The 72,089-nt window shown below is 43.2% G+C and overlaps 3 protein-coding genes across 4 annotated transcripts; 2 read left to right on the top strand and 1 right to left on the bottom strand.

The window, feature by feature from the left end:
• Nucleotides 1-17,445: 17,445 nt before the first annotated feature.
• LOC310854695 (cytochrome P450 4V2-like) lies at nt 17,446-26,329 on the top strand (the record flags this gene model as incomplete). Its single annotated transcript, XM_083759370.1, has 13 exons — nt 17,446-17,632; nt 17,975-18,087; nt 18,947-19,032; nt 19,528-19,718; nt 21,046-21,115; nt 21,408-21,534; nt 21,942-22,124; nt 22,406-22,508; nt 22,919-23,175; nt 23,341-23,350; nt 23,975-24,109; nt 25,486-25,665; nt 26,169-26,329. The coding sequence occupies 13 exons, from the start codon at nt 17,446-17,448 to the stop codon at nt 26,327-26,329; spliced, it is 1,803 nt and encodes a 600-aa protein (XP_083615496.1).
• Nucleotides 26,330-27,920: 1,591 nt separating this feature from the next.
• LOC310854694 (GTP-binding nuclear protein Ran-like) lies at nt 27,921-28,574 on the top strand (the record flags this gene model as incomplete). The annotated part of the gene is made up of 1 exon (XM_083759369.1): nt 27,921-28,574. One exon carries the CDS (start codon nt 27,921-27,923, stop codon nt 28,572-28,574), a length of 654 nt encoding a protein of 217 aa, XP_083615495.1.
• Nucleotides 28,575-31,535: 2,961 nt separating this feature from the next.
• Nucleotides 31,536-69,018, bottom strand: tek (TEK tyrosine kinase, endothelial). Of its 2 annotated transcripts, none has more exons than XM_083759693.1 (26): nt 68,912-69,018; nt 58,595-58,903; nt 56,590-56,700; nt 55,223-55,375; nt 54,067-54,198; nt 51,287-51,424; nt 50,693-50,818; nt 49,322-49,473; nt 47,129-47,276; nt 45,719-45,877; nt 43,614-43,748; nt 43,052-43,182; nt 42,422-42,587; nt 41,387-41,484; nt 40,643-40,720; nt 39,716-39,887; nt 39,033-39,196; nt 37,992-38,208; nt 37,063-37,173; nt 36,526-36,716; nt 35,406-35,519; nt 35,241-35,311; nt 34,421-34,461; nt 33,715-33,811; nt 33,423-33,522; nt 31,536-32,712 (listed from the first exon to the last, which is right to left on the bottom strand). In XM_083759693.1, the coding sequence occupies exons 1-26, from the start codon at nt 68,928-68,930 to the stop codon at nt 32,638-32,640; spliced, it is 3,408 nt and encodes a 1,135-aa protein (XP_083615819.1). In that variant the 5' UTR covers nt 68,931-69,018; the 3' UTR covers nt 31,536-32,637. The 2 variants fall into 2 exon arrangements, with proteins under 2 accessions (XP_083615819.1, XP_083615818.1); XM_083759692.1 differs by lacking the exon at nt 68,912-69,018 and adding an exon at nt 67,086-67,806.
• Nucleotides 69,019-72,089: the final 3,071 nt, after the last annotated feature.

Below are 72,089 nucleotides of genomic sequence, written 5' to 3'. Positions count from 1 at the left end.
GGGGATGCTGAACACATGCATGGCACAGAAAACCATCCCTTCTGTCTGGAGAAAGGCCAAAGTGGTTGCAATCCCCAAACCTGGCAAAGACCCATCATCCTCAAAGAGCTACCGACCCATTTCCCTTCTCTGCATCACCTACAAGAGAGGCTGCTACTCCAACGCCTCATGCCACTCATAGACACCAAGCTGACTAAAGACCAAGCTGGTTTCCGTCCCGGCCTGTGCTGGACAGAGCTCAACCTCACCCAACACATTGAGGATGGGTTTGAGGGAAAACAAATAACTGGAGCAGAAACTGGAGGGCGAAGCAAGCACGCAGGCAGCTAGTGCCTGCCTGCCTTCCTGCCTGCCTTCCTCATGTGGAAGCTGCATAGTTGACTTTGTGTGTGTCTTTCTTTTTCTGTCTGTCTTTCTTAGGATGAAGATCAAGGTAGACGCCGTTGGAAGGCTCAACACAAGCCGATGCCCCTAGAGATCCATCCCAAAGCTTCCCTCAGGGAGCCCAGCAAGCCAGCTAGCCAGCAAGCCCGCCCAGTCAGCCAACGCAGCCAGCCAGCTCCGCCAGTCAGCCAGTGTAGAAAGTCAGGCTGACAAGCCAGAGCATATCAGCTCTTGCAGTCCGCCATTGCAGCCATACCAGCCTTGCTCAGTCAGCTCAGCCAGGCCTCTCTCGAGGCCTGGCTCTCTGTCTGCCTGGCCCGGTCTGCCCTGCCCTGCCTTGCAGCAACAGAACCAGCCTTGCTAGCAAGCCAGCCAGCTCAGAATACGAGCTCAGCAAGCCAGCGCAGCTGGCAAGCACGCAGTTAGTCTAAACCAGTTTCAGACCGGCAGGCCAAGGCAGACAGACAGGAAGACCGAGGCGCCTAGGCAGGCAGACAGGCCAGGAAGGCAACAAAGTGCAGGCAGGGGGACTATCCGGCCTAAGGCTGCGCTGCAAGGGTTGGAGCCTGGCCAGCTCCTGCTGGTCTGGGCTGAGTGGCTGTGGCTGCACAGTAAGGCTGCGGTAACCTAGTCTGGGCTTGCTGCTGCACTGGCTTGCTCAGCTCGCATTCTGAGCTGGCTGGCTTGCCAGAAAGGCTGGTTCTGTTGCTGCAAGGCAGGGCGGGGCAGACCGGGCCAGGCAGACAGAGAGCCAGGCCTCGAGAGAGGCCTGGCTGAGCTGACTGAGCAAGGCTGGTATGGCTGCAATGGCTGACTGCAAGGGCTGATATGCTCTGGCTTGGCAGCCTGACTTTCTACACTGGCTGACTGGCGGAGCTGACTGGCTACGTTGGCTGACTGGGCAGGCTTGCTGGCTAGCTGGCTTGCTGGGCTCCCTGAGGGAAGCTTTGGGATGGATCTCTAGGGGCATCGGCTTGTGTTGAGCCTTCCAACGGCGTCTACCTTGATCTCCGTCCTAAGAAAGAAAGACAGAAAAAGAAAGACACACACAAACCCAACTATGCAGGTTTGAGGGAAAACAAATAACTGGAGCAGCATTCAGAGATCTCTCTGCTGCCTACGACACTGTCCAACACCGCACAATGGTCAGCACAAGCCTCCTCAACAACAGGCGCTTCTATGTCCAGTTAAATGACCAGAGGAGTAAATAGAAAGCCCAAAAAGAACGGCATCCCACAAGGTAGCGTGCTCGCCCCCCTCCTTTTCAATATCTACACAAACGTCCAGCCACTACCCAAAGTAGTAGTACTGGAATGAAATGATAGAGAACACCTCACACACACATAGTTTCCTTTCGTGGCTGTTTACATTCGAGGGTCGCCGGTCCTCTCGAACGGAACAGTTTAACGTCATGCCCAGGACGAAAAGATATAGAGAACACCAACATGACAAATAACAGCAGGAAGGCATTATAAATTACCTTCATGAGACTAGTAAATGACCTTGACCAGTATAAATTACCTTCATGAGACTAGTAAATGACCTTGACCAGTATAAATTACCTTCATAAGACTAGTAAATGATCTTCACCAGTATAAATGACCTTGACCAGTATGCAGTCCGTGACCATGGACTATAGCCTTTTGCTTTTCCTTGATTTTCTGCTTTTTTAAATCCTCAACAATGATGAAGAATCGCGCACTATAGCTCGCCGCTCAATGACCTCTGAGACCATGGACCAATGAATGAAATACAACACATTGAGCAGGGCACTGCAGGGAGTTGAACCCCGTTCCGGTAAACCAGAAGTCCGACACCAGTGCCTTAGTTTTTGTGTTGTTGTTCATTTAAAGGTCCAGGTGTGCATACGCATGTGCGCCTGTGTGTGTAGGTGCATGTGTGCATGTACGCTTCAATGACCACTGTTGGACCCAATGGCGATCAAGGACCTCAGGGAGCCACCCAAAATTCACAACGGTCACAGCGAACTCTGTTGCATCACAACTGGTGGCCAACAGTCATAACCAACAACGCCGCCGACCCACAGGAGAATACCATCGCACAGTGGTATCAGACCAACCACAATCAGCCAGCCCTCAAACCAAACCCTTCGACCTAGAAGAACTCGAAACTGCAATGGGAAAGTTGAAACCCGGAAAAGCAGCAGGGATTGATGACATACTGGCAGAAATTATACAGCACCTGGAACCTAACGCAAAGACCTGGCTCGTGGGGATGCTGAACACATGCATGGCACAGAAAACCATCCCTTCTGTCTGGAGAAAGGCCAAAGTGGTTGCAATCCCCAAACCTGGCAAAGACCCATCATCCCCAAAGAGCTACCGACCCATTTCCCTCCTATGCATCACCTACAAGCTCTATGAGAGGCTGCTACTCCAACGCCTCGTTGCCACTCATAGATACCAAGCTGACTAAAGACCAAGCTGTTTTCCGTCCCGGCCGCTCCTGTGCTGGACAGAGCTCAACCTCACCCAACACATTGAGGATGGGTTTGAGGGAAAACAAATAACTGGAGCAGCATTCAGAGATCTCTCTGCTGCCTACGACACTGTCCAACACTGCACAATGGTCAGGAAAAGCCTCCTCAACAACAGGCGCTTCTATGTCCAGTTAAATGACCAGAGGAGTAAATGGAAAGCCCAAAAGAACGGCCTCCCACAAGGTGGCGTGCTCGCCCCCCCTCCTTTTCAATATCTACACAAACGTCCAGCCACTACCCACAGAATGCCAGCGTTTCATCTACGCCAACGACCTCTGCATTACCACCCAACAAGCAGACTTCCAGAAGATTGAGTCTGTCCTTGAAAGTGCCCTCCAAGAAATGTCAAGCTACTACAATACAACCACCTGAAACCCAACCCATCAAAAACCCAACTATGCAGCTTCCACCTGAGGAACCGAGACGCAAAAAAATAATTGCGCATCACAAACTCTCAAACCATACCCACCCCATGTATCTTGGATTTACACTGGACAGGACACTCTTCTTCAAAAAACACCTGGAGAACACAAAAGCCACGGTTAACAACCACAATAACATCCTGTGAAAACTAGTGAACTCCAAGTGGGGCGCAGACCCACAAACAATCCGTGCAACTGCCATGGCCCTGTCTTTCTCTACACCAGAGTATGCCTGCTCAAGCTGGAGCCGATCACGTCACACCAAATTGGTCGACACAGCCCTAAATGACACCTGTGGCATCATCACAGGATGCATCAAGACAACACCTGTCCCTGTCCCAACACCTGTTTACATTCGAGGGTCGCCGGTCCTCTCGAACGGAACAGTTTAACGTCATGCCCAGGACGAAAAGATATAGAGAACACCAACATGACAAATAACAGCAGGAAGGCATGGGCCACAATCCACCGTCTTGGCAAAGACCACAACACCCATAATTCACAACGGTCACAGCAAACTCTGTTGCATCACAACTGGTGTAGGTATTGGATGGAGCCCACACACCACAGGTATAAGAAAGACGTGATGCAGAGGAGGGAAATGGGTCGGTAGCTCTTCGGGGATAATGGGTCTTTGCCAGGTTTAGGGATTGCAACCACTTTGGCCTTTTTCCAGACAGAAGGGGTGGTTTTCTGTGCTATGCATGTGTTCAGCATCCCCACAAGCCAGGTCTTTGTGTTAGGTTCCAGGTGCTGTATCATTTCTGCCAGTATGTCATCAATCCCTGCTGCTTTTCCGGGTTTCAACTTTCCCATTGCAGTTTCAAGTTCTTCTAGGTCGAAGGGTTTGGTTTCAGGGCTGGCTGATTGTGGTTGGTCTGATACCACTGTGCGATGGTATTCTATGTGGGTCGGTGGCGGTGTTGGTTATGACTGTTGGCCACCAGTTGTGACCAAGACCGCCACCGACCCACAGGAGAATACCATCGCACAGTGGTATCAGACCAACCACAATCAGCCAGCCCTTAAACCAAACCCTTCAACCTAGAAGAATTTGAAACTGCAATGGGAAAGTTGAAACCCGGAAAAGCAGCAGGGATTGATGACCTACTGGCAGAAATGATACAGCACCTGGGACCCAACGCAAAGACCTGGCTTGTGGGGATGCTGAACACATGCATAGCACAGAAAACCATCCCTTCTGTCTGGAAAAAGGCCAAAGTGGTTGCAATCCCTAAACCTGGCAAAGACCCATTATCCCCAAAGAGCTACCGACCCATTTCCCTCCTATGCATCACCTACAAGCTCTATGAGAGGCTGCTACTCCAACGCCTCGTTGCCACTCATAGATACCAAGCTGACTAAAGACCAAGCTGGTTTCCGTCCCGGCCGCTCCTGTGCTGGACAGAGCTCAACCTCACCCAACACATTGAGGATGGGTTTGAGTGAAAACAAATAACTGGAGCAGCATTCAGAGATCTCTCTGCTGCCTACGACACTGTCCAACACTGCACAATGGTCAGGAAAAGCCTCCTCAACAACAGGCGCTTCTATGTCCAGTTAAATGACCAGAGGAGTAAATGGAAAGCCCAAAAGAACGGCCTCCCACAAGGTAGCGTGCTCGCCCCCCCTCCTTTTCAATATCTACACAAACGTCCAGCCACTACCCACAGAATGCCAGCGTTTCATCTACGCCAACGACCTCTGCATTACCACCCAACAAGCAGACTTCCAGAAGATTGAGTCTGTCCTTGAAAGTGCCCTCCAAGAAATGTCAAGCTACTACAATACAACCACCTGAAACCCAACCCATCAAAAACCCAACTATGCAGCTTCCACCTGAGGAACCGAGACGCAAAAAAATAATTGCGCATCACAAACTCTCAAACCATACCCACCCCATGTATCTTGGATTTACACTGGACAGGACACTCTTCTTCAAAAAACACCTGGAGAACACAAAAGCCACGGTCAACAACCACAATAACATCCTGTGAAAACTAGTGAACTCCAAGTGGGGCGCAGACCCACAAACAATCCGTGCAACTGCCATGGCCCTGTCTTTCTCTACACCAGAGTATGCCTGCTCAAGCTGGAGCCGATCACGTCACACCAAATTGGTCGACACAGCCCTAAATGACACCTGTGGCATCATCACAGGATGCATCAAGACAACACCTGTCCCTGTCTCAACACCTGTTTACATTCGAGGGTCGCCGGTCCTCTCGAACGGAACAGTTTAACGTCATGCCCAGGACGAAAAGATATAGAGAACACCAACATGACAAATAACAGCAGGAAGGCATGGGCCACAATCCACCGTCTTGGCAAAGACCACAACACCCATAATTCACAACGGTCACAGCAAACTCTGTTGCATCACAACTGGTGTAGGTATTGGATGGAGCCCACACACCACAGGTATAAGAAAGACGTGATGCAGAGGAGGGAAATGGGTCGGTAGCTCTTCGGGGATAATGGGTCTTTGCCAGGTTTAGGGATTGCAACCACTTTGGCCTTTTTCCAGACAGAAGGGGTGGTTTTCTGTGCTATGCATGTGTTCAGCATCCCCACAAGCCAGGTCTTTGTGTTAGGTTCCAGGTGCTGTATCATTTCTGCCAGTATGTCATCAATCCCTGCTGCTTTTCCGGGTTTCAACTTTCCCATTGCAGTTTCAAGTTCTTCTAGGTCGAAGGGTTTGGTGTCAGGGCTGGCTGATTGTGGTTGGTCTGATACCACTGTGCGATGGTATTCTATGTGGGTCGGTGGCGGTGTTGGTTATGACTGTTGGCCACCAGTTGTGACCAAGACCGCCACCGACCCACAGGAGAATACCATCGCACAGTGGTATCAGACCAACCACAATCAGCCAGCCCTTAAACCAAACCCTTCGACCTAGAAGAATTTGAAACTGCAATGGGAAAGTTGAAACCCGGAAAAGCAGCAGGGATTGATGACCTACTGGCAGAAATGATACAGCACCTGGGACCCAACGCAAAGACCTGGCTTGTGGGGATGCTGAACACATGCATAGCACAGAAAACCATCCCTTCTGTCTGGAAAAAGGCCAAAGTGGTTGCAATCCCTAAACCTGGCAAAGACCCATTATCCCGAAAGAGCTACCGACCCATTTCCCTCCTATGCATCACCTACAAGCTCTATGAGAGGCTGCTACTCCAACGCCTCGTTGCCACTCATAGATACCAAGCTGACTAAAGACCAAGCTGGTTTCCGTCCCGGCCGCTCCTGTGCTGGACAGAGCTCAACCTCACCCAACACATTGAGGATGGGTTTGAGGGAAAACAAATAACTGGAGCAGCATTCAGAGATCTCTCTGCTGCCTACGACACTGTCCAACACTGCACAATGGTCAGGAAAAGCATCCTCAACAACAGGCGCTTCTATGTCCAGTTAAATGACCAGAGGAGTAAATGGAAAGCCCAAAAGAACGGCCTCCCACAAGGTAGCATGCTCGCCCCCCCTCCTTTTCAATATCTACACAAACGTCCAGCCACTACCCACAGAATGCCAGCGTTTCATCTACGCCAACGACCTCTGCATTACCACCCAACAAGCAGACTTCCAGAAGATTGAGTCTGTCCTTGAAAGTGCCCTCCAAGAAATGTCAAGCTACTACAATACAACCACCTGAAACCCAACTCATCAAAAACCCAACTATGCAGCTTCCACCTGAGGAACCGAGACGCAAAAAAATAATTGCGCATCACAAACTCTCAAACCATACCCACCCCATGTATCTTGGATTTACACTGGACAGGACACTCTTCCTCAAAAAACACCTGGAGAACACAAAAGCCACGGTCAACAACCACAATAACATCCTGTGAAAACTAGTGAACTCCAAGTGGGGCGCAGACCCACAAACAATCCGTGCAACTGCCATGGCCCTGTCTTTCTCTACACCAGAGTATGCCTGCTCAAGCTGGAGCCGATCACGTCACACCAAATTGGTCGACACAGCCCTAAATGACACCTGTGGCATCATCACAGGATGCATCAAGACAACACCTGTCCCTGTCCCAACACCCGTTTACATTCGAGGGTCGCCGGTCCTCTCGAACGGAACAGTTTAACGTCATGCCCAGGACGAAAAGATATAGAGAACACCAACATGACAAATAACAGCAGGAAGGCATGGGCCACAATCCACCGTCTTGGCAAAGACCACAACACCCATAATTCACAACGGTCATAGCAAACTCTGTTGCATCACAACTGGTGTAGGTATTGGATGGAGCCCACACACCACAGGTATAAGAAAGACGTGATGCAGAGGAGGGAAATGGGTCGGTAGCTCTTCGGGGATAATGGGTCTTTGCCAGGTTTAGGGATTGCAACCACTTTGGCCTTTTTCCAGACAGAAGGGGTGGTTTTCTGTGCTATGCATGTGTTCAGCATCCCCACAAGCCAGGTCTTTGTGTTAGGTTCCAGGTGCTGTATCATTTCTGCCAGTATGTCATCAATCCCTGCTGCTTTTCCGGGTTTCAACTTTCCCATTGCAGTTTCAAGTTCTTCTAGGTCGAAGGGTTTGGTTTCAGGGCTGGCTGATTGTGGTTGGTCTGATACCACTGTGCGATGGTATTCTATGTGGGTCGGTGGCGGTGTTGGTTATGACTGTTGGCCACCAGTTGTGACCAAGACCGCCACCGACCCACAGGAGAATACCATCGCACAGTGGTATCAGACCAACCACAATCAGCCAGCCCTTAAACCAAACCCTTCGACCTAGAATAATTTGAAACTGCAATGGGAAAGTTGAAACCCGGAAAAGCAGCAGGGATTGATGACCTACTGGCAGAAATGATACAGCACCTGGGACCCAACGCAAAGACCTGGCTTGTGGGGATGCTGAACACATGCATAGCACAGAAAACCATCCCTTCTGTCTGGAAAAAGGCCAAAGTGGTTGCAATCCCTAAACCTGGCAAAGACCCATTATCCCCAAAGAGCTACCGACCCATTTCCCTCCTATGCATCACCTACAAGCTCTATGAGAGGCTGCTACTCCAACGCCTCGTTGCCACTCATAGATACCAAGCTGACTAGAAGACCAAGCTGGTTTCCGTCCCGGCCGCTCCTGTGCTGGACAGAGCTCAACCTCAGCCAACACATTGAGGATGGGTTTGAGGGAAAACAAATAACTGGAGCAGTATTCAGAGATCTCTCTGCTGCCTACGACACTGTCCAACACTGCACAATGGTCAGGAAAAGCCTCCTCAACAACAGGCGCTTCTATGTCCAGTTAAATGACCAGAGGATTAAATGGAAAGCCCAAAAGAACGGCCTCCCACAAGGTAGCGTGCTCGCCCCCCCTCCTACACAAACGACCAGCCACTACCCACAGAATGCCAGCATTTCATCTACGCCGACGACCTCTGCATTACCACCCAACAAGCAGACTTCCAGAAGATTGAGTCTGTCCTTGAAAGTGCCCTCCAAGAAATGTCAAGCTACTACAATACAACCACGTGAAACCCAACCCATCAAAAACCCAACTATGCAGCTTCCACCTGAGGAACCGAGACGGGGAAAAAGAACTGAGCGTCACTTGGGATGGTCACAAACTCTCCAACCATACCCACCCCATGTAACTTGGAGTTGCACTGGACAGGACACTCCTTTAAAAAAACATCTGGATCACACAAAAGCCAAGGTCAACACCCACACCCGTGAAATAAATGTTTACACACCTCATTCAAGTTGCAGGCAGGCTAGCTGTCTACCTTGATCTCCGTCCTAAGAAAGAAAGACAGAAAAAGAAACACATTTAGAACGACTTAAACCCTCTATATTTAATAAAACAATTCTGGACAGGAATCCTGTATTGCAGGGGTGCCCACATTTACATTGTGATCTACCAGTAGATCACAAAGGCTGTGCAGTAGGGCCGGGACTAATTGCGATTAATTTAGATTAATTAACTACAGAAAAATGTATCGCGATTAACTACAGATAAATTAATCACACCTTTTTTTTCACCGAGGAACGTTTCTCACTGGGCGCTTTTCTATAGTACTGAAAACTTGAAATAATAAAAAGTCACCCCATTTTGTGTTGCCTAGAACTGGAGGTCTGAAAAAACCAGTAACAATATGAAGTAAGTACAGCTCCTTAGTCCTGTAATGTCACTGAGATGTACTTGTTACTGTTACAATTTTTTTTTCAGACCTCCAGTTCTAGGCAACACAGAATGGGGTGACTTTTATTATTATTTCCACAACAGGTATATTAATGACAGTAAAATGTTGAAAATGAGTGGTATCCTGTAGTCACTATTCATTGATTCACTGGGATACCAAAAAACATTAAAAAAAAAGGTTTCTCGCTGTTCTCGGGTTGAATATTGATATGGGATTAAAATGCGATTAATCTAGATGAATTAATCGCAAAGCCTCTGATTAATTAGATTAATTTTTTTAATCGAGTCCCAGCTCTACTGTGCAGGTATGGCATGCCCCTGTATATAATCTATCACTTGAATTAAGGTGACTTGATTGATTGACATAAAAAGGCCTGTCAGCTCAAATGTTGCACACAAACATCAGTAGCATTACAAAGTTATTGTGACAGTAATAATTGCTATAGTGTGTGTTCAGTAACAGTGTTAAGTAACAGGAATATTCCTGTCTCTCCAGCTCTTTAATAAATAGAAAGGGGTTTTAAAATAAAAAATCAGGTATGTGACACATTTTCAGCCAATCAGGAGAAAGTAGCTATTTATGAGCTTAATGTTCCAGTTCTATTTGTGTCTGTTACATTACAATTCCACTTGTTTAATCTGTATCCTGACTGCGTTCCTGATTGATTGGATAAAATTGCCGTTTCAGAAAAAGTTCTCTCTGTTACTGAACAAACACTATAGCAATGATTACTGTCACAATATAGAGCTATTTAATACTGTTACTGAACACACATTCTAGCAATGATTACTGTCACACTATAGAGCTATTTAATACTGTTACTGAACACACATTCTAGCAATGATTACTGTCACACTATAGAATTATTTAACACTGTTACTGAACACACACTCTATAGCAATGATTACTGTCACAATATAGAGCTATTTAACACTGTTTCTGAACAGACTCTATAGCAATGATTACTGTCACAATATAGAGCTATTTAACACTGTTACTGAACACACTCTATAGCAATGATTACTGTCACAATACAGAGCAATTTAATTTAGGTAACCAAATGGACTCCAATAGTAGATCTTTACACTCTCAATAGTTTAATTGTTAAGCATCTGCTTAATTTCCCAAAAAAAACAGAGAATGTAGAAGATTGCTTTTAATCCTTTGTTGATGTTTTGATGTTTTGTATGTATTACTGTAGGAGAGCGGTTAGCCTTATTAACATTAGTGCCCGGGACCTTTTCCGGCCAATTTCAAAGAATGTTTGCTTCCTGACAATTTACCAGAATGTTTGTGCTTTTACCAACCAAACAAAACTATTTTCTAACCCGACGCTGCCAGATGGGGGCGGTATTAAGCTGTGAAACAAATTTGTGTAGCAAGCTTCTTGGATCTGGCAGCGTCAGGTTAGCTCTTTTCACCTCTAGTCGATCATATATTCAGCATTTGAGCCACGGACCACCATTGTGAGAGTCAAAATGGTAGTCCGTGGCTCAAACATGTCGCCTATGAAGTTACTCGTTGTGTTTATAAATGATAATACTACTCTACAAAACAGTGATCCAGTAGCCGAATGGTCTGAGGACTGAGTTTGTTTTCTTCTTAACAAACAAAACTGTTTTTGCTTCAAGTCGAGGTCCTTTATTCATTCAGTATCTGAGCCACGGACCACCATTTGAGGATCAAATACTGAATGAATAATGGTACTCGACGAGATGCTAAAAAGAATTGTGTTTTTTGGTAAGAAAGAAGAAAAACTCACAGTCCTCGAGTGGGACTAGAACCCGGGCCATTTGGTTCACTAACCCCCGACAATAACCGTTCGGCTACTGGAACACGGTGCTACAGAGTAGTACGATCATAATATATAAACATCACAACAAGTAACATCATATAAAGTGATAACAGATGTTTGAACAACAACAACAGCGTTTAAGTATTAAATAACATTTAACATACCTTCTGCAGACACGACGACGGAGACGGACATGGTGACGTGGCAACTATCCAACAAACACTGACCAAACCTCCCTCCACGTTTCTCTTCCGTATTTGAAGGGGGCCGTCACTTCCTTCCGGTGTGACGTAAAGCCACGCCCGCGAGCTTTTTGCCGCGATTTTCTTGTAGTCCTCTTACGTTACATCCGGGTCCCGTCCGCCTCTATAGCTACATATGATTCTGAACGCGTGAATCTTTTTTATTTTTTTTATTTTTTACAATAACGTTATTTTTCAGAAAGGAAGCCATTGAGGGTTAAAATGGGTCTTAATGCTTCCAACTCGAGTAGAATTATTAATGTAACCGTAAAGTGTAAACAAGAAAATGTATGACGTGGAGCTTTCTTGAGTAAGACCCGGAAGCGGGTTACGTCACGGCTTAAATAGTCAATACAGACATGAGTCCCTTTCCTGGCAGCGTCCTCAGTGGTCTAGCGGTCTAGACGCCCGACTTCTTAATACAACTTTATAGAACTTCACGGGTTCAAACCCCTTTGATGTTTTTCTCAATCATTGATTCACAATATACCAGAATGCACGTTTAATCATAATACATAAAGCAGACAGCCCTGTGATTAAACCTTCAGCATTACATTACACTAGCTGCAACCCCACTGTGGCTAATACCTTTTTATTCACAATGCCAAGTTATTGTACTCCTAATAATATATCATGGTGTAGTCTAGCTCTGGTTTGATTGATTGATTTAAATATTTTATTAATAGTTTGTAGAATTACAGTACATTTCAAGCACAAACTCAATACAAAGACTGTTAACTGTGAGTGGACGACCCAATTAAGCATTACACTTGTTTTAGAGGGTCCACATTGTTCAATTCATCAAAAGTCCACATTGTTCAATTCATCAAAAAACAACATTATTACAAACCTACATTATGTGGGATCCTTTAGCTTACAAACGGAGTGACATTTCTGGCCACAACGTGGGTGTCGCTGGGCTGTGGCGCTGCCAACTGACTTTTGTGTTTCCCTCTGCTTCATGATCACCTTTTAGTTCCTTTATTACAGCGAATCAAAGGTGTGTGAAATACTTCTGTAATTAATGACTTGCTGACTATCTCGCGATTTTAGCCTGGATTTAGTGTTCACGCCACATAGGCTATACATTGAAGACCACATAGGCTATAGCCTACATGAAGACCCGACTCCAGCAGCAGAACTGACAGGTAGGCTACAGTACCAAAAAAAAGCCCTATCTTGACCACAGAAACGCCCCTAAAAGACACGGTATCCTACCGTCGGTATACGTGTAACATAGTGTGTATAAATTGGCAGATTTTATTTTTTATTTTGCACGTCACTTTCTGACTTTCCAAAGGAAACGTTTTAATGCCTTATTGCTGTGTTGTTGGTGATTTGTGGATTCGTTTTAGATCAATCAGGGATCTGTTAATAACTTAATACTGTACTGCAGTCTGCAGTTGTTCCCAAATCCACATTTGTTGAGCCCCCATTAGAGGCCCCCATTAGACACTACTTGATATGTATCAAACAAATTTGGCTAATAATAAATTAATTAACATAATTTCAAACATTAAACCATTTAAACTTCTTCACCTGAACTGACCAGCTCGGTGAAATAACTCAGTACTCAAAACATGTTAATTTATATCAATTTTATTTATAACTGCCAATGTCATGTAAATGTACAACGCACAAAATGTATGTCACCATAACCAAACATGTATTTCTACTTGATAAACCTTATTTATTGGAAGACGGAGCACTTGCAGCATGTATAGATTTTGAGTCTATAATTTTGTTCTAAATACCTGCAAATTGACAAATTGTACATAACTCCTGTACTGGACGCTTTATCGTATAAAGTAAAGAAAATAAAGAACCAGACCACGTGATTAGACAAAAAGTCTCTGCAAAAAAAAAAACAGTTTCTTACCCAAACTTACAAGTGAAACTTCAGTAGTATTTAACCCATTCTGACCTGAGATCAGATTCATACGAGGTTTCCACATGGACACACACTGGTCTGATTAACCCATTCTGACCTGAGATCAGATTCATACGAGGTTTCCACATGGACACACACTGGTCTGATTAACACGGTTCTGAATGTGAAAATCTGACATAACATTTCTATGTTCCGCATCTAGAGCCATACTGTAAAATAGATTCCAGCCTCACAAGAACTATGCATACATTTCACCTGGGCTGGTGGTGATTCACATTAAATGCCGGCAAAGCCATCCATCCTTTAATCACTTGAAACATGTGAAATTATCCTTTACAAATGTTCAAAAACAGCCTCACAATGCTGTGTTGTGAGTTTGTAGATCAGCCATTTTTACAATTGAACATTGTTGTGCGACTAAGTGTATATATTATGTAGGACTTAAGAGGTTAATTACAAAATGATGTAACAATAACTGAACGACTTCTACAAACATCTGTCAAAGGCATCACAAATTTTAAAAAATTGCAGAGTGTGGTTGCCGCAGTGGCTTACATATGCCCCTCCCACTAGTATTGCCAGCCAATTACAATTTCAAGTCACGCCTTAGATCATGCGTAAGTAATTCGGAGGGGATTTAACCCCCGAAATTCATGTTTTTGCGACAAACGGTTACATTTCTCGCATTTGCGGCGCCCCCTATGGATGAAAATGGAATTTTAGAACTTGGTTGATTGAACCACCCCGGACATGTGATTGAAATGTGGGATGGATTGGACATTCCGTTCGTGATTTATGGCATTTTTTGTGATATAGGCCCCTCCTACTAACTTCGGAAGACGATTACGGCCGAACGATACGCACTTTCAAAATTCTGCAGTTCAGTTTTAATTGGATGGGTCCAGAGATCACGTGTGCCGATTTCTGTGAGATTTGGACAAAATCTGTAGGAGGAAAAGCAAAAAGTGTGTTTTGGACAAAATTCAAAATGGCGGAAAATCTATCATGGCGGAAATGGGCGTGGCCTATATGGGGAGATGCGTCATGACCCAAGGAATCCAGTGAAAAAATATTTTTTATTTTACGACCTATGGTTCAAGAGTTATAAGCCAAAAGGTAAAGTGGGCTGTTATAGCGCCACCATGAGGCCGACCGATAAAACTTTAAGGTTAAATAATTTTAGGGATAATGTTGAATTATCCCTAAAAGTTTTGTAACTATAGTGATTACAGTCTCCGAGGAACAAATACTTGAATGTGAATTTTTGCCTTTTCCCATTCATGTCAATGGGGAAATTTAATTCACTAATAAATTCATATCAATTAAACTATACAACATTTCTCTTAACAAAATACAAGCACACGATTCCCGATTTTTCCGGTCAATTTGACATATGGCTCAAGTGCGTACACCGTACAGTGTGGGAGGTATAAAGCGTCAAAATAAAGACTACTCCAGTGAAATAATAAAGTGTCACAGTTACAAGAGTCTGGTTGCCCATTCGGGCAACCACACTAACTATGGCCAAATTTGTGCCAGCCTGCCAGGCCCATTTGGAACCGATGGCACCCTCTATTGGACAATTTCAAAATAACTTACACACATGGTTCAACTTTTCAACAATGGTATTGCTCATGATATGAATTCTGTTCGTTTTTAAACGCTTGGACAAGTCATTATTATCACCTTTTATTTCCCCAAGAGCCGAAAGTAATTGCACTGACACGCATAGAGCCGGGTGCTATAGATGCTACAAATGTACAAAGAACGTGATTTATTCCACCAAAATTAGGCACTAATAGTCTTGTGAGTCATGTCGTTTGACAGTAAGTGCTGTCACAAATTAGTGGTTAGTACCTAAACCTGTATTCAGTCAGTACTGCGTATAAAAGTACAAGATATGTAGCGATATACAGTATATCACAGTTTATGAGCTATCAAAGCCATTTGATGGTGGTTAGACTGAGATTACCTTTGACCTGAATTTGATCGGCAGCAGACATGTATGTCCTTGTTTGTCTCTGTAACTGTATAACTATAACAGGTCTGGTGCTGGACAGGTGGAGAGAGAGAGAAATGCAGGGTGATAGCTGAGTCATAGCAGGGCAACTTGGATGCCCAGCCAGCCAGATTAAAGTTCATCCTCTCTCTCTTTCTTTCTTTCTCTCTCTCTTTCTCTCTCTCTCTCTCTCTCTCTCTCTCTCTCTCTCTCTCTCTCTCTCTCTCTCTCTCTCAGCAGAGCGACAGAATAATATTCTTTGCACCTGCTGCCTGAAGAATGAATCCAAATACCGATCATCTAGAGTAGGCCTACTGCAAGAGTATATATAAAAGTAGTGTCAAAGAAAGGACCCAAACTAAAGCTGGCTATTCTTCAGTTCATGGATTGAGGACAGCGAAACTGATAGAGGTTTGTAATTAACCACGTGAACCTTATGGTTTGTAGTCTCTCTCTCTCTCTCTCTCTCTCTCTCTCTCTCTCTCTCTCTCTCTCTGATTCAATTCAATTCAAATGAGTTTTATTGACATGAGAAAACATGTTTACATTGCCAAAGCAAAAGTGGGACAAGACAATCAAAACAAAACAATCTCTCTGTCTCTGTCGCTCTGTCTCTTTGTCTCTCTCAATTTCAATTCAATTCAAAGGAGCTTGTCATGAGAAAACTTACGTTTACATTGCCAAAGCAGAAGTGGAACAAGACAATCAAAACAGAACAATGTATTTACAAATACACATTGGATATAAATAGGAATTAAATAAAGGTGTAAACAGAGCTGTGTTGTATTATCACTTTGGATAATACTATCTTGTGAAACTATAAAAAGCATTTTCTGTCAGAGATAGTTATACAATATACATCCATATAGAATACGTTAGCTTTATACTTTTGATAAACAGTGTACACATAATGGTTTGTATTCCTTATGGTGCTTGTATTCCATTTGATATCCTTCTCCTGTCACAGCAGCTCACAAATGTCGCTGCTCATGTGTTTGCACATTGTTGTACTTCACCCAACAGATCTCTCTCTCTCTCTCTCTCTCTCTCTCTCTCTCTCTCTCTCTCTCTCTCTCTCTCTCTGTTAGTTTTGACAGTACAGCAGTATATATTGCTAATATAAAATCAAAAGCCAAATGGATAATCGCAACAAAAAACAAGGGCTTGTTTCCATTGCGGTCCATACAATATAGCTTAACTGTACACACCCTTTTCTAAACCACCTGGGCTTCAACCATATGGTTATGTAGGCCTACTGTATGTTCTTTGTGTTATGTTTTTTGTGTTAATAATATGTAACAAAATGTGATACGGTTAGGCATTAATAAGCTATAAGCTTCTGCCTATACCTTTTTGATCACGTTAAAAGAAGATTGTTATACTTGTAAAGTCTCTCTGGAAGAAAAAAAGTTTGAAATAAACGATTCTTTCATTCATTCAAACTTACAGTATCTGAAAACCATAGACTGTAAAAAATATGGACAAAGCGTTCGCCGGGTCTAACATGGACGTAAAATGAAGCCTGTTATTCCTGTACTGTAAGTCGCCATCTTTCTAGATCCGTTTGGTACCAGCTGGCCATTGGCTGGCTCCGTTTTGGACCAGCTGGCCATTGGCTGCCCAGACAACGAGGCGGGACTTCCCCCCTTCTTCTCCGTTGGTTTTTATTTTGACTCGAGTGGGAGGGGAATCCCGATCATAGACTGTAACGGTAGCCACGCCCCTCAGAACATACGCGATGGTTTTTTTTCTTTATGGTAATTTTTTTAATTAATGGGACCATAATTTTCCAAAAAGAATATTATGACATTAGAAATGAGACTTTAAACTAGTGACTGGAAGAAGAAAGTATTCATGACCATGTTTATTAAGGTAATACAGTCTAGGTGAAGTTGGGCCAAAATACATGGGCCTCTATGGAGCTATGGGGCTTTTTGGGTCCAGTCCAGCGCCACAACAGGCCATTATTATGAACTACCGATTTCAAATGAGGCTTCACGAAATATCTGGCTGACTGCCCCCCTTGCTGAAAACAGCATCCGTTGGCGACCATGGCCATGGCATCTGGAATGTTGATCTGCCTCCTCTTGGTGCTTCTGGCTTCACTACTGCTCCGACTGCTGGTTCCTCTGCTAAGGACTCACCTCCACCAATGGAAGACCATGAGAGATATCCCCACCTATCCTGGAGCCTATCCACTCATTGGCCATGCTTTGCACTTTAAAACAAATGCTGGAGGTAGGTCCTAATCCTATCCTAATCCTATATTGATTCATTTATATTTTAGGTTCCTAGCCAGAACTTACGTATCATTGGATAACACACTGGTTCTGTGATTGCAAATGTTCAGTTATTGGGATAAGCAGCCGTAATACGATTGTTTGTAAATATACATCAAAGATGCCAATGCGATTAGGCTATAATCTATGTCTAATGGATGAAGCCTTGGCCTGGAAGAGAGGTCACCAGGTGGTCTCCAACCTTCTTAGAGTGTTTCAACCCTCGACCACATTAAGAATAGAAGGAAGTTCAGTACATTTGTTGGATGAAGGTGAATATGCCCTTGTGTCTGTTTTGTAGAATTCTTTAAGCAGCTTATAGAGAGCACAGAGGAACTGAGAAGCCAGCCTCTGTTTAAAGTGATGCTCGGACCTCTACCTCTCCTCATTCTGTTCCATCCAGAGACCGTGGAGGTAATTATTAGATGTGACAAATTGAATTTATAATATAAGAGGACAATCTGGAACCCTCGCACACTGAGGGCTCCAATGCAACGGATGCTTTATTATTGCTTCAAAAATCATGATGTTTTGAGCACAACAAAGCTTGATGTTCCTCAAAAAACAAACTTTTTAGTTTTAGTTTGACTAAAGCAGACTAAAACAAGCTTTTAGTCTGAGGGAGAGCTCTGTGCCCGAAACGCTGCAGGTTTCTTTGGTGCGATAAACCACCGTGTGGCATTTGGAGCCCACATGTGTGTGCGAGCGCTTATTTATTCTTCTCTATTCTGTTATTTCAGTTTTAGTCATAGTCTCTTGAATAGTTTTCATTTAGTTTTAGTCACATTTTAGTCACCTGGAATGTTTCAGTGTTAGTCTAGTTTTAGTTGACTAAATGTCATAAGATTTTATTCGACTAAAGCTAGTTGATTTAGTCGACTAAAATGTATTTTGGCGGGCCTTGATGCCGTCGTAATGACTGAAATATTTCTTCAGCATGCAAGTGTAAAATGTGTAAAATGAGTGTAAAATGACTTATCCTGCATGCAGATATCTTGTCCACTAGTCCCTTCCTAACATTTTAGTCTAGTTTTTATTTGTTGACGAAATTTGTCAATACATTAAGTATTAGTTTTTGTCACCATAGCTTAGTTTTCATTTAGTTTCCATTTAGTTTTCTGCAGTGAAAAAAGGTAGTCGACGGACATCTTTCGTCTTAGTTTTATACGAAAACAACACTGGCCCAAACTTGTGTTGGGGATGTGCATGTCGGTTCTCTCTTTTCACAATCTTGGACCCCCCCCCCCCCCCCCCCCCTCTTTCTTGCTCACAGGTGATGCTGAGCACATCCAAGCATATAGACAAGGCTTACATGTACCGTTTCCTTCATCCCTGGCTGGGCACCGGCTTACTCACAAGGTCAAACACTTTTTGAGTGAGAGTTTTATGTAGACCTGGATTTAAACTTTAAATATTAAGTGGGCTGCGTTTACAGCGCCTTTATTTTCTAAAAGTGCTTTCCCCATTGTTGGCTGGCTACTAATGTACGTTCGCTCGACGCTCACATTACCCACCTCTACCTACTATATACTGTATTTCAAACCTAAATAAAAGTTTAAATTATCTAGTGATAGTGAGCCTAATGGCTGGTATATATGCTTTATGTTTTGATTGAACTATATTGAGTCTATATTGCAAAACAGAATAAAATAAAGTTGAACGAAATTGTGGTATAATAGTCGCTATACAGTATAGGACTATAGGCCTATGTCAGAAACTAGACCATACCATAACCATTTATAGTAGATAACTTGAGAAGAGAAATTCCTGCTGTGCGTGTGTGCGTCTGTATGCAAGCATTTTTGTGTTTACGCGATGTGTAATATGTGTCTGTTTACATGTACTCCTGTGTAGTGGCGGGGAAAAGTGGCGGGAACGTAGGAGGTTGCTGACTCCAACCTTCCACTTCTCCATCCTGGAGACTTTCCTGGAAGTGATGCAGGAGCAGGCACAGGTCCTGGCTGGCCGACTGGAAGCTCACGCAGACGGAGCCCCATTCAACTGCTATAGATACATCACCCTGTGCGCTCTGGACATCATCTGTGGTGAGATCAAACCCATTTTTATTATTATAGCCACCGAGTGGCACGCTACGAGCTAGTAGGTCTGCTATTTTTGAGAAATCGTGAAAATATTTATTTCAGAAAACTGGAGGATTTAGAAGATTCTTTTTCAAATTTTGAGGTCAGGCCTAAATGGAATAACATGCAATAACACAAGATACGATAAGATAAGATAAACAAATACAAGCTCAAATTCTCCAACTTCAGAGGATCATGCAGTCTGAGAACTGAATCTAGCCTATATACCTTAACAGAGGTATTTCTTTTTTTACTTTACTGAATATTTGTTATTTTCAGTACTTACTTCTACTCCATTACATCTCAGAGGCAATTATTTGAAAACTTTACTATAGTTACTTTGTAGATTTTGATTATTATTATTACAAAACATAGGCTACATTTACATTAAACTACTTCAGCCCAAAAACATTTTTTTTTTAATGTTCTGTTTATTCATTTTGGTTTTTTACAAATATAGAAGTAAATTGAGAAATAAAAACAGAGTGACAAATACAAAAAAAACGAAAACACACACAACAAAACACAAACTCCAAATCAAGACAACCAAAGAACATTCAAAACACAAAACAATAAAAACAATATATAAAATATATATTAAAAATAAAAATAAAAATAAAAATAAAACCACTTTAAGGTGGTCAACATGAGATAGAAAAGGCACAATTTATTTACTGACAAGACAGGTTGGCCAGTCAGGCGACAGTCAATCAAGCCCAAAAACATTTCTGCCATTGGGAAATAGCAGGGGCTCCATCTTGCGCCACCCTTATCCCTAAATTTATTGGCATTTTTTACAATTTTGAAAATCATTTTAAAATAGTTCAACTAGCGGCCAATCTACATCTACACCTTGTGAGCTTGTAGATCAGCTATTTGAACAGTTTGAAAAGTTTTTTTTAAATAGTAAAAAATGGCAAATAAGTTTGGGATAACATGTAAAAGGGGACATTCTGCATGATTTTATTTTATTTTTTATGTCAAAAATGTACTTAAAGTACATTTTGATACCAATATTTTCGTACTTCTACACCAGTACATTTCCGGGCTTTTACTTGTAACAGAGTATTTCAATATTGCAGTATTGATACTTTTACTTAAGTGAAAAATGTGTGTACTTTTTCCACTGTAATGTCCAATGTGTAGGCTACTGAAGACACATGCATAGAACTGAGCGTAAACGTATGGCCAAGTGCTTTTGTATTTGTACAGTTAGTATAGGCTATGCTGTATCTGCAAAATGTGGGTGCGTGTTTGTGTCCGTCTATGTTTATTTCTTTTTCTTTTTCAGAGACGGCCATGGGTAAGAAAATATATGCTCAGAGTAACAGCGACTCGGAGTACGTACGCAGTGTGTATAAGTACGTGACTTTGCAGTAGGATATGCACACACACCCTAGTCTGCACCCTGCAGATGGGAATTTGAGCAACTCAGAGTCTCAGGCGCACGCGCACACACACACACACACACACACACACACACACACACACACACACACACACACACACACACACACACGTCCTATACACATATTCTGAATGTTTACAGTGGTACATCTATTTTCTCCTGAATCTATATGCAGCATACAGATAAATAGAACAGAAAGAAATAGACATTATTGGTAGCCCACTAAGTTTGTTTGTTTTTTACAGAATGAGCGATCTCATCACCCGTCGTCAGAGAGCTCCTTGGTATTGGCCAGACATCATTTACCAACTCCTGGGCGAGGGGAAGGAACACCGCAAACGATTACACATCCTTCACTCTTTCTCTAAAGCGGTACTACCTTCCTCCCCTACAGTATCTCTATACAAATGGGTTGTTTGTCATTTAATTTGATCTATTTCCATGTATATAAAAGTAACAGTGCCTATGTCCTATGGAGATGGCCTGTTCTGACATCACAACACTCCATATTTGGGCATGCCTTGACGCAGAACTCCATGTATAGGAATAAAGGGACAGAGAGACAGATACAGACAACTCCATATATGGAGCATAAAAAGGACACTTACTGTACAGATGGGTGGAACGGGTACTCTGACACGGGTACAGCGGGTATTGCATAGCCGGGTGGGGCATGGATCTTCAACTTCCATCGTTACCGACTCTGTGCGCTACACAGCCGGGCACCGCTCTAGTATAGATCATTTAAGAAATGATATGCATTCTTGCAACAATTACAGGTGATCAAGGAACGAGTGGAGAGCATGGTTGAAAAGGCCGGCTTACCAAATAGCCAGACGGGACAATTAGGGACCAATCGCAGACAAGCATTCCTCGATTTGCTGCTTCAGACTCGGGATGAAAATGGGAATGTGCTGAGTCACGCCGACATACAGGAAGAGGTCGACACGTTCATGTTTGAGGTCTGGTAAATATTTTAACCCTTAATAACGTTAATCCATATTCATTTACATCCGGTTTCACTTTTCAAGAAAATGTTAAACAAATTGAGAACATGAATGTAATGTGTGTGTGATTGGGATGGAAGATGCACACAACCATTTAGTCACAGCTTGTTGTACATACTGTGTGTGTGTGTGTGTGTGTGTGTGTGTGTGTGTGTGTGTGTGTGTGTGTGTGTGTGTGTGTGTGTGTGTGTGTGTGTGTGTGTGTGTGTGTGTGTGTGTGTGTCGTGTGCGCTCAGGGTCATGACACCACTGCAGCATCACTGAACTGGGCGCTGTACTTGTTGGGCTCTCATCCTGATGTCCAGACACGAGTACAAGAGGAAATACTTGATGTCCTAGGTATCTCATTCACAGTACACACACACACACACACACACACACACACACACACACACACGGGAGTGAGTCTTGGATCACTTACTCAAGACAAGAACAACGACTCCATGCATTTCACATGGGGCGACTGTGACTCAGGAGGTAGGTCAAAGGTCATCCATGCAATGATCCGTGGGTCGGCGGTTCGAATCCCGGCTCCTCCTGTCTACATGTCGAAGCGTCCTTGGGCAAGACACTGAACCCCAAATTGCTGAATGTGAGTGTGAAAGGGTGAAGGCCTTGGATAAAGGCACTATATAAATGCACCATTTACCATTCTCAAATGAGGAAGTCCTCAAACAAGCTCAGATGCCCATCTACACCATATGTTGTGTCAGCAACATGGTGGCTCGGCCATGTCCACCGTGTGGCAGATGGGAGGATCTCCGAGGACCTGCCATGTATTGCGGACAGCTTGCCACTGGCATGCACCAGGCCAGTGGGCCGCCCCCACCTGCGGTTCAAAGATGTCTACAAGCGTGACATGAAATCCATGGGCATAGGAGTGGACATACTGGGAGGATACAGTGCACGTGATGGTGCCTGCTGGAGGCAGGAGGTCTGGAGAGGAATCCAGAAGAGAAAGCAGCAGCAGAAATGTGGAGAGCTAGGCGGAGGAAAGCACCTCAGAGTCAGCAGGTGACGGCAGTGCATTCAAGTGCAGTCGCTGCCAGAAAGACTTGTGTATTGGACTGCACAGCCACACAACGCACTGCTCCCTCAGCTGGGACAAATTAGCCATTGGGACAAATTAGCCCCAGCTGGGCCGTGGGGTTAATCCGTCCCTGTCCCTCAGCACCTGCACGGTAATCCAAGTGTGCTTGTGCCATGGACTCTCTCTCGAGACTGACGGCTGCTACTAATTGCGGACGAAAAATACAGACCAGTGTGCATGCTGTACGTTTTACGGCCAACATCATAATAACACTAAGCCCTGGTCCAGTGTGTTAGCGAGTTCTCTCTCTCTCTCTCTAATGCACTGGACCAGGGCCCTAGGACTAACATCCCTTAGCCTCATGTCATGATCCTACACCTAAGTCGAACCCTCGCTGAATCAACTTACTCTAAATGGCCCCTCATCAGCTCCTCATCCTTTCATTTTTCTGACGATGGTTTGTTATCACAAAGATAAAAGTGTAAGAGCACATAAACTGCGGCGGTGGCTCAGGGGTAGAGTGGCTGGATGGTGACCGCAAGGTTCCCAGCTCGAACCCGGGCTCCCCCCAGAGTTAGTGTCGAAGTGTCCTTGAGCAAGACGCTGAACCTCAAATTGCTCCCGTGCATGTTGGTGCCTTGCATGGTTTCCGCCGCCGCCATCGGTGTATATGAATGAGTGTGTGAATGTAATGCACAATCTATGTAAAGCGCCTTGGATGAAGGCGTTATATAAATGCACCATTTACATGCATATTTTGCTCTGTGTCTGTCAGGTGAGTCTGAGCGTCCAGTGAGCATGGACGACCTGCGGAGGTTGGAGTATCTGGACTGTGTCATCAAAGAAACACTACGCCTGTTCCCTCCTGTGCCCATGTTTGCCCGAACCGTGTCAGAGCCCTGCCTCATCAGTAGGTGACCAGTGGCGTGCACAGATAGACACTAGGGGGTGCTAGAGCACCCCCTGCCCTTTTGGCAATGTGCTCAAAAAAAAAAGAAAAAGAAAAAAAACGTTTTCTTTTTTTTCTTACTTTTTATCTTGATAAAAAACGCTTCTTCTATATTATTTAGGCCCAGTCAGTGTCAGTGGTTCTTCGATAAAAAATAAATAGCAGACCTACAAGCTCGTAGCGCGCCACTCGGTGGCGCGCTATGAGCTTGTAGATCTGCTATTTTTAAATAGCTAAAGCACCAAAATGGGCTCCCGCCCCAAAATGCGCTGCACAGTCAAGGTGCCCTTTTTTTTTCACTCGAGCACCTGCCCCTCTAAATGTCTGTGCACGCCACTGTAGGTGACAGCACATGTACAGTACACAGAAATACATCATGGAGCGTGAATGTATACAGTGTGTAAAAAGTAATCCTTGGTGGTCCATAACACTCGGGATTTTGATTTGTAGAAAAGACTACGTATACTGTATATTGATGCAGCAGAAAAACTAAAAGTTGATAATGGGTATTTATTAACAACTCATGAGATCGTGTGTGTTTCTCATATTCAACAAATTATATGAATGTATATATATACGATATAGCTTTTTTTTGTTTTACTTTTTAAATACCCTGCACCAACTAGTCTGCACTTTGCTAAGCCCAGATCACTGTCACATCAGCTTACTGTATAAGAGGCTATGCGTGTGACATGATCATATCCGGAAGTTATACAAAAAAACTACTTTCTGGCCTTGACAGCCCATACAGTACATCCAAATACTAGAGAAGTTCTATCTGATGGCTACATGGTATAAGCTCCTACATACTATAACAGTATGAGAGTCATTAGTTCGACACCCTACCCTACCCCAAACCAACCTAACCCTAGCCGCAAGCACGACGCAACACATGTCGGACCAAAGCATGTCGGATAAGTGTGCGCAATACCCCCCTATCTGATTGTATTAATCAACGTTAAACACATCAACATTGCAGCTGTACGAAAAGCTTGAATTATCCTCTATCTGTGAAGTTTTTGTTTTTTTATGAGCTACTTTCTGTTAAGAAATTCCATACTGTGACAAAACGCTCATTTTCAATAACGCAGAGTCTTGCTGCCTCCTGCATTATGTGCAATTTAGAAACAGTTGCATGGTACGCAGGACATTGAGTGATTTCCAACGAGCGCTTCCAAACTCCAGTGCTCTATGCCGGTAATGCTGCTCAATGTTCTGCCACTCAGGCTAGACGAGGGGCGTGTCCTGGTGGAAAAGTGACGCATACTCTCTATACAAATGTATTCACCAGGCTGCACCTGACAATACCATACCGATCGTTCCACCTTCTACTGTAGATGGCTTCACTGTGCCCAGTGGTGTCCAAGTGCTGGTGATCCCGTATGCACTCCACCGTGATCCGCGGCATTTCCCAGAACCCGAAGAGTTTCAACCAGAACGCTTTCTGTCGCAGAGCAACGCAGTGCGCCACCCTTACGCCTACGTGCCCTTCTCTGCTGGACCCAGGAACTGTATAGGTACAGTAGGCTACAGTATTTAAACTCTAACTGTATAGGTAGGCTACAACATTTAAACTCTAACTGTATAGGTACAATCCTTCTCTGCTGGACCCAGGAACTGTATAGGTAAGGCTACAGCATTTAAACTCAAACTTCTTTTTGTCCACATGAACCCTGCTAGTCCCTATACTGGGCATGTAGGCGAACATTCAACAAAAAACAAAAACAAACATCAACTTCTTTATTGTCACATCACAGGAAAATAAGTGGATGAAATGATAGGCCAATTTAACTTACCATTGGCCCATATATTTGTGACATCATAAAACTGTCCAACTGTCCACAAGAGATATGACTGTTCAGGGTCTTTAGACTCTTTACACTTGAGCATAAAGCAAAACCTTTCACAGATAAATAAAAATGACGCGTGTGTGTGTGTGTGTGTGTGTGTGTGTGTGTGTGTGTGTGTGTGTGTGTGTGTGTGTGTGCATGCGTGTGTGTGTGTGTGCATGCGTCTCCAGGCCAGCGGTTTGCCATGATGGAAGAGAAGGTGGTGTTGGTGTGGCTGCTACGTCGGTTCAATGTGCGAGCCACTCAGAGTCTGGATGAGCTAACACTACTGGGAGACCTCATCCTGCGCCCAGAGAATGGGATCTGGATCACGCTGGAGAGAAGACCTTAGAACACAGACCAGAACAACCTGGTGTTTGAAATAATCTGGTAATGGATTGGTACCAGATTACCACACTACAATTAACAGCTAGGTTGCATGTTGTCTTCAGCAGTACATTGAAAGTTGAAACCCTATACCTGCCCAGGGTGCCCACACACAGTAAAACCGTGCTAATTTACTTCTGAGTGTACCCATTCGGTTACATTTGTACGGTACACTCTCGGATTTACAAATGTGAGCATTTTACAGTGAACTTATTCTCACTCTGATCTAATTGATTGTATTGCTTTATTGTGCCTTGGCTTTAAGGTCAATTCAAACGACAAAAATGTGTCACAGAGGACATTGGTAGAGGATGTTGTGTACAGTCACAAAATGCCTTCATACAATGTTGTATCATCTGATGTTGTATCATCTGAGGACAAAGACTACATTCACTTCCGTCTTTAAATTTGGCGGTGAGGCTATCAACGACTTGCGGAATCTTTGAATGCTCAAAACTCAGAATGTCCTGAGACAGTGAAATGACGTTCAACTGCTGTCGCGCAAAGTAACTTTTAGTGCAAATTTTGTCTTTTATTATCTGTATCTCAACTTAGTTTTTTAATGTAAATAAATAAACAAGACTAATAAGGGCCCTCGTGTTTCCTTATCTTAACCCATTCAGGACGGCAATCCCTTTTGGTGTTTTAAGGACTGTGCTGTTCAGAATTCACGTCTTCCTCCTGCCTAATGCACTACTAGTAAGACGCCCTGAGGGAGAGATTGCGTGCACGCATCCGCCTGGGTGACGGCAGACGACAAACTGCAGGGCGAGCACGGGCACTTTGGCATGGGGGGGTCAGATCAACATATGGAATTAATTCTGTACTGGCCATATATGGAGCGTGTCTTGAGTGTACAGGGTTTGATGAGGTCAGATCGACATATGGACTGTCAGAACAGGAAGGACGGGTGGGGACGGATCAACATAAGGAATGTCAGAACAGGTCAGCTCCATATATGGAGATCTAAGGGTTTGAGGTTTGAGGTCAGATGTAGAGTTGCTGGCCGGCTCCATATATGCAGATCTAGGTGTCTTCTCCATGTATGGTTATAGATGAGGTCAGTGTCGTGATCTTCATATAAGGAAGATCACCATATATGGTGGCATGACATGTCATGAGGCGTGACATATATGAAGGCATGATGTCACAAGGCGTGACCATATATGGGTGCATGATGTCACAAGGCAGGTTTTCATAGTAAATGTAAAATAATACACAGTTGCTATCACCATGTCCAAGGTACATCTGTGATATCTCAACACATCAACTTAATTATCATATGTTCACTCTGAGACTGAGTTAGATTTCTTTTAAACCAACAAACTATAGATAGATGATGATTTGAATGCACAGAACATGAAAACTAGTCTACGGTTGCTGATGGTCAATAGAGGTGCGCTCTGAATTCAACTATTCTATATTTGGAGACATTGACAATGTCTCAGCCAATCCAAAGTGATGTTGTAACTAGCTGTGATGTTGTAACTATAGCTGTCATGTTACTCACAACATAAAAGAGAGTCCATGCCTCTTTCCCTGCAAAACCGATAACAATGGCGTCAATGGCGAAGGATGAGCAAAGTGTTCAGTTTAAACTTGTGTTGGTGGGTGACGGTGGTACAGGAAAGACAACTTTTGTCAAGAGACACTTGACAGGAGAGTTTGAGAAGAAATATGTGGCCACCCTTGGAGTGGAGGTGCACCCACTGACTTTCCACACAAACAGAGGAGCCATCACCTTCAACGTGTGGGACACGGCTGGACAGGAGAAGTTTGGAGGACTCAGAGATGGGTACTACATTAATGCACAGTGTGCTGTCATCATGTTTGATGTCACATCACGAGTCACCTACACCAACGTCCCCAACTGGCACCGTGACCTGGTACGCGTTTGCGAGAACATACCCATAGTTCTCTGTGGCAACAAGGTGGACATCAAAGACAGGAAGGTCAAAGCCAAGAGTGTAGTCTTTCATCGCAAGAAGAACCTGCAGTACTATGACATCTCTGCCAAAAGTAACTACAACTTTGAGAAGCCATTCCTGTGGCTGGCAAAGAAGTTGATCGGCGACCCTAACCTCGATTTTGTGGCGATGCCTGCTCTCGCTCCCCCGGAGGTCCAGATGGACCCGTCTCTCGTGGCGCAGTATGAGCGCGAGATCCAAGCTGCGTCGGAGGTAGCGCTTCCAGAAGACGATGAGTTCTAAGCCGTTCCCCCACCGTGAGGATGTTGGATCCTTTACAGTGGTATACAACATCTTACAACTTTAATACCACTTTAGATTTTTTTTTTTTGTGAAAATCCTCCCAGGCAGGACCTGCATCACCCTGGACTGCATGGAGCTTTCGCCCCAGTCGGTGTGATTTCTGGTCTAGAGGGGCGGATTCAAATCACTGATCTATGCGCCCCACGTCTACCCCCTCCTCCCCTTCCACACATGCAGCGGAGGATACTTATGTCGCTAAATTTGGAGCAGCCCCTATGCACCATTGAGCATGTCCAGGCTCAGGTCTATGACAAAGAAGATAATCCTCCCTGCCCCCAATTTGGGAACCCTTCTGCAAAAATCTGCAAAAATCTGTCTCATTACTTTGACCGGCGGAACCTGATCTTCGGTGGTAAAGCAGCTGGAAGATAGTTGCATCCTGACTCTGACTATACAACATCCAGGAGGAACACACCCTCCATCTTATTGTGTCTGAGTTGAGGCCAGTAGCCTATTATTCCACAATCTTTTTTTTTTGTGGTGATACTTTCATAAAAGAGAGGTTAGGGCACAGAGAGGGACCTAGGGCAGAGAGAAGGGAGTGTAGAGGGACACAGGGACCCAGGGCACAGAGAGAAAGGCGAGGTTGAGCCAAATACGTCAAGGCCAAGATCCAGGCCAAAGAAAAGGAACCCCCCCTGACCAAACAGAGGCCAATCTTTGCTGGTTATAGCAGCTAGAAGATGGCTGCACCAGCAATGCCTTGCTTTGGTAGTTCATGTTACGTCATGTGGCAGTCAAGTCTATGGACCTATGATGTATTGTGCGTGCCCTCCCTGTGACGTCACATATTGTGCGTGTCCCCCAAAGGCGCACCCCTCACTTCATACGAGTGTGATTTTTAAATCTCCGACCAGCTGGAAGATTATGTTTTCGCCTGATCTGTCCGTGTGTCTCTGTTTTTTGTTGTTACAACTAAACCCGTGCTGTGGGTTAAAACTAACCCGTGGCAGGTTAAAACTAACCTGTGGCTCCCGACATGCATGGAAGGTTACAACTAACCCGTGGCAGGTTAAAACTAACCCGTGGCTTCCCGTGACTCATGAATGTTAGGACTGTTGTTCACAAAGATGCATACGCACACCTTGTCCTTGTCGCGGTGCCGGACAACGGGAGAGAACTGGAGAGGGAATCTTGGAAAAAACTAAAAAAAAATGGCCGCACACGCTATAGCCAAAGTGACAATATCTTTATTAGGACGCACACAGCAGATCAATCCAACGTTTCGGCGGTTAACCCATTTAGGCCTGACGTTGAAAAAAAAAGAAAAAGTATTCTGAAAGAATATATATTCATTCAAGAGTTGTGCCGCATTTTCACGATACAAAAAGAAAATAGCAGACCTACAAGCTCGTAGCGCGCCACTCGGTGGCGCTACTTTTTAGGTAATTTGTATTTGTATTTTTCATGCGTTTTGAGGGGCGCTAGCCCCTCCAATGCATGGCTTTCCGAAATTACGTCATAGAATCGATCAACCAAGTCTATGGATGTTTGTTTAGGGCAGTAAATAACAACTGCTGATATAAATACTGCCCTCGCTGCGGCCCTCACTTCAGATGAGGGCGGAGAGGGGAGACACGACGGGAGTTAGATTCAAACTTGGGTGCTTGCTTGAGGTTCAATTGCACTAACATGGTGAAAGCACTAACCCCGTTAACACTGGTATGTGTGTCAGGTCCCAGTTGCCTGTGCTAGACCTCATTGAATTTCCGCTTGCAAGCCAGCTTTGTGAGTATTGCTAACATAGTTCTGAGGAAGTGACATGGATGTGACGTAGATTAATGGCAGCCTGTGGGAAGTGATCTATATTCCACAAGTTTCTGAAAACATTTATGTGAAAAATAGGCATATTGATTCATTTCAAATTGACACATTTTACATGTCTGTGTCCAGAGCTAATCTAGCAAATCACTGGACTGATCAGAACCAAAGGTTTTGTGCATATAGTGCCAGTAAACACAGAAGTACATCCGCCAAAGGGACTCCGATCTGAATGAGACTTATTTGGAGTCGTATGACATAGATACGTCATACAGTAGATACGTAATATGTCATAAATGACCAATGGCCCAGGCCGTAGCGTAACGGTCTGGGCACCGGACTGGTGATCCAGTCGCGGTGTGCCGCGGGTTCGACTCCCGGACCCGACACGGCCTTTACCGCATGTCATCCCCCCATCTCTCTCCCGTTTCCTGTCAGCCTACTTTCTATCCCTTAAAAAAAAATCAATAAAGGCGTAAGCCGCAAAAAATATCTTAAAAAAAAATAAAAATAAATGACCAATGACTGGCCACATGTGGTCCACAATCCACACTAGACCCACGCTGTTCCCATGCTGTGGACCCAGAGGTCCACCATTGTATTTTTTGTTTAAAATATAATAATAAATATAATATAAAGATCCTGCCCTAGTGCATAGGCTACTACTTTGCTCAGCAGCAGACTACATTTGCTGCTGAGCAAAAGTAGTGTGCACTGTGCTGTGCAGGATTTTTCATCATTATTAATGGTCATATTTCCTAAAGTTTTAAACTTGTTCAAATGTACTGTAGCCTATATAATATCGTTGCTGTCGGGCAGAAACCTTATCTGTCCAAAACTATAGACTCTTGAGACAGTCTGTTGACTGTTTTTCCTTTGTTTTGCCAATGGGTTCACAGATTGGTCCAAAACTTAAAAACTTAGGCCGGCGCCGGATATATTATAACGCTTCGTCAGTCTTCTGGGTCGAAAGAATAGCGGAAGGCGGAGCTTCTGCTTCTTGACTGGGAGGTCAAAGGGGCTTGCTCGAGTTGGATTTGGGCATAGGAATGTGGTGCCTTTTTCGTACACACACAGCCCAAAATGAAACAAATGAAACAATTGTCAGATCTTTTTAGATTACAGTTTTATTCAGGGGCAGGTACACAACATTGTGCATTGGCAAGATAAACTTTTAGAGACATATTCACAGTAGACCTGCTACTATTAAAGGGTTAATGTAGCTAGGATAAGACAACAGGTTATAATCATACTAGTCTTAAAAACTAAAACAAACACATCTTTGAAGTTAATAGAGTGGTAGCCTACATTAAAATGTGTAGTCCTAAAATCCAGAAGAGGGTTATGGGTTCACTTCATAGTTCATACTGTATCATTGACCGGATTTGCAATGCTTTTCCTTGTAGGGTTATTACGATTCATTGAGAAAACAAATCTGTGTTTAATAATATTCAAACCCTGCAAAGGGAACACATGGCGGAGGTAATCTCTGGGTTGACATCCCTTTAACTCCATTACGTACAGCACAATAACAACACATAGCCTATCATTCTAGCATGTTAAGTGTGTTTACATGCACATTGGTATTCTGATATTATTCACATGCTCAGATGCATTTCAAATAAGATTCGGTGCATGTGAATATTTACAGCAGCAGGGTAAACCCATCTTATCCAGATTAGAAACCTGAATATGAGATTAAATACAGGATACTGACAGTGACATGTAATGTGTCAATAATTTTCTTTACTGCTGGATTTGATGGTCTGTCTATATTCTACTGTCATGGCAATATTTTTATTTGCTCTGGTGTGAAGATCATAATCCGTATAATTGATTTTCCCTGAACGCGTAAATACGAAACGCTAAGCATGTACGTCTGTAGCCTACACGTGACATCTAGATATGTGTTTGTGCTTTGGTACTGCAAAGTACTGTACACACCAAGTGATTTAAGTTCAAAATTGTAGAAGTTGCCTTTTAGGGATCCAACAAGCTTGCACATTAGTAACCTGCATTTAGTTTACACTGCATGTTGCCCAGGCATTATGAGACTGAATCAGGAGAAGAAATTAATGTCTGGAAAAATAGGTACAATCAGAGTGCCATTCAATGCCATTATAAGTAAGCTCGATAGTCTTGTTTTTAAGATTTAAAATCTTTTTTTAAATGAGGTCCATACAGTATTTATTTGTTACATTGTGTGAAACAGCAATCAGCGAAACGTGATGCTGATTCAAAGTTATCCAGCCTCCTCAGCAGAGCAGTCGATCCCAGCGTACGTAAACTTCTCATAAAGCGTTGTGTTGACATATGTCTGGAAGATGACAACATAGATCACAACTGAGTTTATGGATAGTTCTTTAATAGTCAGAAGTTCTGAAAGTAATACGTACCGTAGGATGTTTGTATTGTAGATCAGCTAGCATACACACGCATGTTGCAGTCTATCTAAAGCAGAACTCCTAAGACTTTGGGTTCCCTTCTCCCAAGCTTCAGACAGATTTTCTTTAAACATCTTGGAACCTTCCTCTCTCTTTAACCATGAGCAACCCTAGCATTAGCTATTCTGAGCATACTGTAACATTTAGTGAAAGTAGCACATGCACCTGTGATGCTTCCCACTAATGCGTTAAGGCAGATGATGCAGTGACAGGTGATTGACAAATGCACTTCAGGGAATAGCAGAATTATTAATACCTTGTCTTCTTTAGTACTGTAAAGTATTTCCGATTAATTTGTACATGAGTTAAATGTTAATAATCTGGAATCTTTATCTGAACAATTTCTAGTCACTTCCATTTTCTGCTGATCTGAGAAGAAGGCCACACATGTTGCACACTTTTCTCTTCCTGCATTGGCTATTGTGTATCTTCTTATTCCTGCTATAGGTGTAATTAACTTTTTTTCCCCTTCAACTTGATTATAAGGATTTAGTTTAAATTAAATGTTTAAACATAGACAGATGCATACAGATGCACATGTACTGTAGTGTAGACAGGAATACAGTATGGGTGGATACAGTACCTTCCTCTCCTCCAGCATTCTGTTGAGGCAGATGAGGGTTTGGGAGAAGGATGGTCTCTCATAAGGCTTTTCCCTCCAACACTGCCGCATCAGGTCATATCTGATGATAGGATAATAGTTTAGTGGGGTCCAGGGACCCCCAGGGTTTGTTCTTAAATGAATATTACATGAATTCATCTTTATTATAAAAATAAACCTAATTTACTATGACCTCAAATGTTGTAAAGTTGACGATTTTCTACATTTGTTGACGTGTCACTCTTTTGACTCTTTCTTTCTTAATTGTACTCACACTTCATCGTCACAGTTGAGAGGTTTCTCCAGTCTGTAGTGCTGTGGCAGTTTCTCATACAGCTCTGCACAGGTCATGCCGCAGTATGGGGTTCCTCCTGCAGAGGGCAGTGACACAAGACACAATTATCATTTGTGAACAGTTTATTTGTTGAGCTGCACAAAGCACATGTGTAAAACTATTATAATGAGGCTCATCTTGGCCAGCTGGGCCGTGGCTCAGCGGTCCAGGCACCTTGGCCGGCAGCCCGAGCCTGGCAGTGTGCCGCGGGCTCGACTCCCGATGCCGAAAGCCTTTAATGAAGGCGAAAGCCACAAAAAAAACATGAAATGAGGCTCATCTTTCTTATCTCTACTTTTGGAAGCGCGTTAGCTGTACAGTATACTTTCATTAGTATTTTGTGACAGTGTTCTTTTGTATTGCATTTGATGTCATTGCTTTGAATGCAGTGACCTTGCCATATAACTTGCCTGAGATAATCAAAAGACAACTAGATAAAAGTGCCCCTCAGGGCTGACCAGGGCAGGTCAGGTTGTGGCCTCCTGGTGGCGCTATAATAGGCCAATGTGGACGCCTTGGATGGCAATTGGATGACTTGAGGCATGTTGTTCCAAAAATGTGTTTTGCAAAAAATCCACATAATGTTGATTAGCAAAATATTTACAAATGCATGACAGACGGATTTAAAACAAAAATAGATTCAAACCTAAGCTGACAATCTCCCAAAGCAGAACTCCATAAGACCACCTGAGAAAAAAGACAGAGAAGGCAAGTATTAGGTAAAATAAGTAATTTCAGTTGATTGTCTCAGTGACTTGGGGAACAGATTTATTCAATTCCACTTATTTACCATTTCTCCATCCAGACAGTTGTTTGCAGTATGTTCTTCATTGTAAATTAAATGTAACTCTCCTACATTAGAAAAATCACACCCGTGTGAAGTGAGGGGTGCTCTGCTTCTTATCAGCGTACATCATCATACATCATCTCATTCCGGCCAATCAGAATTTGCGTCCTGGTCCTCACCTTCTCAATGTTTGTGTTTACACAAACACTCAAAATTGTCCATTCATTGTCAATGGCATTTAATGTTTGTGTTAGGGCAAAATTTACACACACCAAAAGCTGGAGAGGCTATCTACGAGGGCTGATCAAAAAGTTAAAAGACAGCATTTCTTAGAATAATGCACATACAGTTTTATATATTGTCCCATTCAATGTAATGCTCCGGATGTTATGCATTAAGTCCCAACATCCCTGCCAGCAATGCTGGAAGGGACTTCAAACATCTTTTTATAGATTATTGGAATGTAATTAAACTTTTAAACTTTACACAGCTTTGTGGTCAACTTTTGATTTTAAAATGTGCTTTCATTTAAACATCCTACTTTTAAACAGTAAAATCATCAATGAAGAAATGGAGCCGTAAAAGGTCCATCTATAAAGACCTCTTGCTCGGACTCTTGCTAATTAAGGCCTTCGCTTTATCTGACATTTGCATCAGCTCTGTGTGATAAGATACTCACACGTCGCTGTTGGTGGTGTAGACACTGTAGTTGAGAGACTCAATGGCCATCCATCGAACAGGCAGACGACCCTGAGAGAACAACATCACACTGTTGAATCGGCTACAGGAATGAACGAGCAGTCTATAGGCACCGAAACCTGAATATAAAGAATTGATGATATACCATTGTTTTCTTGACGTAGACTTCTTGCCCCCTGGAAAGACCAAAGTCAGCTATTTTGGCAACGTAGTTTTCACCTACAAGAATATTCCTTGCTGCCAGGTCTCTGTGGATGAACTGAAAGGAGAGAAAGAAAGGAAAGGAGAGTTGTCATGAAACCCACATACATCTTATAGTCTTTAGCATGTACTTAGGTCGCATTCGCAGCTAATGCTTCGGTAGAATCGATGCGAATGGGCAGAGAAGTTGGGATTCTTGCATTTAACTTCTGCGGTTTGCCTTCACAATGCGCGGTCATCCACAGCAATTGGAAACGGCAGGGAACAGCAGGGAACTTCATCAATGTGTTCCATTCATAAACTACACAGTGAAATCTATAGTGTTAAAATAATACATTGGGTAATAGTTAGGACGTAAAATTAGGGTAACGTGTGTCTCTCACTCCTGTGTGCACACACGTGCACACATGTGCGTGCATGTGTGTGGGTGTGCACGCACTGTTCTTTTGCAGGGCATGTGGAGGCACAGCACAGACAGCAGCACAAAATGAATACGACCTCTGTTTACAAGTTTATCGACATGAAGAAAGTTCACAGTCCCTCCCCACACAGTGACAGCAGTGATAACAGTCCATGTTTACGCACAGACGGACTGAATATTCTGTACACTACAGTGTTTTTTTATCTGTTTCCTTAAGCAATTGATTAATGTACTCGTCCTCATATTTTAATGAGGGCTTTAGTCTCCTGGAGGAATGGAAGCGCTGCAGGGATCTGTTAGTGGCTCTTAGATGGGTGCTCTTTGGTGACCGGAATTCTCAATTTGGCCAATCACAATTTGCGTCCTCACTTTTCCGTCTTCACATTCCTGCCCTCAGTTTTTCTCAGCCAATCAAATCATCGCTGTGCAGTGATCAGCCAATCTCAAGCCAATGTTTGTGTGCACACAAACCCGGAAAGCTGGGCATAGGAGGGGCTAGCGTTTTTTTTGTTGTTGTTGTAAAATTTGGTTAATAAGTTTAGCGATAAGGGGTAAGGTGACGCCCAAGATAGGGCCCTTAGCCTCAAAGATTCCGTTTTCCTGGAAGGCAAAGCTGTCCCTTCATCTCTGTCACCTACAGTACCTGCTTTTGGCTGAGATAGTCCATGCCTCGCGCAACATCAGCTGCAAAATGCAGGAGCTGCTGTGAGGTGAGTGTGGAGGCCGTGCTGTTGGCGATGGCAAATGCTGGGTCGGTCTCCAGAACCCGACTCTTCCTCAGGAAGTCCAGTAAGTTACCATGGGGAGCATATTCTATGGCCAAATACAGGTATCCTGAAAGGAAGAGATCGAGCAAGAGTAATGGAGAGTGGAGGGTGAGGAGAGAGGAGATTGAAGGACGGTAGAAGAGGTGAGAGAAGCGGAGAAGAGTGTGGAAGACAGGAGGATAGAGGAAAGAAGAGCGGAAATGAAAGGAATGGAGGAAACAAAAACAAATGGACAAACAATTCAAATTAATCTCAATGCAATACAAACAACATTGGAAAACAGTATTGTGTGTGTGCGTGCGTGCACACACACACACACACACACACACACACACTCTCACACACACACACACACACACACACACACACACACACACACACACACACACACACACACACACACACACACACACCTCTGTGCTCGCAGGCTCCCAGCAGGTTGATGATGTTGGGATGTTGTCCTAGTTTACACAGCACCTCCAGCTCTCCAGCAAAGTCCCGATGGTCGTCCTTAGAAGCGTACTCTGGGAAGGGAAACATGATGATAAATGACTAAGCAAAGTAAAAGAATATATGGAAATGCAATTTATAATGAATTATTACAACCCCTATCACACAGGAAATTGTATTTACAAAACTAATTGGCCTAATAAAAAGATTAGCTTAAATACTAAAATAGGCGTAATATTAATTAATAGGCCAAGTAGTGATGGACATGAAAACTTGCATATTTCGGTATTCTTGGTTATCTCATGCTCACATCTGCTGATGCCTATATTGATTTTATTTTTGTTGATGCAGTTTTGTTTTGTAACTAAGAAAGTTACTCTTCAAATAGGGTAGGCATAATAAAGCCTCGGCTTCAGCCTACACCTTTTTGGTTACATATACCTTATGTATAAAGCAATGGCTGTGAATAAGGACAGTTTTTTTAAGTGATGCATGAATGGCGGACTCATCTTCTCATCTTCAAAGTGCTGTACCATTCCTTTCACAACAATTGTGCAGCCTCTCACCCTCAAGCACTTACAGCTGACGTCACTAAAGTCAATGAGGGTTCAGGGCTTGAAGGAGGCAATTGGGATTGGGCCTGAGAGATGTAGTCCAGGAAGTAAAGTAAAATATCTAAAACCACATATTACACACATAAAGACCCCCAGGAAAGTGTTCTAAACGTCATTAACATATATGTTTTTGCAAAAAGGGTTTCCCTTTAAAGCAACATTCGTTCTTTTTGCCTTGATAATCTATATAGGCCTACTGCATGTATCATCAATCAATAATTTATACTGTATTTACTGCTAAGCTATGAACTGACGTTGATTAATTAATTGCTGCCTACCTTTCATGCGTTTTATAGCCGCATCCATCCTGAGCCCATCCTTCTTGATGCGAGCTTTCAGGACCTGGCCAAAGTTCCCTTCCCCAATAATGTCCTGGAACTTGATATCGCTCCACTCCAGCGTGGGGTAGGCCAGGGTGGGCTCCGCGACCTTGTTGGGTTTCTTGTTAGGCAGGTTCATGGTGCTGGAGCTGAACTGGACCACCGGTTCATCTCTCTGTTAATAGGGTACATTTCATTTAAAACTACATCAATTACGTTTACTGTAGTTGTAGTTTAAAACTGGTGACATTTACAACATTTTCTAAACAATTACTACAACATTTAGTTAGTTAGTTAGTTGCTGCGAGAGTGAGGTCTAGCCAACACCAACTCGGGATTCCTGGATCGCTGCCCTCCACAATTTCCTATCCAACATCAGGTTCTTGAGCTCTGCAGTGTTGTCAGCCAAGCTGTGTTGTCAGCCAAGCTGTGTTGTCAGCCAAGCCAAGCCAAGCATGGCCTAGGCCCTAGAGCCGGGGTGCCCAAAAGGTAGATCGTGATCTACTAGTAGATCACAAAGGCTGTGCAGGTAGATCATATGGTATGGTACAAATATATTTAAGAAAAAACACTGTTTTGCATGTGCTACTTTGATTGACATCTATAAAGGGCCTGTCAGCTCAAACCCACAATGCAATACTTTGTGTACACAAACGTCAGTAGCATTACAAAGTTATAATACAAAAAAAACCCTACCAATTCATTAACATTTCCTCTATTTCCCATTCCAAGTGGGCTTGTCTCATGTCTTACTGTATGTAACTATTCCAAAGCCACTCGGGTACATTTTTAAACAAATTTCAGCAATGGGATCATCAATTCTTTGTGTGGGTAGATCTCGTTGAGCAGGTCAAGTCAAAAAAGTGTGGGCACCCCTGCCCTAGAGTCTAGGTCTAGGCCATGGGATGCATCCACCATGACACCCCTACGGCCCTCTAGGCCATGGGATGAGTAAGAGTAAGTAAGAGTAAGTAAGTACAAGTAAACACATCAACTCACCACTATGTTCTGAAAGGCCTGCACCATTCGTCTTTGGAAGGTGGCTCTCTTCAGCTGCAAAACGATGCAGAACGCCAACAGGATTGTAACGCAGGTCATTCCTGCTGAGCCCAGGATGGCAAAGACCAACATGTTTCCTTCCCCAGCTAGAGCACCGGACAGACCTGGAGAAACACACAGAGAGCTCACTGACCTGACCACTGACCACATGGTCACCACTCTTACACTTCTACAGCATACTGTACAGTAAATGAATGTACAGAACACTTTCATCTTCTTTGCTTATCAAGAGGAAGCTGCATTGTTCATTGTTGTGCATGTTATAAGTGAAATTTGTGATTGTTCGATTTGTTATCATTTGTTATTGCTGCACGCATGCACGCACGCACGGATGCACGCACGCACGCACGCACGCACGCACGCAGAGAAAGAAAGAACAGTACAGAAACAAGGACAGTACAGAAAAGTCTGAGGTGGTAATTGAACCCAAACATGTTGCATTATGCGTTATGTAGTCAAGATCCAAGAGTATTGACCCAAACCCAAATGTGTGTGGACTGGGTTGTTTAGCGGCAGGACAACATTTCCATCCAGATCTTACGACTGTTCTCCTGTGTAGTGAGCGTCTTTATGTTGGATGGATGGGTAGATAGCCTATAGATAGATAGGTGGGTAGATCTTACGGCTGTTCTCCTGTGTAGTGAGCGTCTTCATGTTGATGTGAGGTCTCTCCACACTCTCTCCCATGTTGTTCTCGCTCCACATCTCCACCAGGTAGGACGTGTCAGCCTTCAGTCCCCTCAGCTGGAAGTGACTGGGCTGATAATGGACCTGATCAGGCTGACCTGACTGGTGCTGGATTACATCACCATCACATCGCACATCACATCACATCGGCAGTGGCGGATATAAATACTTTTACTTAAGTACTGTACTTAAGTACAATTTTGAGGTATTTGTACTTTACTTGAGTGTTTCCAATTTCCAATACTTTTACTTCTACTCCACTACATCTCAGAGCCAAAATCTGTACTTTTACTCCACTACAATTATTTGAAAACTTTAGTTACTAGTTACTAAGTTAGGCCGCACACAGACGCCTGTGAACATAGACATTTCGTGCATAGATGTGCCACACAATGGTAGGCCTCAGGTCTCAGGCCTCTGAGCATGTGCAACACCATACCTCTTACACCATGTGTCCTTTGGGAAACCGGGCCAATGTTATTCCATCATCAACAACAACAACAACGTGTCCTTGAGCAAGACACTGAAGCTGTACCTCGTCAGTCACTGTCCGCTACAAATGAATAATCTTTCACAATCTAATACCTACATTTAGCACAGACTATTTACTTTTTACTATCTGCTAAACAAGTAATTGATTTAGTAATTTGTTATTTCATTTGCAAAGTTTCAATTGCAAAGAAAAATAGAATATCCTATATGAAGAAATAAAATATACAAGTATATTTGCATTTATTCAAGCTCCAATAAATCTCAAACTAAACATAACGCATACTGGATATGTATAGAAGCCGTATAGAGGGCATTACAGTAGAATGGAGTGTTTAGAATTTGAATATGAAAGATGAATATGAGATTATTACCTGGTATTCTTCTTGGACAGTGATTTCTGCTACCTGGCGGAAGTCAGGCACTGCTGTGTCCTGGAAACGAATCAGAACCTACAGTACACACCCAAACATAAATATACATATACATATACACAGTCTAACATAAATATATGAATACACTACACACCCAAACATAAATATACATATACACAGTCAAACATAAATGTATGAATACAGTACACACCCAAACATAAATATACATATACACAGTCAAACATAAATATGCATATACACAGTGAAACATAAATAATATACATATACACAGTCAAACATAAATATACATATACACAGTCAAACATAAATATACATATACACAGTCAAACATAAATATATGAATACACTACACACCCAAACATATATGGATCAATACATACACACCCAGACATAAATATATACACAGTCAAACATAAATGTATAAATACAGTACACACCCAAACATAAATATACTGTATGGATCAATACATAGAATACACTACACACCCACGATGGCATCAACGCCCACCAAAATACATTTTAGTCGACTAAATCAACTGTAGATGTCGACTAAAATCTTATGATATTTAGTCGACTAAAACTAGACTATCACTAAAACATTCCAGGTGACTAAAATGTGACTGAAACTAAATGAAAAGTATTGAAGAGATAGACTATGACTAAAACTAAAATAAAAATGTGCTGCCAAAAACAACACTGACACCCAAACATACAGTAATATACCTTATTAATGGAGTGCCCCTCAGGTAACATCCAGGTAATAATGGACGACGTGTCACTGATGTTACAGCTCATGATGTTCGAGGGAGGGCGAGGCAACACTGGAGACATATAGACACATAACACAATGTCATAAAATGTATTACTATATAGTTACTGTACTGTACTGTACTGTACTGTACTGTACTGTACTGTACTGTACTGTACTGTACTGTACTGTACTGTACTGTACTGTACTGTACTGTACTGTACGATCCCCGTTCCAACCTCTTCCTCTAGTCCAGTGGTTCCCAAAAAAGGACCCCCACATTGACACTAATGATCCCGCATGCCAGGGACCCCCCGTAAGAGAAGATTTTTACGGCTCTAGCAGTGATTCTCAACCCGTTTAATTTCGAGGACCACCAGTTTTACATGCATTTAGGCTACGGACCACCATTTAATGGCATTAAGGGACCTCCAATTGATATTGTAAAATCAAAGTAAATTGAACTCCGAGAGTGTACAAATGAGTGTACATTTGTACACTCTGAGTTACAGACCCATAAGGGTCCATTTGGTTTCCTACAGTAACTATCATTTAGCTGGGGACCCACTGGAACTCCGTCAAGGACCCCTAGGGGTCCCCGGACCCCACTTTGGGAAACACTGCTCTAGTCCTGATCATGTAAGTTGTTGTAAAGTGACTGCACACGAGTATTAACAACAAAATAACCAATGAATGTGTATATACTGTAGGCTATATGATGCTATCCGTAGATCTATATGTGGTTCCCAAACCTTTTCATGTCAAGGACCCCCAAATTGACACTAATTAGCCCCACGGACCCCCATTTGAAAAGATTACAGTCCAATAAGAGTCCATTTGATTCCACGCTATCATTTAGCTGCACGGGGACCCCCTGGAACTCCCTCAAGGACCCCTGGGGGTCCATGGACCCAAACTTTGGGAACCACTGGCCCTACTGTACTGTATTGTACCATCTATTCTCTGAACAAAACCACTGGGGGGGGAAAGAAATAGCCGAAACAAATTACCGTTACTGAGTGTCCATGCAGTGACCGGACGGCTGTCTTGACCGACAGCTTTGGTGACGGTCCTCACCCTGCACTCATATCTGTGTCTCGGCAGCAGCCCGTTCACCTCCAGGCCGGTGGAGTTTGCCGGTAAATGCTCAGCGTGGACACGGTTGGGATCCGAACTCTGAAATAAGTCAGTTAGTCGACAGTCAATATAGTGACTAATAATTTATTCATCCATGAATTTGCAGACAAAAACAGAAACATAGAAATGTGTTGTTCCACAGTGGAAACAATAACATCACACGTGTCAGACGGAAGTGGAACCCTGCAGTAAAATCAGTGCTACAGTAATTGATCTACTCTGTCCCAGAGTTAAATTAACACTTAACACCACACTAAACATATTCTTTTGTTACACCATCACTAAACATGGGTATATTTTACCCAATATAAAAAATCAATCAAAATATATTGCAGTACAGCAACTTGAGGTACTCTTTTCACAAAAAAACTAATGCTCCGGTTCGGGCTCTATCCTTTCAGTACTCTATGAATTAAATTCATTGAGGGCTTATATTAAGGGGAAATAGCCAATAATGCGCTTTTGCACAAAATCCGTCTACACATCCTCTGTGAAGCCGTTACCTGTAGACAGGTGACCACGTAGTTCCACTGGTCCTTAAAGGAGCTCTGTTGGACCCCCACGGAGTCCCAGGAGAGACGGAGCGAGGTCTGGCTCACCGCAGCCAGACGGAGAGACGTGGGGAGGGGCAGGTCTGCAGCCATGTCGGATATAATGGTGACAAGATACGGAGACTTTTGGGTTATTTGCGAGTAGGCATCAGTGTTGTTTTTTGGCAGCAAGCTTTGATTTTAGTTTTAGTCATGGTCTTTTGAATAGTTTTCATTTAGTTTGAGTCACATTTTAGTCACCTGGAATGCTTTAGTGTTAGTCTAGTTTTAGTCGACTAAATGTCATGAGATTTTAGTCGACTAAATTTGCGGTTGATTTAGTCGACTAAAATGTATTTCGGCGGGCCTCGATGCCGTCGTAATGGCGGATTTTATGCTTGCTGAAAATACAAGCTCACGACGCGTCGCGAGCTTGTAGATCGGCTATTTTCAGCATGCAACCAAGTGTAACGAAATTGGCGATATATATTTAGTAGACATACGAGGATGTGTGTACTGTATGTGTCAAAGTCACCTAGCATCATTGTGCTGAACGCTGCCTCTGGCCCGGGGTAGCCGGTCCCGCCGTTGCCATGCCGACTCAACTGCACGAACACCACGTACTGGCTGCTTGGGAGCAGCTTCTCTAATCGAACCAGCCGAGCAACCACTGAGAGACAAATACAGGAGACACACATGTGGTTACTGTAAGTGTGCTACTGTTAACCCATTCTGACCTGAGATCAGATTCATACGAGGTTTCCACTGGACACACACTGGTCTGATTAACCCATTCTGACCTGAGATCAGATTCTAGAAATGTCAGTCGCTCTTCGATTTTTCAAAAATAGCAGACCTACAAGCTCGTATCGCGCCACTCGGTGGCGCGATATGAGCTTGTAGATCTGCTATTTTTCAATAGCTAAAGCATAACATGATGCTGACACCAAAATGGGTGCCCGTTCAGAATGGGTTAAATAAAATAGGTGTATATATGATTGATACTGTAGAATGACTGATAGATGATATTATCATAGAGGGGTTGCCTATTATTGACCATGTCTCTCATGGTGTAAAAGTCTCAAAAGTATACAGATGTATACAACATGGATAAATAAATGAAAACCACAAAATCACTCACAATAAAACCGTAATACAAATGATGACATAATTAAGCAATAATTATGGCACTAACGGGTCATACTGGGAAATCTTCCCCACCCACTATAGAGAAGGCAACATGAGACAAACAAAATGCATACAATAAAATAAATAAACTAAATAACAATCATGCCGCAGTATCCTCCAGCCAAAGCTAAAGGACACTCCAAGTGCTGCTACAGTATGTACTGTACTGTACTGTACTGTACTGTACTGTACTGTACTGTACTGTACTGTACATGACACAAATATACAGTATGTACTGTACTGTACTGTACTGTACTGTACTGTACTGTACTGTACTGTACTGTACTGTACTGTACATGACACAAATATACAGTATGTACTGTACTGTACTGTACTGTACTGTACTGTACTGTACTGTACTGTACTGTACATGACACAAATATACAGTATGTACTGTACTGTACTGTACTGTACTGTACTGTACATGACACAAATATACAGTATGTACTGTACTGTACTGTACTGTACTGTACTGTACTGTACTGTACTGTACTGTACTGTACTGTACTGTACATGACACAAATATACAGTATGTACTGTACTGGACATGACAACAATGGCCATTAACCTTAAGCTAAACTATGGTAATAAATTAAAGGGACACTTCACCCTTTTTGCAAAAAGATATATGTTAATGATGTTTAGAAGCTTTAGAACACTTTCCTGGAGATCTTTATGTGTGTAATATGTGGTTTTAGATATTTTAGATTGTAGCAGTGAGCCTGTTGTCTCTGATGTCATGGACACTGGGCTCACTTCCTTCCTGGACTACATGTTGTCTCAGTAAGACAGCTCTCCCCCTATCCACAAGGAGGAGCAGTGCACCAAAGAATTATGGGAATGTAACGGTGCGGCTTATCTATGGATTTTTACAGCTAACGCAGAGCCATCTCAGGCTCTGAGCTAACGTAGCTGCGGCTTATAGTCCGGTGCGGCTTATAGTCCGGTGCGGCTTGTATATGGGATTTTCCCTAAATTTGGCTGGTGCGGCTTATATTCAGGTGCGGCTTATAGTCCGGAAATTACGGTATGTCAAATTTTAATAACTTTTCTTTCAGACAGCCAGCAATGGGTAGAGTCTCTGTGACACATCTAGCATTCGCAATCTGCATTCAAAGATGTTCCTAGAAGCTTTGTCATTGGTCGAAAAGAAAAAACCCGGTTGCAATGACTAACCAATCAGGAAGTAGACAGGCAAGTCGACCAATGACAAAGCTTCTAGGAAAATCTTTGAATGCAGATTGCGGCCCCTAGATGTGTCACAGAGACTACATTTTTTTGGGAGCGTTCTACTCATTGTTATTGACATATTATTGCTTATAGCAGCTTTAACTTTTAAAACCTAAGATGTGCACAGTGAAATCTGGAGTGTTCAAAATACCAAAGGGTCCATTCGTACTGTACACTGTCGGAGTTACTGTAAATAAACACATTACTGTATGGTTTCCGTACCTTCAACAGAGTGCCACACTGAAGTGTTGACTTGTTTGTAGAAGACTTTGACAGACTTCAAAGGTCCGTCACCCAGAAACTGGTCCACGTTGACCCAGACAGACAAGTGGTACGGTCCGCTAGTATTCAGGACCGGCGGATACTGGGGGGTGGGGGGCTCTGTGAGAGGAAGAGATGGAAGTGGGGGGGGGGGGGGGGGCATAGCGAAATAGAAGACGAGAGAGAATGAGGGAGGATTGTTGACAGAGACAAATAAAGAGAAGAGAAGAGATCCCAAAACAGATGCCCACTTAATGTTTAACAAGGTTCAAATATTGACCCCTATAACTCTCCCAACTGTCCTCCCTGCTGTGTGAATGATGCCCAGTTCTGGTATTCTGCCCTATATTTGGCATAATATGCTTGCTTGCTTCCATGCTTGCGTTCTGTTCATACCGTCAGGCGCCAGTAGAACAGAAGACAGAAGTAATTTTCCCTTTTCATACTTTTTTGAACTTGTATTTAACTAAAAATACATTGCATGGATGGACCTGGGACGTATCCTCAGTGATGCATCCTGAGGTCAACGGGGTTTCGGGTCTACCAACATCATACCCCTCACTCAGGCGACCCAGCCGGGGTTGATCAAATCCCGATTCACGTCCCAGTAGCTATACCCTCGATCAGTCCATCAGGGAATGAGCAAGGCCACACAATCAGTTGCTCCGGAACTACCCTGCAGAGACTGCGAGAACCAGATTCTGGCGCGTCGAACTAGGACTAGGCTCTGTGGGTTGACTCCTGTCCGGGCCCCTCCTACATCTCACCAGGTCCACTCCTGCTCTCACACCACTCAGTTCACACGGGTGTGATTTATTATTCATAATGGAAGTAAAAGGGGCTCTGATAAGGCGGAAGTATTGCTCAATTCTGAAGTCATAGACAAGACTCAGAGAATTGAGTCTGAGATCAGTGCATTGGACCTATACTGTTCCATGTGTATAGTGACTAGTGTTGTTTTCGTCGACTAAAACTAAGACGAAAAATGTTCGTGGACTACCTTTTTTCACTGCAGAAAACTAAATGGAAACTAAATGAAAACTAAGCTATGGTGACAAAAACGAAGACTAAATGTATTGACAATTTCGTCAGCAAGAGAGTCATTTCTTACACTTGGTTGCATGCTGAAAATAGCAGATTTACAAGATCACAGCGCATCGCAGCGCGGCGCATTGTGAGCTTGTAGATCGGCTACTGTACCACCAGTACAGTACAGTACAGTACAGTACAGTACAGTACAGTACAGTACAGTACAGTACAGTACAGTACAGTACAGTACAGTACAGTACAGTACAGTACAGTACAGTACAGTACAGTACAGTACAGTACAGTACAGTACAGTACAGGTCACTGTATGAACATGAACATTACCTTTGACGGTGATGGTGAACTCCCTCTCCACCTCTCCCGCCTGGGTGCGGACCTGACAGATCCAGCGTCCGCTGTCCCTAATGGTAATCTTTTCCACTCTGAAAATAGACGTTGTCTGGTCACCAATAGTACTCATTGTGTCAAACGCCTGTATGGAAATGACAGAAAAAAAGGAAAATCAAATAACATGTATTGTACCAAGCACTAAGGAGGCCTACCCTACTGTACTCCCCTCCATCTTTATGTCTGTCAAACAATCAAAACAATGTTTTGATTGTGCACATGTATGAAAACGCGGTCGAGGTACATGGCCCACCCTAGAGTCGGGTTCTGCTTGACGTTTGACGGGGAGTTGTTTGTTAACCACTGTCGCAAAATTGCAGCTTGCTCAGGGTGAGATCTCTTTACATGCACTCTGTCAGTACATGTAAAGTTGTTGTGATTTGAATTAAGGACACATTGTGATTAATACATATTAATAATATGAGTTGAATTTGAGAATACTAAGTGAGAAGATTATTTCAGACAAGCTAGAGCGGCATCTGCGTTCTTGCTCTGTAATCCATTTATTGCGAGGAAGGTAAGATGGGAGGCATGAAATTGTTCCAGCGGGTCAGGCGTGGAGGAACACAAGAGGATTTTAAATTCCCAGTGGGGAAAATAACTTGTTATTACCAGTTATTCTTTGTCATAAAAAGACTTGGATCTTTCATTATTGAAAGTGATCGGCAGAGTTATCGCTTTGATCTGGTGCCAGGAGAGTTGGCCATGTTTCAGATAAATAAAGGATATTGCAATCTCTCGATCACATCGCATTGGAATTTAATCCTGGCCCACATCTCGTCCATTTTATTTATGCATGTAGTTTCGACTTTTACAAGCAGGATACGGGACAGAGCAGGTCGAGGGCGCTTTGATGACCGGGAGGGTTGCTGGCTCGGGCACGGATTCAACAAACATGAGTATTCTGAATATTTTGAGCACCTCCGAAAATCTGTAACGGTTTAGAAGATAGAGCCATGTTTGAATTAGCGGTCATTTGATTTCTGGTATATCGACCAGGATAGAGAATTGGTCAGTTCCCAAGTTGTTCGCGGCGGTCATATTAGCCAAGAACAGTTGCGATATTCTCTCCTAAATGAAGTGCATACATATCTTAGCCGGGTCCTCTACTACTTGGATCCCAACCTATTTCGGACCTATGTTTTCCTTTTAGTCGACTAAATTAGAAATGAAAATTTTAATCTTCAGTTGATTTAGTCGACTTACATTTGAGCGAGCCGCCGTGATGCCATTGAAATGCCTGGTATATAACTCAGCTGTATGCAGATAGCAGATCTACAAGCTCAGAACGTGTCGTGCTGGCAATTAAGTAAAACTAGTACAAACAAACAGAAAACGAATAGTCTGAGCTATCAAGATGGCGCATCTGAACATGGTCACACCATCTGGATAGTGATGGCCATTAGTGTAATCATGTAGATCCCATACAACAGATGGATGTCCAGCTTAAGCACCCGGTTGGTTAGTTACAGTCCATATAGCCTTGGGGAAGCGCGCAGTATTCCATAGCCTGGACTGAACATAGTAGTTTGTAATTTAATCAACTAAACCTGTACGTGCCCGTCGGCCACCGGCCTACTTGAGAACGATGCAACCTAATAATACCTGTTGTCAACTTGTCATAGCACCCGTTTTAACTGTCTGTCTGTGTCCCACATGGACACAGACAGATTTCACTGACTGTGAAAAGTGGACTGGTTAAGTAATCAATTGTCAGGTGTGGGGTTGCCATGGCAATCAATTGGCTGAACAGAGGTGAGAGGACCTTGGCCTCATTAGGCCCACTGGCAGAGTCTGACCAGAGCCCTTTGTGGTGGTTCTGGAGAACCGTGGGTTCCGACCGACTCGATACCGGGCGGGCACTGCACTCCCTACGGGTTGTGGAACGCATGTGTCGAATTTGAAGTCGGTGGGGCAAACGGTTCTCAAGTTACGTGCATTACAACCGTACACGCAGACAGACAGACAGACAGACAGACAGACAGACAGACAGACAGACAGACAGACAGACAGACAGACAGACAGACAGACACACACACACAGAGAGAGAGAGAGAGAGAGAGAGACGTGGCGCATTTTAGTTAGATGTTGACGATGGAAAGAGTGTTGGTAGTAGTCTACTAGTCTTACCTTTATAACAGTCTTGTCTTGTTTCAACAGTATAATATCTCCATGCAGCGGAGCTGGTTGCCCAGTAGCTGAACAATTCACAGTGAATGCACTCTGAGAGCCAGCATTCAGCTCTGTGTCACGTAGATCACTCACAACTGCTGGAGCTTTGTCTGAAACAGCACAAACATCACATTGCATTCAACACACTGTGGTGTATGATTGGACTATATACTACGTGAACTGATATTGTAAGTAACTATTCAACGTCTTTCTCTCGTTTTTATTTACCTTTTCATCATTGCTACTTGTAAAGCACGATGAGCTATATACTAGGGATGCTGCGAAAGGGACATTCTTGGCCGAAACCGAATACCGAATATAGGAAACAGTTGGCCAAAAACCGAATATCCGAATATGATTAATATTATATATATCTTTTCCTACCATTGCTGTGATGGCCATACCTTAAACTAAAGCTACCTGATTTATGGCAAAATAAATGGTTATGGCAAAACTTAACTTAAATAACTATTATGGGTCCACTATTATGTCCATAAAACATTTATTCAGCTCTTTTGAATGCATTAATTTCATACACTATTCGGTGATATATTTTCTGCCTATTCTGGCCGAAACCGAATAGGCAGAAAATGCATTTTTAGCCATTTTTCTGCCGATTATTTTCTGCGGCCGAATATTCGGTGCATCACTACTATATACTATGATGAAAAGCAACTAGAGTTATCATAATTAGTACCATAATTAGTACCACACTTTATTATTCTTCTGGAGTAACCCAACTAACTTCCGCTGTGATTGGTCGAGCTTTGCATAACGTTTGTATAGTAGCTTATTGGCTGTTGTTGGTTACGTAACCAATCTATGTTTTACAATCGTTTATAAAGACATAAATTCCCTGGCAGGGGCAGAAGACAAAACTATTCAAGCTTTAAAGACATTTTCAAATTACTTTTCAAGAGAGTCAAGAGAGACAAGGAGTCAAGGATAATTGGACAGAGGTTGTAGCAAAGGGTCAAAATACCAATTATTCAAGCGTTACAGAATTACAATTACATTGTAATTGGCTGACAAAATTAGTGGGAGGGGCCTATGTGCGCGACTGCGGCAACCACACTTTTAAATTTTTCAAAATTGCGAAATTTGCGACAATTTATTCCTCAATTTCTGAATACAGAAAAGTGTGGATCTTATGTACCCAATATGGTAGAATATAGGCTAACATTAGTGGGCAAGTTCCATAACTGCTTGCTTTTACAGCAATTAAACTCCACATCAAGCTTTGGAATGCTCCATGATGAAATGTTAATTCAAGTTCAACCAGTTACAGAGCAGCCATCAAAAAGGACAATATATGTGTCTGTATTTTACCTTGTCTGTCACATTTAACTCCATGCCTTCCCGGGCAGATGCAGCCTTTGAATCGATCACATCTTCCCTTCTCCCCACAGTCACAGCTCAGCTTACAGCCTGCCCCGTAAAGGCCCTCTGGACAAGCTACAACAATATAGATCACAGATGGAACTGACATAATCAATCATTTGACATAACTTACTTTATTTCAGTGGTGGATAACTAAGTACATTTACTTAAGTACCGTACTCATAAGTACAATTGTGAGGTATTCGTATTTTACTTGAGTATTTCCAATTTCCAGTAGGAAAAGGTAGGTGAAAAAAGGTAGTCGACAAATGTTTTTCGTCTTAGTTTTAGTCGACAAAAACAACACTTGTGTGCCATGCGTGCATGGCCCTCGAGTATAGGCCATTCTAGTAACAACCACTGTGTGTTCAAGATTCAAGAGGTTTTATTTGTCACTCAACTTAGGCTGGTATTAAAGCAGCGAAATACTGCCGACGTGGCATGCTCCACAAGACTATAGCTAACAACAGTGCAATAATATAACAACAGGATAATAAGTCTCGGCATCTATAATACAATTAAATAAAGAAGTTGATTTCTTACCCTCGCTACAGTTGAATCCTCTCCAGCCGGTAGCACAGGAGCAGCCATAAGGGTCTGCCAGGCAGAAAACCAGGGAGCGACATTGGCTGTTGGTGCACCACTCCTTGCAGGACCGACCAAACTTACCACCTCCGCACACTGGGACAAACACAATGGAAGTAACATTATGTTATGTTAACAAAAAACTGTGAGGTTTGCAATGGTCATTCTGACCCGAGATCAGATTCTAAAAATGTCTTCTACATCCTGACAGTTTTCTGAAAAAGCTATGTTGTTTCTATGTCAGTCGTTCTTCGATTTTTCAAAAATAGCAGACCTACAAGCTCGTAGCGCGCCACTTGGTGGCGCGCTATGGGCTTGTAGATCTGCTATTTTTCAATAGCTAAAGCATGACATAATGCTAACACCAAAAGGGGTTCCCGCCCCAAAATGGGTTAATACAAAAACTGCTCATTTGCATACCATGCCATGTATCCACTGGCACAAATGACATCCAATTAATGTATTTGTTGACTGACTCAAACACTATTGGTTGGCCATGCACACCGTAGTTGTGGGATACATCATAGGAAGCCAAAAGTCTTGAAGACCGTGCATTTAAAGTGTAGATGTGGGGAAATTCACATGTGTTCTTACTTCCCACAGAAACAGACACCACTGACATCTCATAATGTAACACAGGCTACCTACTGTATGTAGACACCATCGTCCTGCTGAAAGATTAGGACTGTTAGATGGACATTCCAAACATTCTCTCAGCTCTCTAAAGTTTCTCAGGTCCTTTTGGACGCTTTCCAAAAAGAAACAGACCAGACCGCTCCTTAAAACGTGAGATACAATCATGACGAATGTGAAGGGAGGGAGTGTTCATAAATAATTCAACGCTCCCATAACCAGGGAATGTATTGTCAGGGAGGAATAGAGCGCCGAAGTCCTGACGTCACTCACTCATCCCTCTCGATTCCCCCTGGTTCACGGAAGTAATTTCTCTATGGAGAATAAAATGGGGTCATCTTAATATCGTCTAGACGTCTACTATAAGCGTTGTGGTCCAAAAATAAACAAGCTGTCTCAGCGTTATTGTCAGGGAGGTGTCTCTGTATCGTTTGCGACAGTCAGTCACTCATATATGATACAGTCTGGTTATAGCGAAAATGTAACTAATTCAGCAGCAGTAGCAGTAACAATAGCGTTTTCTCTCAGTCAGTTGAGTCTTCATATCCATATGAGTGAAACGGCCTGGATGATTTGTTTATTTTTCAAACACAGTTCTTATATGTGGGGATTACAATGCAAATAAAAAGTACATGAAGCGGATTTGCGCCCTCTACCGATTTTGACGTCAGACTTCGGTGCTCTATATGAGGACAGAATTTACCTTTGTTGGCAAATAATGATTCATTCTTATTGTGATTATTTAAAAAAATAATGAAAGTGAGTCTACTCTCTGTAGTGTCTCCTTGCTCTTCATTAAGACTGACAGGAAAGCTGAGGGAAGGAGACGGCATATGGGAGGAACAAGGAGGATGTTCTGGCAGGATTTGAGCCAAGGCAAGCCAAGGTACATTCAGGTCAGGACAGTGAGGACACACATGGGTCTTAAAGTGCCAGTTCACTACTAGTTTTTCGAGGAACCGCCGTGCTGCATTTAGTAGAAATAATAGAAAGAGCTTCTGCGAGAGACATGGAGCACCACGTGCCCCATGTGGTCAGTGTTGATTTTGACAGCAAATCTTAGTCTTTTTTGACTAAAATCACATTTAGTTTTAGTCATATTTTAGTGTGGAATAGACGATCTACAAGCTCACAACGCACCACAGCGCGACACGTTGTTGTTAGCTTGTAGATCCGTTATTTTCACCGGGAGCGGATTTGGCTCAAGTTTATTTTCTTCTCCGATTTCTTTTTTTTTTTTTTACACAAAAAGTAATTGAGTGTATTCACATAATTATTGCTATAGTCTGCTCCTGCATTGCTGTATCTTTTTTTTTTTAGATATTTTTTTTTTGCGGCTTACGCCTTTATTGATTTTTTTAGGGATAGAAAGTAGGCTGACAGGAAACGGGAGAGAGATGGGGGGATGACATGCGGTAAAGGCCGTGTCGGGTCCGGGAGTCGAACCCGCGGCACACCGCGACTGGATCACCAGTCCGGTGCCCAGACCGTTACGCTACGGCCTGGGCGCATTGCTGTATCTTATACAACATATCTTATCCCAAGAGTCAAATAAAATAAAAACATATTGTAAAACTAGAATGTTCTGAATGTTTTCAAAACATTGCAACTGGGTTCTATTCCCGTTGGGGGCGCTGTGGGCGTGTTCCCTCCTCTGTGTCATCAGTGCCCATACCCCAGGCGGGGTTGGCGAAAGGGCCTTTCTGTGTGGCGTTTGCCCCTAGGGTAGGTCCTGGTCCCTAAACTGCAGTAGTCCTGGTCCCTAAACTGCCTCCCCCTGGCCAGCCGGAGTGCCTGATGGAGGGGAAAGGAACTGGTTGGAATAACGTGCTCCTTCCACGCGCTACGTCCGGCCAGGGAAACTCCCCCCCTGTCAGGTGAAAAGAAGCAGCTTGGACTCCTCATGCATGGAAGGAAGCATGAGGTCAGTCCGGAGGAAGTGTAGCGCCCAGGATTACATTAGATAATTGACACTAGCTGATAACATTTTGATAAAACTGATAAAACTTTTCGTGACATAATAAATTATAGAAATGACGTGTGCTAATCATGCATGACGTGGACTTTCCCATGCAGGACCTGAAGGAATGTTGTGTGTTCTTTACCGTGTTGGCATGTTCGTCCGGTGAAACCAGGCGGACAAACACACACTCCAGTGTCGTCATGACAGATGCCCCCGTTGGAGCACCGTGGACAAGGCTGCTCACATTTAGACCCCCACAGCGTCGCACTGCATTCTGGGAGAATGAAAGGAACTCATTTTTACACAAGCCCTCAGTGATGGAAGCAGTGTTGTTCTTTTTTCTTTTTTTAATAACTTTATTTATAGGATTTTCAATTTTTGTAGACAAACAACCCCACGTATAGACCGATTCACAGAGGGTTTCCTGGGTGCGGCCATTACTGAGGTGTACCATTGAGTGCAGCAGCACTGATTAGCTACACCTGGCCTATGCAGCACCTGCTCAATGGATTACCCCTCAGTAATGGCCGCGCCCAGGGCACCCCTCTGTGAATCGGTCTATACCCCACCCTCCCCGGTTCCATCACAAAAGAAGACAACAACAACAAAAAACAACAATAAAATAAAATAGGTAGTAAAGGATATAAATAATAAATGAATAAAATAAATACAATAGAATGTGCCATTTACTAGATTAAGGGGCTACAAAGTGAACCAAGGAAAACAGCAGTGTTGTTCTTGGCGGCACATTTAGATTTTTTATTTTTTATTTTTAGTCAGAGTCTCTTCAATAGCTTTCATTTAGTCTTAGTCACATTTTAGTCACCTGGAATGTTTTAGTGTTTAGTCTAGTTTTAGTCGACTAAATATAATACCATTTTAGTCGACTAAATCTACAGTTGATTTAGTCGACTAAAATGTATTTCGGCTACAAGCCGAAATACATATACCTACAAGCTCATAGCGCGGCACTCGGTCGGTGGCGCGCTATGAGCTTGTAGATCTGCTATTTTTCAATAGTTAATATATTGTATAATAATAATAATATAAGTATAATATATTGCTTAACCCATTCTGACCGGGCACCCATTTTGGTGTCAGCATCATGTTATGCTTTAGCTATTTTTGAAAAATCGAAGAACGACTGACATTTTTTAAATCTGATCTCAGGTCAGAATGGGTTTAATCAGACCAGTGTGTGTCCAGTGGAAACCTCGTATGAATCTGATCTCAGGTCAGAATGGGTTAAAACAGCGAAAAGGGGTTGGGTTTGATATGTGGGATGATACACTACTTACTCCTGACTATAAGCCGGGTGATTGCTGAGGTGTGCGTGGCTCCAGCAATAGAGCGAGCAGTGTAGAGGCCAGCGTCACTGAGGGTAACGTTGACCACGGGATACTGGAGCACGTCGGGGATCTCGTCCTTAGGAACGGAATGGATGAAGTTACCTGTTGAAAAGCAGAGGGACGAGACGAGAGAGAGAGAGAGAGAGAGAGAGAGAGAGAGAGAGAGAGAGTTGCAGAAGGAGTCAATTGCTGTAACTATAGGGGTGAAAAGAGACATCTCAACAGCGGTACGATATGTACTGTATCACGATACAAGGTTGGCGGTGTGGTCTGTGGACGATTTGATACGATGTTGGGGTCATTATGGCGACGATACCGTACTATTCAATCGATACAGCTATTTAGCAAATACATATAATCTGTGTGAAACATGTGGATAGTGCAGGTTTTTTAAGGGAAAATGTATGAATATGGATATTAATAAGTAAACAGTGATTCTCTGGCAAATACATAGTCATTTGAACACATATAGAAACCAAGTGTAAGCGATATTGATACCGGTGGGGTGTACTGCAATGTGTGCATGGGTTTCGTTTAGAGATATGCGCTGAATGGTTGTCACTGCAGATTTGACGCAGATTGCACTTGATTGATACTGCAGTGAATTAGATCATTATGCTCCATGGAAAAGGATCTGATTATCAAGCACAATTGGAATTCAACCAATACATCCAATCAGTGCTTATATAGTACAGTACATGGCGAGTAATTAACCGCAGACCGTGGTACAAACAGTCAGTGTGCATCACTCAGTACAGCTGTGTTTGGAAATGAAGCGATTAGTGCACTTTTTTTACAGTATATGCTACAGTATAAGCAGTGACATTCAGCAGGGCTTTATCCATAGTGAGTGCATGAGAGAAACGGATAGAGAATGATACATTTATCCAGGGGAGGATTTGCTGGTAATTTGTGTTATTTTTTAAACTAATAATTAGCTACAGTATAACTAATTATCACAATCAATTAATATCCTGCTCATTGCTTTTACTTCATTTGTTTATTTCGACGGGACAACGCTATATTCATGAACATTCTAACCAAATGTAACATAAATACACCAAAAAAAAAAAAAAAAAAAAAAAACGTATTTGAAAAAAAAAAACGCCTGCGGTCTCCGAGGATACCTATAGATTCCTAGAAGGTAATGCCAGATATGCCAGCTGATGTATATATCATATAATATAGACAAAGGCGCCTGTGTGTGTGTGTGTGTGTGTGTGTGCAGGCGTGCAAGCAGCGTCCATCGGAGCACACGAGGTGCCGGCAGGGCCCTTGCAAGAGGCGGGCTTGCGTGCATAAATAAGTTAAAGTACCATTCTTATAAATGACTGCATCCTCTTGAAAGGGTTTTCTCCTGGTGAAGGTAATGTTGACGTTGTCCCCTTTGTTGACAGTCACCGTCAGAGACACAGGCAACATGGTAGCTACAGAAAGACACAGTCACCGTCAGAGACACAGGTAACATGGTAGCTACAGAAAGACACAGTCACCGTCAGAGACACAGGTAACATGGTAGCTACAGAAAGACACAGTCACGGTCAGAGACACAGGTAACATGGTAGCTACAGAAAGACACAGTCACCGTCAGAGACACAGGTAACATGGTAGCTACAGAAAGACGCAGTCACGGTCAGAGACACAGGTAACATGGTAGCTACAGAAAGACACAGTCACTGTCAGAGACACAGGTAACATGGTAGCTACAGAAAGACACAGTCACCGTCAGAGACACAGGTAACATGGTAGCTACAGAAAGACACAGTCACCGTCAGAGACACAGGTAACATGGTAGCTACAGAAAGACACAGTCACGGTCAGAGACACAGGTAACATGGTAGCTACAGAAAGACACAGTCACCGTCAGAGACACAGGCAACATGGTAGCTACAGAAAGACACAGTCACCGTCAGAGACACAGGTAACATGGTAGCTACAGAAAGACACAGTCACCGCCAGAGACACAGGTAACATGGTAGCTACAGAAAGACACAGTCACCGTCAGAGACACAGGTAACATGGTAGCTACAGAAAGACACAAAGAAAACATGTACTGATAGTTTGGCATGAATTCCGTTAATGACATATGGTCGTAAAGTAGCATCTGTAAACAACGACGACGATGCTTTCCACAAAAAACTAATTTCAACCACTTCGCACTTCTGTACACCTGTACACCTGTCAGTGGTGGAAAAAGTACTCAATTGTTTTACTTAAAGGACCACTTCACCACTTTTCAACGTATCTTCATATAATAGGTCCTCACTAATAATCATGATAAAATGGCACAATTTTTTTCTACTCAGTCTGTGTCTCATAGGAGAGCTGTGGGCAGTTTAGAAACCGTCTTCCAGTGACATAATCATTAGGCAGATTCTTTTTTAAACAAGATTATTTTACAAAAATGTTTAGATTTTCATTATCATGAGAACGATGGCTTCCATTTTCGCATTGCAACTTTTCAGGACTAGAAAGCCTGCCGTTTTTATTAGCTTGTATTCCACATCGATGATGTCACTGGAAGACGGTTTCTGAACTGCCCACAGCCCTCCTATGAGACACAGACCGAGTAGAAAAAAACTGTGCCATTTTTTCATGATTATTAGTGAGGACCTATTATAGATATGTTGAAAAGTGGTGAAGTGGTCCTTTAAGTAAAAGCACCAATACTGCAATTTAGAAGTACTTTGTTACAAGTAAAAGTATGGAATTGAAAATGTACTTGAGTAAAAGTACAAAAGTATCGGCATCAAAATGTACTTAAAGTACTACAAGTAAAAGTACTCATTGTGCAGAATGTACCATTTCACAAGTTCAAAATGTGTACAAAATCTATTGAAAATAGCAGATCTATACAATCTCACAATGCGTGTCGTGTTGCGACACATTGTGAGCTTGTAGATCGGCTATTTTCAAATGGCCGAAATGTATAGGGTTGAAGTGGTTAATGTATTTTCTAATAAAAAATAAAATCTCCAAAGTAAATACATTTTTCAAATAATTGTAGTGGAGTAAAAGTACAAATTTTGGTTCTGAGATAGTAGAAGTAAAAGTAGAAGTAGAAGTATTGGAAATTGGAAATACTCAAGTCAAAAAAACTTATTTGAAAACAAAACGCCTGCGGTCTCCGAGGATACCTATAGATTCCTAGAAGGTAATACCACAAATACCTCAAAATTATACTTAAGTACAGACAGTACTTAGGTAAAAGTACTTAGTTACTTTACACCACTGAAACCTGTGATGTGTGTCAATAAAGTTGATTAGGGCAAAAGAGTGATTGTAATGACATTATGACATTATGACATCAATGACCCTGACCTTCATTCAGCATCTTGTACGTGTAAATCCTCCCCTTGTCAGACCTGCTCTTGCAGTAGAACTCGCCAAACATGTTACTCCGCGCGCGCTCCGTGACCTTTGCCGCCGCGTGATAGGCCGAGTCCTGAGTGACGGACAGGATCTGCGGGTGCTGCAAGGGGAAGCCCCGCCCCATTCCCAGGAAACTGCCGGGCGAGCCGTCAGAGGAGGACGTCCAGTCGGAGGTGATGCAGTGGAGGGAGGAGTCCGCCGAGGTCACGAGAGGGTCGGGGTTGACCAGCGTCAGGTCAGCGATGTCAGAGGTGAAGGCTAGTGGGGAGAGAGAATGAGAGAGAGAGGAAGAGGCAAAGCCGAGATAAGAGCCGAGGCACATGTATACTATAGACGAATTCAGAAACGGGCCTCATGTCGCTGCAAACACATTTCCTGTAGGCGGAGACGACATATCTGCGGTGTAAACTCGCAGGTCTTCTACTTCATTGAATGGGAAAGTGACTGATGTTAGTCTGCTCAAACGTTACTCTTTTACCTGCTTTTGCACTAACACTAACTTTACAAAGATGCCCAGAACACCGGGATGAACCTGTGTAGTTTATGGCTGCTCCAACAGTAGTGGCAACATTCAACTTTGGAGAAAAACCATGCGACCATGAGACCCGTTTCTGTATTTGTCTATATGGTCACTGTTGAGTGAGGAAACCTTTCAGAAAATGGATAAGTGAGTGAGTGAGTGAGTGAGTGAGTGAGTGAGTGAGTCTCCCATGTATCTCGAGAAGCAATCGACCAACTAGGTCAGGGGTCTGCAACAGGCGGCTCTAGAGCTGCATGCGGCTCTAGAGCACACCCCTAGTGGCTCCCTGTAGCATTAAAAGTAGCAATACATTATTTTTCATTTATGGTTTCTGTAGGAGGCCAAACGTGACAAGCATTCTTCTTCTTCTTATTTTTTTTTATATATATTTATTTTGTGGCTTACGCCTTTTTATTGATTTTTGAAGGGACAGACAGTAGGCTGACAGGAAACGGGAGAGAGATGGGCGGATGACATGCAGTAAAGGCCGTGTCGGGCTCGGGAGTCGAACCCGCGGCACACTGCGACTGGATTACCAGTCAGGTGCCCAGACCGTTACGCCACGGCGTGGGCCGTGACAAGCATTCTTAATATTTATTCTACACATTTTTACAAAATTGGAAAACTTAACTAAACTAAAATTTGCGTCATAGCATGCGACACACTCAGTGCCGTGCCAGCCAGGTGTCTATTATAAACAAACCGGTGCATGTGTGAGGCTGCTGCCTGCTACGCTATGGCTTCTACAGGGAGAGAAATAAAGATAGCCGACGAAAAACAGAGGATTTAACAGTTTGTGGACAGAGGCTTTTGCCTTCACAGCCAATGCAGATTGACTGCCTGTATGTTTAATCTGCATTGAGAAGCTATCAAACAACAAAAAAAGTAACGTTGAAAGACATTTCCAGGGAAAGCATGCTAAATTCTGCTAGTTTCGTTGCAACCCGGGAGATAATAAAGCTTGGCAAGCTGCATTATAATTCGTAATTTTCTTTGCGGCTCCAGATAGATTTTGAATTTATTTTTGGTCGAAAATGGCTCTTTCAACATCTTAGGTTGCTGACCCCTGAACTAGGTCCAACCGACCGTCCAACCAATCGACAAACTCGGACTGCATCAAGGGTGTTATGTCCTGAGTCGGTTGGATAAGCCACTCTCCAAAAAGATCTATTCTTCTGCCTACACATACGTCATGTCCTAGTATGAGCGAATATACTGTAGGGGAGGGAATAAACATCACGTGATTTCTTGTTTGACCCGGCAAAAACCTGGACGTTTGGTTCAAAGAATGTGATTAATTGGCAGAATCGTGGAAGGTTTAGTATATTTTGCGGTCCAGTTTTCATTTTTCACAAGATCGTGTTGTTGTTGCAATTACCTGCACAATGCAATACTTCACCATAATGTTGCGCCATGACGACATAAACCCATGAAATGGAATACGCATGTATATAACTGTACGTTCTGTAATGCAATTCAAATGGTGAAAGCTGTGGTTTGACCCCATGAAGGAATGGCACACCCCAAAATACTTGTATGAGTGTCTCAAAGAACAAATCCACAAATTCCCATATATATAAATATGGAGATCGCTGATGTCATCAATATCATGCCAGCGGTTCTTCATGCCCGAGCCAATGTGTGCATCCCATTTGCCCCGATACAAACAAAATGACTGCCTCGTGTTAAGTTGGACTTTCAAATGTTGCTGTTCCCCAAATCGTTGATACGTAGATCATCATCACTATTGCAGGTCAAATGCCATATGACTCTGATTATATTTGTTCTGTGTTTTCCACAGAGTCATTCTAAGCCGTGTCTGTGTTACCAGTAGTGACTGTTGGCACTTCATTGATTTCCTCCTATTGTTCTCAAAGGCTAGTAGCTGAAGACCTGGGGTCACATTTATACAAATATATTCACTAACACTCTCTGATGCCTTATTTCCAATTACACCCCTTGGAAATTGTTGCAAAAATTCTCGGTAATATTAGAGAAGTACTTGAAATTCACCGCGTGCACGCACGCACGCACGCACACACGCACACACACACACACACACACACACACACACACACACACCTAAGTGCTGCCATGAACTTGGACAAAAATTTGATATATATTTTCCTCTCTCTGCCTCTTCATCTCCATCTGTCTCTCTCTTTCTCTCAGCACCGATTCAAATCTATCCTGGCTTATGCAACTATTTATCAACTTCTGCAACCATTCAGTTCTCTCTCTCCCTCTCTCTCTCCCTCTCCCTCTCTCTATCCCCTTTGTCTGTCCTCCCAGAGTCCAGATAAGAGGCAACGTGGGACGCACCCATTCCTTCCCGTTCTGAACAAGAGCCCCTCGGCCCACTTCCCATGTTGATCATGTTCTGTACAGACTACAGAAGGGGTGTTACTGTCCACACATGCCCTTTGACCGCTCTCAGAACGAGGAGCCTGCACCGCTGTAGAAGTGCCATTTTGTCATCCCAAACAACACTGCAGTACAGCGAACGTGTCATTTGTTTGAATCCATAATTCCCTGCCCTCTAGCCTTGGCAGCTCAGACTATATGCAGCAGTGTTTTCCAGCTTATTATGATATTGTATTCGTTACCTTTGGTATTATTCTACATTTTGTATACTCAGCGCTATGGTCCACACTATAGCCTATTTCAGACCTATAAGGTTCTATAGCAACTGAGGAACTACATGTTCCTCCACACACTGACCCCAGGCAACAATCCCTCTCCTCTCCATCTCACTCTGCCTGTTTCTCATCCACTCTGCCACCACATCTCCAAGAATGTCTCGTCTGCGGAGAGATCGTCATCGTTTTGTTCATTCTTATCTATACTTTACCTTTGTGTGAATGGGATATTTGTATCAATGTTGGAAAGCCAACCATAATAACCGTCTGGTCTGTGACCAAAATCTAACAAAATGCTTCAGTTTCAGAGTGGTTACAGCAGGTATGTGAATATAGCTACACCACCAAATTGACCACTAATTCACCCAAAACATTTTAGAGTTGTATACTTGCAAAATAAGTAGCATTACTTTTGACAGTGCAGAAACATAATTGCCTTCCTTGATGAGCATCAACGACCATCATCACCTGGGCACAGTCACACACAGCTCCCCTCTACAGTGCTCTACTACTGAAAGTGACTATCATTTTTCTCCAAAAGCACTTTAATATGATGGAATATGACTAAGGCTCACATTCGATTCGATTTTTTTTATTTCAATGAATATCGTCGGGATTAATATCGATATATATCGATATACGATATATCGTTACATGCCTAATGCATACTGTATACTAATGTTTCTTTCTAAAGTATGTTGTCAAAATCTGGCCTGCATGGGTCTAAACTCTGCCTAAGATTTTGCGGTCGTCTACCTGATCTCCTGACAGATTTGTTACGCTTAGGCCCCGTTCAACTTTTTTTTAAATGGTGCAATCAGGAATGCAAGCACTTGGTCACAGAGATTTATGAAGCAATGGTATTATTTTACTACGTGGGAACATCTTTCTGCTCACTTTCTGACTTCTGAGGGATGATGTAAATAAGGTGTAATACGTAATTACTTCACTTAAATGTACAGATGTCAAACTTTTTCCATTTCAAGGACCACCATAACTTTCAGAGTTACCTAAAGAGTCCATTTGGAACACCCTCCCTGAGGTTTCCTGGACGCCACAATGACAAGTTTGACAACCACTGCTTTAATGTATAATATTACGGAACATCACAATCAGACCAAGTAGATTGGTTGCAGAAATATAGCCTATGATGATGCAATGCAATTGCATCTGGCTGCACCACATGTAGGCTATAATTTCACTCTGGAAGTTTAAATGAACTCTGGATTTTTACTGTGGAATCTTTCTGACTTGTCCGATACTCCACCCTCACCATGCAGCACTCCAAGCAGAATTTTAGAAAGAGATTTGCTGACTTTCAGACAGGCATTTATATAGCGCCTTTATCCAAGGCGCTTTACATAGATTGTGCATTACATTCACCCATTCACACACACATTCATACACTGATGGCGGCGGAAACCATGCAAGGCACCAACCAGCACATCGGGAGCAATTAGGGGTTCAGTGTCTTGTTCAAGGACACTTTGACACTAACTCTGGGGAAGCCCGGGTTCGAACTGGCAACCTTGCGGTTTACCATCCAGCCACTCTAATCCTGAGCCACCGCCTACTGAAAAGAATCAGTCAATTTAATGAGTGCGCCGGAATAGGCTATACTTTGAGTTAAAAGTGTGAAATTCCATTGCAATACCGCACTGAACACCAATAAGTAATTTGCGTGAGGGTGGCCAAGTTTGCCATTTTCATCCCAGATAAAATACCATAGCTTGTACAGTATAGCATACTGCCTACTGTACATGCTGCCGGGCCTTGTGCAAGAATATGCACTACATGTTAATGTTCTTTGGGAGGAACATACTGTAAGTCTTCACAGGTCATATCTCTGACAGACGCTGGTCTGACAGTTTAGCCTAGACTTGCTTCACTTGTATAGTCGTTAACAGGTACGGTCGCCCCAATTCCACCTCGCCCAGCTTTTTTCCGCCGACCTCACGCCGACCGCTCGGTGCAGCGGTTGTTGTATTCTTTATGTTGTTTTACTGAGAATAAGGTTCGAAATAAGTTTAGGGTTATAGGCATAGTTTTACTGGGGTTAAGTTTAGGAATAGGGTTAGGTTTAGGCATATTTTTACTGAGGTTAAGGTTATAGGTTTAACCGTTTAAGCATAATTTACTTAGATTACTTTAGGAATATGAGGCCGCGCCGTTCCGCCGGCTGTACTCCCGGGGCGAGTTGGTAAAGGGGCGAGTTGGTAAAGGGGCGAGTTGTTTGGTATTCGTATAGTCTACTCTAAAATATGGGACTCTAGCTGTAAGTTGTCGATTCTGGTTTACACAAGACATTTTGTCTCTAAAAATAGGAAACAAAAGGAGGCAATAATTGAATAGATAGTTATTTGTGTCAAAGTTCAGGATGGAATATAAAATACGGTTAAAAACAAACCCCATGGGACATTAGTTGACCCGGGCAACAAGAAGAAATCCTAACTGGACACAATAAGGATCCCAAAAGAATCAGGTTATGAAAATACTCGGGTGCTGTGGGAGCCTCTAAACTGTCCTGCTGCTATAATATCAGGGGATCCACAAAGTCAGGGATCTCTCTCAATCTATGCCTACCTCTCTTGCCCTCTCTCGTTCTCTCTGCTAATCTGATGATTTATATAGTGCTTTTAGTATGAATTTCACAATATTTGCAAACAGGAAATAAAGATTTAGCAATGTGAGCCCAGATGCCGTACAATTGACTGACACCCCCCCCCCCCCCCCCCCCCCCCACACACACACACACACACACACACCCCCTCTTATCCTCCTTTTATTTTACCATTTCTCCTGTGCTGCTCCTGCTTATATGAACTTATATGAACCGCCAGCATTTATCCTGCCTTTTTGCACATGGTCAACCCAGACAAACCTCTCATCAATGAGATTATCTACATTGTAATTGAATGCAATTATAAAGAGATAGCCACTAATTACTTAAATGTGACTATTCTCACACTATTAAGGCAAGCGGCCGGTTCCACGCGCTGCACAAGGCGCCCTTTTTTCACTTGAGCACTCTCTAAATGTTGCCCTCAGTAGGATAAATGTTTCTCTTGTTGTCCTCAAGGAACATTTACGTCAAATGTATTCTGATCTAGAGTGGAACTTGTGAGAGCAGAGGCCAAATGTTTTTTTAACCAAAGGGGTCATCTGATCAATCTAAATGGTCGCTGGCCTGAAAATATGTATGCATGTTTGCTTGAAAACACAGAATAATAACATTGTCTCAAATAATAATTTATATATGTATTGTATATTTACTTTTTTATTAATTATTGTCAAGTTTGTACCATTTGAATTCAAGTTTGTATTGCTTTGCTTCATTGTATTGCATTGTATGTTGTGTTATTGTGCCAAAAAAAGTAGAAGTATTAAGTATTTCCCTTGAAATGTACCCGAGACCTGGTTATAGCGTCTCTGAGAGAGAGAGAGAGAGAGAGAGAGAGAGAGAGAGAGAGAAAGAAAGAGAGAGAGAGAGAGAGAGAGAGAGAGAGAGAGAGAGAGAGAGAGAGAGGGAGAGAGAGATTTATATGATGCCTGAATAAAAAAAATTGCAATGTGTATTTTCTGCAAGCAACAAAGTGTGCTCTTTCAGTAATTGTACTGTATTTCTGTATGTACTGTACGTCCTTGCTTGCCATATTCATGGGCATGTGTGCGTGTTTGACTGACATTTGAACGACATTAGGGACTCCCTAAGGCTTTGTCAAAGAAAGGTCAAAGATCAAGGGTGGAGAGAGGGATATTGGGAGAAAAGGAGAAGTCAGGGTGGGGGCGCCGGAGCTACAGGGTTTCATTCCAAAACATTACATATACTGTACTGTTCTCTAGTTGTTTCAACGAACAGTAACACAAGTTACTAGTTACATACTTCTATACTTTAACTGCCTTTGATATGATCTACCATTACCAATCAACAAGCTCACAGATCTACAAACATGAACTTGTTAGATCTGCTATTTTCTCTGAAAATACAGAATGTGAAATGCCCAGAATTGGGATGCTATACGGTATGGTTTGATGTTTTTGGAGATCTTGGCTTTGAAGCTTAACGGATGCTTTGGAATAGAGTGGTAGATGGTTGCTTTCAATGTCATCATCCCTGAAGCGGAGCTTTCCAGCTCCAAGCGTTGGTATTCCTCTAATGAATCATCCTGCATCGTGTGGGGCCTTTAATGCTTTTAATGTCATGCCATTATCCAAGAGATGAAAAAGCATCCCATGTTCTGTAGCCTGTTCTGTGCGGACTCTAATCCCTGAGCCATTTCTTTCCCTTCAGCATCTGGATAAGGACTGAATAATATTCACGCGTGTTGTATGTTGTAACAGCAGTGTGCGTGTGTGTGCATGTGTGTGTGTCTGTGTGTGTGTGTGTGTGTGTGTGTGTGTCGGGGGAGGGTGGGATGATGAGTGTGTGTGTGTGTGTGTGTGTGTACGAGTATCAGGGGATGTGGGTGTGTGCAGTTACACAGGAAACCAACCACACAGTGCTGGCCCATGTCTGAAACTCTGAATTCTTATCATTTGTTTTCTATCTCAGTTTTCAATAGAGAAACATGACAGATAGTCCCCGAGGGTCCTATAAGTTTCCACATTTACACATATTATATTTACACTTTGAGAGACTTTTTAAATTATCGTACACTGCATGACCCAAGTTGAACAAATCATATACGGTACAACCACGTACACTAACAGTACAGTTACAGATCATAAGTAAGCATTGCCGAGCCATGAGGCCCATAGGGCAGGAGCTCCTGTTTCTGTAGTGTAAGGCAGCTTGTTGTAGTATAGCCTCGGGAAACCCAGACGTTTTTATTTCCAAGGAGAAAGAAAAAAGTCTGGGACCGAGTCCACTTCAATTCGGCATAGAGTAGCGCAAACGTCGATCACTCTCTCTGATTTCTGATCGTCTGCACCTTTGTTAAATTGATGCACACACGCACACACACACCCTCCTCTCTCTCTCTCTGTCGCTCTAATGAATTAGTCTCATGTTGCGCAGCTGTGTCTAGATTCTCCCGGCGGATCCTGCTGGGAGCTGCCTATGCCATAGAAAGCATAGGTGGACCCCAGGCTAGTTGTAGTACACCCCCTGGACATGACGCTAGTATGTCACAGAGACTTACCCCAATCCAACCAAGCAGGGAGGCATTGGGTCCGGTCGGGGATCGAACCCCGACCTCCCAGTCTCAGGGCGGACACTCTAACCACAAGGCCACTGAGCTATAGCAGAGCATGAGCTCTCTCTCTCTCTCAATATTCTTACCTGACTCCAGCCTGCAGAGCACAACCAAGCTCACGCAGGACCACCGAGACATGGTCCCATGTCCCCTGGCGTTGAGTTGAAGGCCCCCCCAAATCCACAGCACAGACCCCTCCCAAAACCACATCCACAAAGTCATAGCCATTGGAAGCATCTGGTTTTGTTTCTTCACCCTTTTGGTTTTGTGTCCACTGTCCAATGACCGAGAGAAACCAGACCACAACAAAAAGCACTTTAGTATCCGACCAGGGGATGGTGATGAAGGTGATGCTGGGGAGGAGAAGGGGTTATGTCCTCCGTATATGATAGACGTTGGAGGTGTCTTGATGGTGGACGAGAGATGTACGTTCAACGTCCACGTGGTGACAGAGGTTCCGCTCAAACGTCAACCCGGTCAAGTGTGTGCGTCTGATCTTCGAGTTGCGAGTCGAAGTCCACCCTGTGGCGCCCCCAGAGCGTCCCTGTCACGTGACCCACTTTGCTAGGTTCTGGTCCAGACGTTCTTGCCTGGGTTGCTTTCAAAGGAGAACAGCTTTCTAGATGTTAAGACCTCCATGTCGGTTCATGTCTGTCGAGTGTTTGAACTTCGTTGTGAAAGTCCGCCCTGTCTTATGAACCTTCTGCGAAATAATACAAAATATGAACCTATCACATGTTGAACTTCTAGGGGTTTGCGTTGCAGTTTTTGCTTCAGCAGAAGTGTCCCTCCTTTTCTTGAAGCACTACAGCTACCAAGTGAGTCTAGGCTGACAGTAGCAAGGAGGGAGAGAGAGAATGGGGCGGGCCCCCCAAAAGACAAAGTCAGAGAACACCCTTTAACAACACACACACACACACACACACACACACACGCACAGTCGCGCACACACACTTTTACTCAAGCAGCTTAGTAGTGTTATACTTTCTCTCCCTCCCTCTCTCCCTCTCTCTCTCTCTCTTTCCCTCCCTTCCTTCCTTCCTCCCTTTCCCTGTGTTCTGCGTCCCCCTCCTTTCCTCCTGCCCCTCTGCCCTTCTGTCATTCTCTGTCTCTTCTCTCTCCCCCCTTTACTCCCTCCCCCTGGTCGAAGGGAGTTTCTGCTCCCTTTTCCTGTTTCCTGCATGGAAGAGGAGAGAGGGGGGGGGGGGGGGGCAGGGGGCCGGGGGGGTCCTCTTCACCCAGAACAATGGAAAGTTAATGACCTCCTGGTGGTCAAAGCGCCATGGTAGCTCTGCCGGGACATCATTGACCCCAGAATTAAGAGTCACTTTAATTACCAAGCAGAAATAAATCTAGTGCAAGGACGTTGTCTCTCGGGACACTAGAGACACACAGACAGCCTATAGTTTCACAACATAAATAGGAAATATGTGGTGTATTAGCAGTCAGACTACATAATGCATCTGCATAATATAGCCACAAAAGACAACTAATTTCTTTATCACTTACCCAACCTTATTTACCCTGGGTGAGGGCAAGTGATAAAAGGCTATAGGGCTAATAATATCATCCCTAGGGCTGATATGGCAGTAGCTGCCCAATCAGCACAAGCTAAAGTGCCACTGTGCAACTGTGTCGATAAAATGTGATTTTGTCATTTTCTTTGTGAATAAAGGCTGTACAGGTATGTGATGAACACGTCCTGTTTGCGTGGACATTCGCCGTTGCCCCTTGTATGGGGTACGAGCCCTCAATTAAAGGAAATTGTGACCAGTGATAACACACATGGTGACAACAGTAACAGGAAGAAGTAGGTCAAGACGTCTGAAAAGAGAAAGGATATCTCATGGCTGCGCATGTTCCAACTAGAAAAGTGTGCAAATGCCTCTGCCAGGCTGGGGTGCATGCTTACCCAGGGCTGTGTCAATCATGGGTTGCTGCCATCAGAAGTTGTAGAGTCAAATTTGGCGTAGATTGGTGCATGGTGCTTTTGTCATGGTTTTGTAAAATGGGCACCTCCTGCAATATGTAGGGTTGGGGAAAAAAAGAGTTGATTTAGGGCTGTGTGTAAGATTTTTTTACTAATCTCTGAAGACATCATCAGAGATCCGCAGCTGAATCTGTCGGCAGCTCCAGTTACAACTTGTAGAGTTGTTGTTATTGTAGGAATGTAAACAAAGGAGCACCACCGGAAGAGGACGGCTGAAGGAGTGACCGGGCCGACGGCATCCGGTCTGGGCGGGGGCAAATTCAAAGGAAAACATTTTTATTTATTTTTTGACGATTTGGTTTTGTACAAAATCTGCAGTGCAAGAAGTACAGTATAGGGAGGAAATTGCTCGTATGTGTCGAGTTGCGCCATGATCCAATGAATCCACAGAATTACCGTTTTGTCTTTGATTGAAAGGTTCAAGAATTGCAGGCCAAAACATGAAGCAACCACGATATAAAAATGGTGGGGTTCTTCCATGGCCTACTGGGAGTGTGCATGCAACGTTTTGATGCCGATCTCTCCAACAGCGTCTGAGACTATAGCTGTACATACAGTAGACGGAAAACACAGTGCAAAAAAAACTAGTTCGATAACTGGGCACATGCCTGCAATATCGAGCGGAAATCACAAACACAAACTTGCAGTGAAACATTGAAAGATTTAGAAATGACTAAGCTGCTGGCGTAGAATTTTGTGCGTGTGCTTAATTTGCACAAGAATGTTCACTGTGTGCATGTGTACTGACATCTGTGTGTGTAAGTGTGTGTAAGAGTCTGTGTTAGCGTCCCAAGTATGCTGCTGGGTGTTAAAAAGCTCAGAACGTTGCGAGATGTTTATTGATACCACATTGCTGCATTGATATGTAAAACGTGTACTTCTACTGGTTCAGAACTGTGTTACAAATGGCTACAAATGGTTCATCTACATTTACTTAATGTGTTACTGTATGTATGAAGAGCTTAAGAATCCCAAATCACAGTAGGCTATTATTTGTAAGTGGTTATAATAATAATATATACGATTTATATAGCGCTTTTCAAGGTACCCAAAGTCCCTTACAGAACAGAAGTAAAAACAATTTTATTAGAAAACTAGTTAAAAGCTAGAAAACAAATTAAAAGTGGACAAACAAGAAGGGTGTGTGTGGGGGGGGGGGGGGGGGGGGGGGGGGGGGGGGGGGGGGGGTTAAGTAGGGAAAGCCAGTCTGAAAAAGGTTGTTTTAAAGGTAAGGGTAGAAAAGGGTAAAGGTGTACTGTGAAAATGGTACCCGTCCATAAGTACTAACAGTGTGCAGTGCTCAGGGACCAACTCCAGTTAAGGGCCAGAACCTTGGTCACCTAGGTCACCTATATTTCACCTTGGGTTAGGGCACTGTCAGGATCACCCGACGCTGGTTTCCAGCTTGATTCGCTGCGTTCCGTGATTTGTTTTGTCACTTTGTTTTGTCACACATCACGGAACGCAGCGAATCAGGCTAGGAGCACCCAACACGCATCATGTCTTTTGGCGTGGGAGGAAACCTGTCGTATACAACACGACGCAAACACTGGCAGAACGTGCAAACTGGACACACACACACACACATGGGCCGACTCCGTCGGGGGTTGGAACCCTTGACCTTCTCGCTGTTATTAAGGCAACTGTGCCGCCACTATGCTGCCCACGTTTATACTACCATTGTGTTTGTGTATGCAGGATTATGGACTGCATCTCTCTGCTGTCAGACAAAAAAACAGCCATGTCCAAAATATTAACTTTTCAGGAAAAAAAACAAAAAACAAAACAATATCACAACACTGCTTGGTACGATGACTTTATAAATTGTTAAGACACTTGAATGTGTCCGTATACGTCCCACACAGACATAATGGGTGTTCAATAGCACAGATTTATTTTTTAAAAAAAAGAAGAAAAAGAAAGTGAAGAAAGAAAACAAATGGAGATAACTAGGTGGTTTCTGCCCGACAGGCTAGCGACGATATGCAGGCGTACACCAATATTTCAATGATGTACCTGTGTGTGTGTCTGTGTGTATGTACTGTATGTGTATGTGTGTGTATACACCATCATTTGTGCAAAGTAATTTGTGTCCATGCATGTGGTTTAGCCTCCATCCTGGGGCAGCATTGTTCTCTTGCGACAATTTCACATCTCAGTTTTTTGCATCACTCCCCCTATTTCTGTCAAACTCAACATTTCAGTCTTCCCTTCTACCCGACAAGCTTTGGTTTGGTCTCTATAGGCCCACCATGTTTTTCTTCCCCCCTGCTCGGGGGATCAGAAATCCCCCCCTTTCCCTAGTGTCTCATATTCAAATTCAAATAAACGTTGGCACTGATATTATCTAGACTGTTGCCAATGCATTTGCCTATATAGTGTATTTATATACTGTACGATAGCAAACACAATCTGATAACTGATTGCGACCCCTTCTCCCATTCCTCAAGAGTGGATTTATACTTTGCTGTACATTATGTTGTATGCTACTTGACAAAATAACATATTCGGGCCGACAAACACGACAAATCTGTTATTGTCCTTGGGGTGACAGCCAGTCAGCCATGCGACAAAGTCTAAATCATAGGCATTAATAATTCTCCCTGCTCTCCTAACAGGGTGTGTATCACTGGATATTCCAGTGGCAGTGCCATTGGCTGATTACAGAGAACAGGAAAACCAATCGCACTGGAACAATAGAGTTATCAGCACGGTGACTTCCTGCCAAGAGCCAGCCCCTATTTACAGAATAGCGTACAACTGGAAGAAATACTACCAGTTATAAAAGGTTACATAATCTTCTACTGGGTTTCACTTGTTTCCAATTGCAAACTGAAGCATTTTTCTGATTCAATCTTGTTTTTTTACAGGAGGGTGCACAACCCGCTCTATGTAGGAAAGCTGAGAGGCAGAGACATACAATATGAAAGCTGAGAGGGAGACATTGTATAGGTTGGAGACACAACAGGAACATTGAGGCGGTGCAAGAAAGACAGACGGCAGGAAAGCTGAGAGTGAGACAATACATGAGACAGACAGGAGGAAAGCTGAGAGTGAGACAATATATGAGACAGACAGGAGGAAAGCTGAGAGTGAGACA

This window comes from Protomyctophum parallelum (assembly GCF_964188405.1).
Source record: "Protomyctophum parallelum genome assembly, chromosome: 2".
NCBI lineage: Eukaryota > Metazoa > Chordata > Actinopteri > Myctophiformes > Myctophidae > Protomyctophum > Protomyctophum parallelum.
This window is presented reverse-complemented; position numbering and strand designations above follow the sequence as displayed.

Coding starts and splice junctions, on each gene's coding strand:
- tek (XM_083759692.1), bottom strand. CDS start 67,236: ATGCTTCCAATGGCTATGACTTTGTGGATGTGGTTTTGGGAGGGGTCT. Junction 50,819..51,286: donor AGGATTCAACTGTAGCGAGG/GTAAGAAATCAA, acceptor ATATTGTTGTAG/CTTGTCCAGAGGGCCTTTAC. Junction 38,209..39,032: donor AGGCCTTTCAGAACATAGTG/GTGAGTTGATGT, acceptor CCCTATTAACAG/AGAGATGAACCGGTGGTCCA.